The sequence below is a fragment of the Bidens hawaiensis genome, unplaced genomic scaffold (assembly GCF_021521415.1).
Source record: "Bidens hawaiensis isolate Kalapana, Puna unplaced genomic scaffold, B.hawaiensis_p1.1 tig00026174_1, whole genome shotgun sequence".
Taxonomy (NCBI): Eukaryota; Viridiplantae; Streptophyta; class Magnoliopsida; order Asterales; family Asteraceae; genus Bidens; species Bidens hawaiensis.
This window is the reverse complement of record NW_027505064.1, coordinates 89,748-161,836: the sequence shown is the minus strand read 5'-3', so window position 1 is coordinate 161,836 and position 72,089 is coordinate 89,748. Positions and strand designations below refer to the sequence as shown.

Here is a 72,089-nt window from a genome sequence, read left to right as displayed (position 1 = left end):
TTGTTCACCAACGGTTTGAGTCAACTCGTGTGTGATTCGGTGAAATTCCGAAAGACTACTTGTGTAGTGATTGTCATGCGTCATTTAAACCCTAATTTAAATGTAATGAAATATGCATTACAGTTCGTGTGATCTTAAGTTTGAATTAACAGAGTTCGGATTAATGGAGTTAACCTGAAATTGACGAGTGTCACATCATTCCCATGTTGAAAGAATTTTCGTCCCGAAAATTTGTGTCAAGTCGCGATGGGTGTCTGAAAAAGGCAAAAATTTTCAGTTTGTCACATAGTCAGAATCAGAATATGCTCTCAGCTCAAATACATCATTTCGAGGATACTAAAGACCGACCCCTGGATTCCCCTTAAGATACCGAAGTATCCGCTTCACTAACGTTAGGTGAAAGACCCTTGGACTGGATTGATATCGGGCACAAAGGCAAGTCAGATACATGATGTCTGGCCTAGAAGTAGTAAGATACATGAGGGAACTAATCATAGAACGGTAGAGTGTTTCATCGACCTTCTAGTCGGTGGGATCAGGACCAATTCCATGATTAACCGGTATAGGAGTACTACTCGGCGATGAGTCAGCCATGTTGAATTTTTCAAGGATATCATTGACATATTTTGTCTGGTGAATAAAGATCCCATCAGACTCTTGTTCGACTTGAAGTCCTAAGAAAAACTTCAACTCTCCCATAGCGCTCATTTCGAATTTTGACTTCATAACCTCCTCAAAATCTTTGCACAGTACATCATTCGTTAAACCAAAAATGATATCGTCCACATAGACCTGGACTATCAGAAGATGACCATCCACTTCCTTAGTGAAGAGTGTACAATCAACGGTGCCGCGAACAAAGCTGTTGTTTAAAAGATGTTGAGACAACGTGTCATACCAAGCTCTTGGGGCTTGGTGTAGACCATAAAGAGCTTTGTCGAGCAGGTACACTTTGTCTTTGTGAATCGGACCGAAAAACCCCGGTGGTTGTCCTACAAAGACTTCTTCATCCAATTTACCGTTCAGGAAAGTAGACTTAACATCCAACTGGTAGACCTTGAATCCATTCAAAGATGCAAATGCTAAGAAAATTCTAATTGCCTCAAGTCTAGCAACGAGAGCATAGACTCCGTTAAAATCAATTCCTTCCCTTTGATTATATCCCAGAACCACTAATCGAGCTTTGTTTCTGACAATTATACCAATTTCGTCTCTTTTGCACTTGAAAGCCCACTTGGTATTAAGGCATCATTTGTTATCTGGTAGATTAACAAGCTTCCATACCCCAAGCTTCTCAAATTGCAATAATTCTTCTTTCAATGAATTGACCCAAATCTCTAGAGTCAAATCTTGTTTGTATCTCTTCGGTTCAATTTGAGAAATAAAACATTTAAATGTGAACCGATTCTGAAGAGGAGTAACTAGAGAATAGTAACAACTCAGACTTTGGTCAATTTGGCTACGAGTAAGAACACCAGAATTAAGATCTCCAATGATATTATCTTCCGGGTGATATGATAAAGTTCGAGGCATTACTTCATCAGGAACTATCACATCATTAGGAAGATTCGTGACATTTTCATCAAAAAGCACAGACTCAGTAGCAACAAGATCGGAATTAGTAGTATTAGGTTGAATCAACGATACAATCACATCAGTATGATCTTCACCATCATCGTGAAAAGAAGGTGTTGCCGGAGTATTATCCACATGAACATCATCATCAAGAGTCAGATCTTCATTAAAGATCGGAACTTCTTATTCAACAATTTCTTGAGAAACTTCACCAGAATTTTGTTGAAATAACAGTGGGGCCATTTCATTAGAAATTTATTCTTCAGGGAATGAGAAACATCTCCACAAACTATCATAGTTAAACATCCATGAATCACCTTTTATTTGAATTGGAGTTGCATACCTTTGACAGTCCACTTGTTGTACTTGCACAATACGGTTGATGCTAGGTAAAAATACTATTCTTAAAGGATTAGCATAACCCACGAAGAAATCATCCACATACTTTTCACCGAATTTACCATCAGGATCCAGAACAGTGTATTAGGATCCGAACGGCTCAAGCCACTTCAAAGTAGGCTTTCTTCTATTAAGTAGCTGAAAACATGTTTTACCATACTTCTTTACTGTCAGGACATGGTTAAGAGTGTAACAAGCTGAGGCAACAGCTTCAGACCAAAAACTCACATGTAGCTTTGAATCTGCCAACATTGCCCTAGCTGTTTCAATCAGAGTACGATTCTTTCGTTCAGCAACGCCATTTTGTTGTGGTGTATAAGGAGCGCTAAACTCATGAAGAATACCTCGGTCATTATAGTATTGAATCATACGGTTGTTTCTGAACTCGGTACCATTGTCGCTTCGAATCCTTCGGATTGGCAAGTTGTATAACATTTCAAGCTTTTTGAACAGAATCATCAAGTTGTCAAATGTTTCATCCTTCGATTCCAGAAACATTACCCATGAGAAACGTGAATAATCATCAGTGACCACCAAGCAGTACAATTCCCCGGTGATACTTTTAACATTCACATGCCCAAATAAGTCCACATGAACCCTCTCAAATGGTAAGTTGATTATATTGACTACTTTTGTCGGGTGTGATTTTTTCTTTTGCTTACCCTTCTTGCAACTCAAAAATTCAGAACTTAAATGAAAACATTTAAGATTCACTCCTTAAACAAATTTATTGTGATCAAGATAGTTCATTTTCCGAACATTGATGTGACCCATGCGACGATGCCATAACACAGATTCTTTTTCAGATGCTTTGGTTACAAAATACTGAACAGTGCCTTGTGTCGATGATGCAACATTCATATTAAGTACGTAAAGATCATTTTCTCTTGGTGCTTTCATCAAGATCCACTCTTCTGGAATCTTATACCCAGGCTTGAGAATTAAACAATCTTGATTTGTAAAATGCGTTGAGAAGCCTTTCTCACAAATTTGAGATATGCTCAGCAAGTTATTCTCAAGCTTAGTGATGTAATTCACATTTTCAAACATTACTTTCCCATTCGTTAACGTCCCTTTTCCAACAATTTGTCCTCCTTGATTTCCTACAAATCCCACGTACCCTCCTCGAATAGATTGAACATTTTTTAGCAGATGGAGAGTTTCAGTCATGTGTCGAGAGGCTCCACTATCCATTATCCAACGTGAATCACTGGATCTTGAAAGCCCCTACAAAATTAAGCAGTTAGTGAAACAAGGAAACCCAAGCCTTTTTGGTCTTGGGTTGTTTCATTTTCCCATTCAAAACTTCCTCTTACTCATCATATTCAATATCAGACGATGAATCATCAGACCAACATGAACTCGATGAAATAACTTGTTCATCCACTTGATTAACAACCTCATTTAAATACTCAACAGATTGTTCATTAACTTGATTAGTTAACGACCCAGAAACTTGGTTATCAGGTGGATTAACAACTAGTTCATTAGGTGGGTTAACATTTTCATTACTTTTAACCTTTGCCACCCAATTCTGACCAGCAGAACCTTTCTTTTTATAAAAACTATCATGTTTATTGGTATTCGAAGATTCACCTACTTCGAAAATCTTTTTGACATATTCCTTGTCTACACCTCTCTTTAAAATTTTAACTGGTGGAGGTGTAGGTTTAACCACAGGAATATATGGCTTTTTGTTCACCACATGTTTACCTTATTGACAAAATATTTTAGGACACGAATAAATCAAGTGTCCTTCTTCATTGCATCAGAAACACTTTCTCCTATCAACAAAATTCTTAACGGGATGACCATGATTCTCTTGACTCTATCTTTCAGCTTTAAGTTTGTAAAACTCATCATTTGATTGCCTTGTAAAGATAGCCTCTTTTTGCGCTTCAAAGGTCTCACCTTTCACAAACACAATCTTTTGAAAACCATTTTGTGGTTTCTCAGGCTTTTGGTTATCCTCTTTGAAACCAATACCCTTTCGTTTATAATAAAAACTGGTTTTAGCAAACCTTGAGTTTTGATTATCATTTCTACCAGTTTTACTATTTGATTTAGGTTTTGTTTTCTCAGATTGATTACCACTTTTAATACTTTATTTTAATGAACTTTCAAATTCATCCAACACAAATTCAGCAGATTTTTACCAACCTCACGATCACACTCAGAACTATGAACAGATTGAACACCATGTTCATCACAAGAAGTATCATGTTGTGGTGAATCAGACACCACATTCAACGCCTTGAAAAATCCTTCGAGTTCTTTTGGAACATAAGAACTCCAAGTTTGAGGCGGAACAACATCATATTTTGGGATCTCTTTTAGAATAATGTGATCCAAAACATATCTGGAAGCTGAATAACTTGTCATTTTTTGTTTCAACACGTTCAACTTCAGTTTTAATCAATTCCAATTCTCTTTTTAGTTATGCTTTTTCATCCACATGTCTATTAATTGCAATTTGCTTATCTTCAACCATGTGAGTGAGCATAGTAATCGTTTTTTCATCTTGCAAAATTTTGTTCCACAAATTTTTCTCACACGATTGAAGCTTTTCATAAGCATCTTTCACATTTTGAAAATTAAGAAACATTTTGTTATAATCATTTAAGCAAATTAAAATCTGTTATCAACGAATTAATAACAAATTCCTTTTCTTCATGTGATTCACAAATGCGTTGAATTTAATCAGGAGAAAATTTTACCTGATCGGCCATGTTAGCTTGAAGAATATGAGAATCATCCTCAACAGGAATTCCTTCTTGATAAACCATTTTAGATTTTTCACTTGATTCACTCTTTGATGCAACATCAGTCTCACTAGTTTCCTCCTCTAGCTCATCATCACTTCCAAAATCTATATTACCATGTGGCACTTCTTCGTCATTGAACCAACCTACAAAACTTTCAAAGACATCAGGTGGCAAATATGATTTAAAGAATTCATTGGGAATTGATTCAAAACTTTTTGCAGACTACTCAGTAGAAATTTCTTCTTCAGCATCCTTCATTCCTTCAGTGACATCTCCAATTTCTTCATCAATCTTGTCCTCTTGTTTTTTAGAAAATTCACCAACTATCTCTGCCACATTAGCTTTATGGACCACTAAGTTTCAGTTGAACCCCTCATCAAGTAGAGCATGACAAGCCTTTGAAGATGAGGCTTCTTGTTTCTTTTCAGCTTGTGTTGGTGAGCTTTGATGATAAACTGCTTGTCGGTTGTAGTTTCGGCCAAACGGATTAGGAGTTGAATCCCCAACTTCAGGATTGGTACACTCCATCTTGAAATGTCATTTTTCTTTGCATCCAAAGCATCTGACCTTCGACTTGTCAAAACCAAGTTTAGCAGTAGTTCCATCCAGACAATTTTTTCCCGTGATTTCCCTAAACCTATGAGCCCTCCTAACCACACTCGCCATGCACCAACGAATGTCCACCATCTCCATCTCTTCTAGGTCGATCTGGTCATAATCTTCTTTTGTCATATTATAGTTGCCAATACGACCAGCGATTAAGCATTCACATGACTCCAAAACAGAACCCAAAAAGGCCATGTGCTCTTGAACATTCTCCACAGTAAGTCCATTGTTTTTTTAATATTCACAGCGATATTGCATTGTACAATATCAGAAGGTGGACTGGTTGATGATTGTTCAGGAACAACAGCAGTTGAAGCATTGGTACCAACATAAGATCTTGTGAAATGAGGCACGTTGGTTTGTTGACTAGATTGAGAAGAACTTCCACCAAAACTGCTATTAGTCACATACGCAGTTTGCTTCTTTTGACTTGGAGGAATAACAGATTATGAAGAGTTGAAATACAATCCAATATCTTAAACAACATGTGAATTCTTCATTTTCTGTTTCTTTCTTTCTTTGTTAATCCCTAATCTCTTCATCTCGTTCATAAGGTGACAATATCTTTCAATCATTTGAGGCATCGTTTCCCCTTTGACCATGGTGAATATATCAAACTCTTTTATAATCAAATTCATATTTTACTTTCTCATGTCAGCATTACCACGATCTTTGTTCATAAGAGCCTCCTATATTGAATAACAAAATCCATGATCCATTATGTTGTAGGAGTTGAAAAATCTCATATGTGATAGATTGCTGAAATAAGTTTATCATCTTTTTCTCACGCATGAACCTAGTCTTGTCACCATCGGGTATTTGTGATAACCTACGACATGTGCCATTTTCATTCCTCGGTATGATGTACTCAACTTCAACGGCTTCCCATGCATCATAGTTCACAGCTTGCACGTACGTTTCAAACTTATCGGCCCAGTTAGGATAATCTTTCATCCTAAGAAGCTTCGGGGGTTTGGTTGACGTCCCCATTTCATTTTTCAAGTTTATGTTCTGAATAATCGGTGAAGCATGTGTAACAAATGCGTTTAAATCTTCCATTTTTGAAAAATCAATATCCAGCGTACAACCACCAAAACGTATAACTCTGAATCAACGTATAACCTAGAACCAACGTGTAACCCTGATCAAACGTGTAACTCTCAAATCAGCGTATAACACCTTTGCGCTCCACACACCAATTTATCCATCCGTATACCCACCTTACACGTCCGTATAACGTATGCGTTTAACAGACAACTTATACGTGAATCAGAAACCCACTTATACGCTAAACAATCTGTTCAACATTCTGAATCAAAACTTGATTTTGAGCCATAGATAAACTAATTTACTCTTGCAGAAACAATATGATGATGATGATGATGATGATGATGGGGTTAGACTACCTATTGGTGTTATTTAATTGTTTTCTTTTGTTTTTCTTTTTTTCTCTTTTTGCTTTCTGACCTTAACAAACCAACCTGATGTCAACTTGATTGCCGCGGATAGCAATTTTATTTTTATAAACCTAATGATGAACCGCTGTTATATTTTATTTATTCACTAATTTTGTTTTGCAATTAGTTGGTCAGACTACATGGGTCTGTCTTCGGTCTCCCATTGACGATTTGTATTGTAATTCCTTTTAACTTTGCCACACCTGTTTTGATATCCATTTGTGGCAGCCTTAAAATTATTTGATACTTGCATGACGGTTTCTAGAAAACCTCTTTCAAAATTGATTAGTTCTTTGATCATGGTGGCCCATTTAAATATGTGGTTTGATTTTCAAATTTGGTACTAAATTTGGTCATTTTGGGATTTCTAACAAGCTGTAGGTTTAGTTCGGTTATGAAATTAGAATTTCTAACTTTTTAGTCAACATTAACCATAAAAAGTCGTCAGACAAGTCTGATGATAAAATTCATAATGTTTGGGAATTTAACAAAGTGGGTGCTCATGTCTTCCTTCTGTTGATTGATTTAATGGTAAAATGTTTAAAAGTTGCCTTTGACTTTTGGTCAAATTTTGACCAGTAAAAGTCAATATATGATGGCTTCAAGTTAATGTAACTAAGAGACCACGTCGAAGGACACAACGTATGAATGTTTGAATGCGTAGAAAGCTATTTTTTTATTTGGTTTAGTAACCTTTAATGCTTTCTTTATATTTCATGTCTTTTTGTTGGATAATATGTTTCACTTCACTTGCGTTGTTTGTTTTAGTGTTATCGATTGTAACCGCCAAAGAGTATTCGTACTTTACTTTAGTTCATTTGCGTGTGTGATTTGTTTGGTAAAGGCATTACAAGTTTTGTTGAACTTGGTACAAGTTGTGTCGAAGGCATTACAACTAGAAGCTATAATTAGATATTATAGTAGATAATTTTTGGTTTATTTGCAAGCAGTCATTACATGTTAAAACATTTCTTGTGGATATTAATACTTATTTGGTTGCAAAACCGGTGTGGCAAAGATACATAGTGGTTATTGTCTATCAAGGGTATTATGTGCATAAAGCTAAAATAAAAACACGATGTTTCTTTTAGGAAAACAAAATATTCATAATTCATTTTGGAGACGGATTCACTTTTTCTCGGGTTTTGACATTTGAACTATTTTATCCCTAACCATCTAAATAGTTATTTTGTTTTCCAAACATTAACATTTTTTTTTATTAATCATTCATCTATTATATTAACAACAAAAAAATACACATTTGAACAGTCCGATATACATAACAAATAAAGTTAATACAACGATTTATATAATGACTTTTACCTGCAAGAAGATGACAATAATCACTTCTCAGCATAATGTTTCGACTCATATCATATGTATCTCACAACCAATATTAATTAAAAACCAAATTAATGTAGTCATCACATTCGAAAGTTGATATTCCCGTTCACCGGACGAGTCAACTACTAGTTCTTTCTAGCTATTTTCTATTTTTATTAGTTATATTTATATAGAACATTAAAAAAATGATTGTTATAATAAATAGTAAGACCATTGATCAATAATCATCTATAATTCTTTACTGACAAGTGGTTACTTACGCTTATAATATTTACTTTGGTTGTAAGCCTTTACCTTAATTTTATTTATATATTTTTTGCCGTTTCAAAACAATTGATAACATTTAATAATTTGATGTGGAGATGGAGTTTTTTTTTTTTTTATATCTTTTGTTAGATGAGATTAACCTAGGTTAACAAAAGTGAAAGTTAAAACCAATGATATTCTGAATCTTCTTCAACCTCCCACTCTGATAAGACGATAAACTTCCGAAGTGTTTTCGGTACGTAGTTTAAGGTTTCAGTTGGCAAAAAACTCTTATTCTCAACCAGAATACGTTTTCGATTGGAATAATTTGATCCCGAAGAAAGTCGGTTTGTTGCTTGGAGGGCGGTTCTTGATCGGTTACCAACTTTTGATGCATTGGCAAAACGAAACATACAGGTTAGATCGACTCTTTGTCCAATATGTGGTGAGGCAGAGGAAACGGTTGAGCACGTGTTCGTTTCATGTGGCATGGCTCAAACGTTGTGGACGTTAGTCGCTCAATGGTGCAAGATGCCCGGTATGTTTATGTTTTGCTTCCGGGACCTTTTGGAGGTGCATAAGTATTCCTCATTTCGAAAGGAAAAGGCTAGAGTGTTTCACGCTATATGTTTGGTGGCGGTTTGGTGTTTGTGAAAAAAGAGAAACGACTTGGTTCACCATGGAAGCCCGATCCATATCACAAGTTTGTTAGAGGATATTAAAGTGTTAAGTTTTCTTTGGGTAAAGAATAGATCGCGGAGACTCGGGTGTAGTTGGGAAGATTGGCGCCGGTTCCAGTTGTAGCGAGTCATTGTGTTGGATAAGTTGTGGGCGTTTTTTCTTTTTGTTAGTGGTCTTTGTTTTATTTGTGTATTGGTGGATCTAGCTTTTGGCTAGCGTTTTTTTCTAACAAATTCATTTTGTTGGTCATTAAAAAAACAAATGATATTATTGACTAGTAAGTAATTGGTTGAAATTTGCGAAGTAATAAATATAAAAAGAAAATCTATTTCAGTTTTCATAATTAACACTTCACATTTACAAAATTAGATCCCACCTTGTAAAAGGGTGCACGGTAAGATCATAGTAAAAGGTAAAAAAACAGTAAAACAACACCCTCCTAAATCATATTCACCAAATTAAATTAAATCAAATCAAACACCACTAACCTCTTATCATCTACATGACTACTTCTACAACACTTTTAATCCAATCCTATGAACAACCCACCACCATTCACGGCAGAATCATTCATCTTCCACCACCCCACCACTCCCATTACTTCTAATTGTCATCCAATTGATTTCTTCTTCCATTTTACACTTCCAGTGTGCCATTTCAGAGTTGCCCTCCAACTGTTCGATCCTTTGCCTCAATGAAAACGATGAACACATTGGCTGGATCAAATCACTACCCACTGACTGTGATTCACCAATTGAATTCCACACATACTGATCAAGTATACCCGTTGGCGAACCCGCCCACAAATCTCGATCAATGTCGCACTCCAATTGTCCGATAAACGGGTGGTTTAGAAGCTCGGTAGCGCCCCACCTCGCTTTCGGGTCTCGAATCAAACACTTGTTGATAAAATCCTTAGCTTGGCTCGAAAACCCAGATGGGATTTCGGGTAATTCACCCGAAAACCCAACCTTGTAAATGACCGAAACCGGGTCGGTCACGTTTAACCAAGGCGAACACCCCGTTGCCATCTCGATAACCGTGCACCCAAGTGCCCAAATATCAGCCGGAAACCCTTGTTCCTCGCCACGTGCCACTTCGGGCGCCATGAACATTGGGGTCCCACGAACCCACCACGTGCTCATTTGCCCACTTGGCGCACCCGAAATCCGCGAGTTTGACACTATTTTCATTGACTAATAAATTTGCCCCCTTGATATCACAATGCACTATGTTATTTGAATGAATGTACACTAAACCTTGTATAATTTGCCTTGTGTAGTGTGATATTTGCGCCTCGTTTAATTGCCCGTTTATCGCGTCCACAATGGTACCACCGGGCATGTATTGCATAAATAAGTTGTACATGATTTTTTTCTTTTCTTTCGTGATGTCACACCCTTTGTAAGATACTATAAATGGACTGTTTAAAATGGATAAAAACTGTTGCTCTCTTTGTAAACTTTCTGAGTGCGAAAGGGTGGCGCTTTTGACTGCGAAAAGCTCTCCGGTGTTGGATGTGGCGGCGGAGACGGTGGCAGACGAGCCACGGCCAAGTACATGGCCTCTGGTCCACCTCTTGTTTGGTTGTTTTGGATGTGTGTTGAGATGGTTGTTTGTGGGTTAAATAAGGTGTTGAAAAGGTTAGTTATTTGGTTGGGCAGGAAGTCCGTAGGTGGCATAATCTGGGCAGCTTTTTAGGCGGACCAAAAGGGTGTTTGCCACGTGTCACCAAGTTAATTAAAGTTAAGGGTGTATAATATCTGGGTTCCAACAGATTAAACAAAATATCTGAACCAAATCGAGTTACATGTTGGTTTTTTGTTATAAAAATCTGAATTTGATTCGAATAGAGTAAATACAAAATGTGTTATATAACTTTTGTTAGACTTGCACCTCTTTAAGGTCATGATCAAGGGATAAAAGTTATGGATTTTTAGAATAATGTTTTATATGTCATGGACTGTCAATTTAGAAGGTGTTAAAATGCCTTGTTTCTTGCTGTTTTGCTTCTTTGTTTGTTGCTATCCTATTTTAATTAACTTTATTCGCTCATGTTTGGTTGTTGACTTCTTGTTCTTGATTCGTTGTTCTATGCATCTCATTGAAAGGTTTTTTGGGCTGGGAGTCTTATAGCAAGTAACCTCTCGACCTTTGGGGCTGGGATAGAGGTAAGGGTTTCCCTCGTCTTATCCTTCTCATGCGTTAATGATGGGATTTTACTGGATACGTTTGTTTGTTTGTATAACTTTTGTTATTTAGCCAATCCAATTACATCTTTAACTCACTCCAAGTTTGCCCAACACAATCCATTAACAATTAATGGTACAAAATAAAGTAAAAGAACAAATATTTGGTTTGTTAGTTCGAAAACTAAAAACTTAACTGAATTAGAATTCAACTTTCTGTTCGGTTTTGTCTACACAAGGTATGTATAGAAAGGTCAAATAGAGTCCATACACGACATTATTTAAGGGTAGATACTAAGATACCTTTGCACATGTAAAAAGGGGTCGATTGTAACTTATTTCTTGTCTATTTTTAAATTAAGTCTATTTTTGTTTATATCTTGTCGTTTAAAAAATCACAAATAATAATTGTATTTTGTTTCTATTTATGTACAAGAAACTAGACTTTCCAATTTCCATCCGACTATTTATAACATTTTAAAAAGTTAAAAACACATATGAGTGTATGACTTCATACTTTTTTTATTTCTTACGTAAGTGACCTTGTTACAAGTGGTGAATCCATCAAGCTTTTTCACTTCTGTATTTATGTTTCTGATTTTTGAAGTCTGGCGATTTGTTTTTAAGACAGGTCATCATTATTGATTAAATTTTAAATAAAAATAATAGTAACATTAATTATTACACTCTAGGATTAATTTTTACACACAACGATGATAATAATAATAATAATAATAATAATAACATAAATATATATTGTTCCATTTATTCAACTCATGTATTAAGCCTAAAATAACTGCAAATTCTTCTGGTTTTCTTTCTTGTAGGTTTACCATGTAATCGTATGAGAATACAATAGTTACCCACAGAAAAATTACATGGTATAACTCGAATGGCAGCTACTCATATAAGGTTGTATGTTGTGGTTTAACTAGCAAATGCTAGTTAAAGCGTCACGTCACAGTTGTCACACAGACAATGAAATTTTAACTAGTTTAACTTAACTGATACGTTGTGGTTTAACTAATATTTATATAAAAGAAGACAATGTTTAAAATAAATAAATTTGTGCACGTTTGCATATGATTGGTGAGTTTGAAGTGGACCGCACCCATCATTACTCATTAGAGAGCAGGCCATTAAGGGGATGACGTTGGATGGGAAAAACATGCTTTGACACTGGAATGATAATTGGGGTGTTGTGGTTTGGCGCCCGTTAGTGGGGGAATTCAACTAATTTAGATCACTAATCGTTGAAATAAAAATCTAATATAATTATTTGTGTACTTTTTCTAAACAATAACCGGGTAATATAATGGAGTCATTAAAGATGAAAAAGTTAGTAGGTTTGATTTGAAGTTATGATTTGGAGTGTTGTACGTTTCTCCATAGAATCATTCACCACATTTTGGCTTCATTTTCTTGTAACTTGTAAGTGAAGTATAAGTTTAATAACCTTTGAAGTATCAAATCATTTCGTTACTAATCTTCTTTCATGGGTGGTTATTACTTCCAAATCAAGATTTTCTTTAATCATTATAACCAAACACTCCCACCCCAAAAAATATATGGACGTGAATGGTTCAAGGTTAGGTTCAACCAAGACTAATGGATAGGGAATTGTCATTTTCGTCTTTGATTTGCTTACGATGTTTAGGTCGTACCGGTACTCTCATTTCCATGTTAAAGTTAGACCACACAAAATATAACATAGTCGTGTTTCCCGTGATCCCGTCTATGCATTTGCAAGAATAACAAAAATAAGAGTACAAGCTATATGGAAATATTAAACATGAATTAATACAAAAGAAATTCAATGTATGATTTTTGAATGATTATAAAAGAGTGTCAGCCACTTCATCTAAATAATTAAGTCAATAACACGTTAAAAGTATGAAAGGAAAAGTGACAATAAACAAGTATTCATGCTTGTCCCTTAAGATATTTTTCTTTATCATTATTTGAATTCTTTGTTTGGTGTGTGTTTTGTCACACTCAATGCACGTGTTAACAACACAAAGTCCCTCCTATCAAATAATAGTTAAGAGAAAAATAAATTATAGAACATATTTTAAAAACAACGATTAAGAATAATATAAATATATAATTATTGTTGATACAAAAAATAATGAACAAAGGATGGTTGAGACGCCTCTGGACCTTGATAGTTTAACGGCGTCTGCTAAAATGAAATAATTATTAGCTCACACAAGAAAGGATTGTTTAAGATCAATCTCTAACGTAAGAATCAATTAAATGGTTCTTTGAAGGTGATAAAGGAAGAGTTTAGAGTGTAAGTGATAACTGTGTGAATTTGTTACGTATTATGCTAAGTCCTCCTTTTATAGTGCAAAACTCAATTTCATTATGAGTTGTGAAGCTAACTCGATCGCTTGAACAAAGGTTATCTCTTCTTTTTGAATGGTAGGGGTTTGCCTTTATACTTTTGGTGTAAATGGTTGCCTCCTAACTTCGAAGAACAGAGCTGTTCTCGAGATTCATTCATTATTTTTGGGTCGAATGTGAGAAAAATTTGGTCTTAGGTAAAAAGAAAATAGTTTTAAACAATTAAATTTTTAAAATAGACTTATTGGATTATAATTTGAGTTGCACAAAACTTTTTTATAATAATAAGCTTAAATGAATTGGATAATTACGTTAAAACATTAATACATTTTTTTCAATTGTATATATACGTATAAGTTTTTTCTTAAAAAGAGTTTCGAACCTATGGAAGTGATCAGGCCTAGAACGCTCAACCCCTCACCCCCCCCCCCCCCACTAAAAAAGATACCGGCAGTGTCAAGGAGTCTAGCACATTTAACCATATGCATAGGCAGCCTCCCTTTTAGATAAAGGGAGTGACATCTCTTGTGGTCACTGTTCACAACTTCACGTCACACTAGGAAGATTACAAACATCTAAGCATTTAACCAACTAAGCTTGCAAGGTAATATGTTCGTTTGCTTTAACTTGAGTGATTGGGCTACCCCCATCATTTATTAGACTATGTGTAGTAGATCTAATAAATTGGGAGTGATTTTTGTTGAACATTGATTCAGATCTAAACGATTATCGATTATCAATTGTAGATCTAATACCTTAAACGAATCTAGTTCTAGATAATACTGTTAATTAGGTTATATATATATATATATATGTGTGTGTGTGTTATTAGATACGTGTAATAGTAATACTTTAGATGAATGATTGATCGAGAGAGAATTGGACAGCGATTCGTTACTCCAATAATCAATACTTAAATTAACAGGGTATAAACACCCTATATATAGACGATGGAACCAATTCGTTACACATCCCGTAACGAATTGGATCCAGTTCGTAAACTTACAAACTCAATAAAGGAAACATAACGAATTTTGATTCGTTATGCCCCATTCGTCAACATTCCATGACGAATGGGAATATACATAACGAGCTAGCCATTATATTAGACGAACTGGCTAAGTTGTTAAACATCCTTAACGAATTAGCCTTACATTAACGAACTAAAGTAAATTACATAAATACCCTTACTATTAAAATATTAATAAATTACATAACGATAATTACAAAGACTCTAGATGACAAAACCGTGCAATAACAATATTTAACGTGTAACGTCAGCAAAGCAATTTTTAATTTAGGGGTATGATGGTTTTGTAACTCTATCACATCATATATATATATATATATATATATATATTACACACACTAATATAATAATATTATCTTATAAAACACACCCGATGACAAACATATCACCCCCTATCACCTGGGGGGGGGGGGTTCTCGCCCACTATACTTGGCTTTAGATTATGTGTAACGGAGTGCTACAAAATGAGAGGATTTTCGACATGTGACGTCATGTCAGTAGAGGATTGATTTACATTTTAGGGGTGTAGTGGTTTTGTACCTCAAGTTCGTACAAAATCCTTCCCTTTATCGCCCCATGACGCTTACTCTTATAGTTATCAAATTGTTTTGTTTTCATTTAACTTTTGTTTATTCTATTAACCATTGAAGTCACATAGTATTGTTATATTATATAACAATGAATACCTATGTCACTGGAAAAAACATATCTATATATACTTTTAATAAAATGAAATATATAATTTTTTAAATGAAATAGGTATTCATTGTTTCACATTTACATTTATTAAGATGATTACACCGTTTTAAGATAATTCTCAGCATTTACTAATTAATTTGTCTTGTTATCACCTGTAGTAAACCGAGAAGTGATCGAGAAAAGAAGGAGACTGCCCCCCCCCCCCCCCCCCCCTCTTGAGAAGTGAATAAGAAGAGGATGGACGAGAAATATTTCTCGGTCAAATTCATGTGTTGCCCATCAGTTTTTTATTCATATAACCACTAATATTGTTTTGCAATCTTTCTTTTTATTGACTGTGCTTCACATGGCACACTTCTCACCCCTACCACTACGCATGGTCTAACATTAATCGTAATCCTTCTAAGCAATTTCATAGAATAGTAACAAAGTTTTAAAATGTTCCAATTATGTCTCTCAACTTTAAAAATTTAAAGTGTTTCAGTTAATTCACTTAACTTTTATAATTTATTAAATTAAAGATTTTAACATATTTTTTAGCCTTTTTCTTTTTTGTTTCACATAGGAAATTTTTTTAACTTTTTTTTATGTTGACGTTGAGTGGCGACGTGAATTTTATTTTTGAATTTTAATATAATTAACGTTTTATTAAATTGTCTAAATTTAACTACATATATTGCAAATTCCGACCCCCACATCTAATCCTCCATTTCTTTCTTGACGCCCAAAAAAATCGGTGAGACTCTATTTGAAAATTCATTGACCCGATTTGGAAAAAATACGTATGAGTGACCTAATAAAAACAAAAAATTGAAATTTTGTTACTATTATATGAGATATTTTCTTCTAATAATTTTAAATTAAGTTAAGATATATTTTAGTGTCATATTTAGTATCTTTAATCTTTAATTACGAACTATATTATAGTAATTATAATTTTAAGTTAAGCTAAGATTGATTATTATACATCATTGAGTAAATCAAGAACGTCATTTGTATATTTGTCATCATGATGTTTGTTTAAAAAAATAAATCACGCACAAGAGAATACATGTTATAAGCAGAATGGTTGAACACTTGAACCAATTGGGTGAACTTCATAATGGATTTACTGAAATATATTTTGCGTAAACTCAATTGCTTTATAGTTTATATTCGATTGGGAATATCATGACTTGATTTGAAAGATTAGTTTTATTAAGAAAAGGATCACACACACATATAGGTAGAATTTAAATAAAAATAGTTTTGTCTCTCATCTTATCCCCTAAAAGTATGAGGGAAATTTGCAAATTATAAGATAGAGTTTTGAGTGTAATTATAGAGTGAAAGGAGAAAAATTAGTGATTTTTTGTAAAATTTTAAAAAACAAAGTTTGCGTTTATTTGATTTTTAATATTTGTTGAATTGGTTGTGAGTAGATGAGAGAGAAACTGTAATGATAAATGTATAAAAAAGTTTTATTTAATTGAGAAGGAGAAAAAAAAATATAGTGTTTTTAGTATAAGTATAGAACTGAAGATGAAGAATAGGTTGTGAATGCTCTAAGAACATTCTAAACCTATCATCCATCTCCATCTATATAATTACATCAAAAACAGTACATTTCTCTCTCATACTCAATTAAATAATATTTTCTTATACTTTTATCATGATAGTTTTTTATTTCCTCTACTTACAATCAATTGAACAAATATGAAAAAATAAACACAGGCAAACATTGTTTCCCTAAATTTGCAAAAAATCACTACATTTTATCTCTCAACCATAAAATTTACAATTACAATCACTTAAAACCCACCCTATAATTTGCAAACTTTTCTCACATAATTTTGGGGGATATGATGAGAATGCTCTAAGTAACGGAAGACAAGCAACAATTGCCGACGGCGTCGTACCTTCTTTAGACGCAACTGACATTTTATGTAATTCATTGACTCATTACTCTCTTTGAAATTCGTTTAATCACTTTTGATTTAATTAAGGTAGTCTCTACATAATTTTTCGTTAATGTCATTAATATTTATTTCTTGAATGAAATTTTTATTTGTATTGATGGAGAGGGAGATTTTCATTCCTTGAGAAGAATGACATAATAAGTACATCATGGCATAAAGCAGCTTTTGCGCACAAGACGCTTTTATATACATTGTGCTTAATATGATCATCGCTCCTGGTAAGGTTCATTAGTTAACTGAATAATTAAACCCAAACTTGAGTTATAGACCAAGGAAAGAACTTTTCTTTTCATATTAGATTACAAATTAAACATCTTAAGACTATAATCATTGTGCACGTAGAAACTTAAGAATTGTTCAAAAGTCAAAATATATGGACAAATCATTTAGACCACTTTTAGCAGTGACGGATGCGACACGCAAATTGACTACCTTTTGATGAGGCAAGGAGAACGACGTTGGTGGAAGGACTGCAAAGTTATTCCTGGTGAGACAGTTGTGTCTCAACATCGACTGTTGGTGACAGATATAGGCTTTAGAAATAAGTTGGATGTTCGAGAGAAGAAACTTACACCTAGAATTCGATGGGGAAAATTTGAAGGACGAAAATCTCTTACTGTTTAAGGATAAACTCATACTGCAGACACATGCTCGACTAAATGGGGACTCAACTCATATTTGGGAAGCTATGGCGACAAAGATCATCCAAGTAGCAAAGGAGACTCTAGGGGTCACAATAGGAAATGCAGGTGGACATAATGAGTCTTGGTGGTGGAATGAGGCCGTACAAGAAAAGATAAGGGACAAACAAGGATTTCTTAGGGAGCTTATGAGGTGCACGAATGAGGAGGAGCGAGTGGAGTTGAAGGAGACCTACAAAACGTCCAAGAGAGAGGCGAAGAAGGCAGTGGCGGAAGCAAACAAAGCGGCCTATAAACGGATGTATGAATGTTTAGAAACAAAAGAGGGGGAACATGCTATGCTTAAGATTGCCAAAGCCAGGGAGTGTAGAAGGCAAGATCCAGGGCCTGTGAAGTTCATAAAGGATACCGATGGGCATTACTGGTCAAGGAACATGACATCAAGCTAAGATGGCAAACCTACTTCCACAATCCTTTTAACAAAGATAGAGCTCACTAAAAAGATATGACAACACAACCTTCCAAAGACAACAACTGAATAACTGCTACTGCAGACGGATCACAAGAGAAGAGGTGCAGACTGCACTTAGGAGGATGGGAAGGGCTAAGGTGGGTAGGCCAGACAACATACCCATTGATGTGTGGAAGTGTCTGGGAGAGGAAGGAGTTATGTGGTTAACTAATATGTTCAATATTATCCCCAAATATGGTAAGATGCCAGACCAGTGGCGGAACAGCGTTGTAGTTCCTATATATAAGAACAAAGGAGACACCCAATGTTGTGGTAACTACCGAGGAATCAAACTACTAAGCCATACTATGAAGCTATGGAAAAGAGTGATTGAGGTTAGACTTAGACGGGAAACTCAGGTTACGGTGAACCAATTTGGCTTCATGCCGGAGCGTTCCACCACAGAGGCAATACGCCTTATAAGGAAACTGATGAAAAAGTATATGGAGAAGAAGCGTGACCTGCATATGGCCTTTATTGACCTAGAAAAGGCCTACGACAGTGTGCCACGACAGGTGCTTTGGGAGTGCTTGGAGGGTAGAGGAATACCGAGGAAATATATAGAGATATTATGTATATGTAAACCAGGAGTGCAACAAGTATCCGTGCGCTATTGGGGGATACTGATTTCTTCCCCGTAGAGGTAGGTCTTCACCAGGGGTCAGCGTTGAGTCCGTTTCTTTTTGCAGTAGTCTTGAATGAGTTGACAAAGTCGAATCAGGGGACGCTTCCGTGGTGCATGATGTTCTCAGACGATATTGTCTTACTTGCTGACAGAAAACAAGATTTAAACATGAGGCTAGAGGAGTGGCGAACAACCTTAGAGACAAAAGGTTTAAGGATTAGTTGCTCTAAGACGGAGTACCTGCACTGTGATTTTGGTGGGTAAATGACAATGAAGACGCACAGATCACCATTGAAGGGCAGGTGGTTCCGCAAGTAATGAAGTTCAAGTATCTAGGATCATTTGTTCAGAGCGATGTGGAATTAGACAGTGATGTAACCCATCGAGTTCAGGTATGATGGTGTAGATGGAAAGCAGCAACATGTATATTGTGTGAAGAGTTTCCCAAATAAACTAAAGGGAAAATTTTATAGGGTCGCAGTTAGACCTACAATGCTATATGGAACAGATTGCTGGGTCATCAAGAAGGCACAAGTGCGGAAGATGGAGGTAGCAGAAATGAGAATGCTGCGCTGGATGTGTGGGCACACAAGGTTAGACCGAATAACAAACATTGTGTTTCGGGGAAAAATTAAGGGTAGCGAACATATCTGACAAGATAAGAGAGTGGAGACTGAGATGGTTTGAAAATGTGAAGAGAAGACAGACGACGAATCCTGTTAGATCCGTAGAAAACATTACTATATAGGGGAGGAGGGGTAAAGGACAACCTAAATTGATTTGGGATGAGAGGATTATGCATGATCTGATAGACCTAAACCTCTCAGAGGACATAGTTGATAATAGGATTTCTTGGAGAAGTAGAATTAAAGTTAAAGATTTTTAAGGATAAATGAATACTTTAGTGCGTTTATTTACCTTATTATGGTCACAAACAATAATGGTACTTTATTTCCATAAAATTATTATTATTTGTACTATTATTATTATTATTATTATTATTATTATTATTATTATTTTATTTTATTTTTTATTGTTGAACTTTTATTTTCTTATATTGCCCCATACATATGTATTCTAGAGCTGAGGGTATCTCTGAAAGCCACTTCTTTATCCCTTTGGATAGAGGTACGGTATGCCTACATCTCACCCTCCCCAGACCCTACTTATAGCTTTGCTGTTTGTGGGACTCCACTGGGTATGATTGATTGATATTGTTTTAGGCCATATGTATTGTGGGCTAAACAGAGATGGTCCCGGAGCTAAGTCAGATATGGATTCGAGCCCAAAAACCGCCAACTGGACAAATCATTTAGGGCATATGCTTGCAGGCGCACACTGGACGAATGCGTCCAAAACGCCGTGTAAGAGGTATAGTTGGGACAACTGCCAGTACCATATCTGTGCATGAAAAGGCGCACACACGGGGAAAAACCCTTGTACACCAGATATGTGCGGGACAACCACAACAGATACGAAAAAAAGACAACAGTATTGAACAATGGCTTCACAATCCACGATCTCCACTATGACGGTTGCAGAGGGATATGTCGGATATCCGCTCGATATGTGGCCGAACAGGTTCTCATCAATAGCTCACACCTTTAGCTATTAATACTAGACTCCTCCAAACGGTAAACGATTCCCTCTCCACTCCCTCAAAACCTCATACTCGTTTGGTGCTTTACACACTTGTATGCACAAAGAGACCATTATGAAAGCGACGAAGATACTTTTCTGGGTTGGAAGCACCTCTCCCCTCTAACCATCACCACATGATTATTTTCCTTGCATTTCCATACTTCAGCCACGAATTCAAGACCCTCAGTTAACTACAGCCTGTGAAAGTACTTGTTCAGCCCTAGGTTAAACCCATGTTTCTTTATGGGACTTTAACTAAGCAATAAGAGTTTAACAAACCAATCTTTAACTAGCGTTTTGTGCGTTAACTAAACTTAAATTAAAACAAAAGTTTGATTAGTTGTTATAGGGTGAAAGCCACCCACCATCTTGTGAAGATGGTTTTAAGGGACTACGGCCCCAGCCCCTGGCGCCCTAATTGCTTTGCACGGTGCGGTGTTGATTGTGTTAACAAGCCCATGTGGCAACCCCCTGGCGCCCCAATTGCTTTGTACAGCGCGGTGTTGATTGTGTTAACAAGCCCATGCGGCAACCATGATGCTCCATAATTAGCCCACAACATATGGTCTTATAACTACTACAATGATTGTAAAATCACTCCAAGATCCATATGGACCTCTTAAGATTAACTTCATTGTTCAGAAGCAAAATAGAGGTGTAATGTTGCAATTTAACGTTTCTTACCAGCCATACGTTATCAAATATATCAATTTTTAAATTTTTAACGTTAGCTATAGCTCATATACCTCTAAGAAGGATGTTATCTTTTAACCATCCAAACTTAAGTTACCTATTAACCATTAAGAGACTGTGAACCGTTAAAAGGTAGATACATTTTAAGTTATCTTAGATCGATGTTTCAAGATTTCTTGAAATTTTTGATCATTAATTGCCATTTTGACTGACAACTCAGCTTTGAGATCATGATTACTTGTAGACAATGCTTCGATTTTCTCCCTAGATCTCATTTGAGATTCTAAAGATTCTCTATAAGTATTCTTAAGCGAAGAAATTTCTTTCATTAAACGGTCATTATGATCTTTCAGTGATTCTAACTTAGGCTTAATTGTCTCACAATCAACACACAGCACATTAGCAGATAGTTTAACAGAGTTAGGAACAGAAGAACTAACCTCGTCAATTTTGGCCATACAAGCAAACGTGGTTGGCTGCATTTCACATTAATAATCAGAATCAGATTCAGTGTCGTTGTCAGAAGATAGCTCATTCCCACTTGCATCTTGAAAACTCTCATTTGACTCGAACATAGCCAAGTTAGCTTTATTGCCATTGCACAACAACCTTTGTGGCCAATCAGTTCCATCAACAGCAGACAGCAATGCTTGTGATCCCGAAGCAGACGATTTACTTTCAGAAGACTTATCAGCATCATTATTCTTTTTCACAGAAGAACTTCTATCTTGACTTCGAGGTCCAGTATATTTTTTATTTGGTTTGTCACACTCTTTGGCAAAGTGTCCAAACTCTTGACAGTTAAAGCACTTAACTTTCAGCTTATCAAATCCAACTCTCTTGTTCAATGATGGAAGATCTTTGCCAGTTCTTTGCATGAAATTCTTCACTTTTCTTACTATCATTGCCATATTCCACTTTAAATCCATGAGCTCCAAATCATCAGGGTCGATTTGATCATAATCTTCATCGGTTAACTAACTCGTGGCAATTTTACTACCAACCAAGTTCTCATACGAAGTCATGAAAGCACACAAAAAGGCAAAATTTTGTTCAGCCTCTTTCATGTTCACGTTAGGTAATGCTGAGAATTGATTTGCAGTAGTCGAAGTTCCAGAACCTCCAGAAGATCCAGAACCTCCAGATGCCAAAAGCTTACGCTTGGATCACTATAAGTTGTTGTTGAACTTTCATTTGCATTATGAGTAAGAAATGCAGTGATCGGAGATATTGTGGTGCTCAAAGGCATATATCCACTATAGAAAGATGGATCTTGACTTTCTTTTGACGAATTTTGACACTTCAAATCATATTCCCGAGCTTCAATCTTTTGCATAAACTCAGAAGCAGTCAAATCTTCATTTTTGAAATAATTATTCTCCTTCAACACCATCAGGAATGTGGAGTAAGAATTAGGTAAAGCATTTTTAACTGTATCAATCTTTTCAGATTCAGAAGGTTCCATCTTTAACTTGTCCATTTCAGCAATTAAATGATTGAAACGAGTAGTCATTTCCTCAACAGTTTCACCTTTGAGTAAATTAAAGTTTCAGAATTGAAACTTTAACATTACTTTCTTGCTTTCCTTAGTATTACCCATGCTTCTCATTCTGATGTGTTGAAACAAAGAAGCACTGATCTTGATACTTCCAACTTGATGGAATATATTATCTGGTAATGCCATAGTAAGAGTCAAATACGCTTTTGTCTCGATTTCTAAACCCTTCTTTTCTTCTAAAGCATATTGTGAAAGGCTTTAGGGGTAAAACCAGTAGTCTCATCACCAATCATTGGTACTGTGTAAACAGCATCAAGACATCTTGAGCAATCGGGATGCAAAGAACCAAGATGTGCTCGAAATCGAGGTTCCCATTTTGCAAAATCATTTAATTTCATTAGTCTAGGACATTTGGAATGAGATCCAATTTCAGCATCCAAGTGTAACATCTGTTGCATAAGCACATTATGATATGCCAACTCATTGAAACCAGCCATTGTAAATAACAGATTCAAATTGACTAAAAAGTCAAACTCAAGGGTTAATAATGACACTTTTTTTAACGAATCTGACTAAACGAATCAGATTAAGTAACGAATCAGGAATTAAGACGAGCTGGTAACGAATTAGATTATAATGAGTTAGTAACGAATCAAGGACACGTCACTAACGAATCACAAACAAATTAGGTTTTTAACGAATCAGGAACGAATCAAAATGACGAAACAAAGTGACGAATCAAGATGACGAATCAAAATGACGAGTCAATATGACTAATCAAGATGACGAATCACACTGACGAATCACACTGACGAATCAAGATGACGAATCAGTTATTAATGTTAACGAATCAAAAGACACGAATAAACTACAGTTGATGACGAATCAACTACAGTAAATAACGAATCAGGTTGTTAGACGGTTTTAACAACTTTTTGACACGTGGCACGAATCTGTTCAGAAAAAGTAACGAATGAGGACATGTGTGTAACGAATCACGTATAATGAATTAACTCATGTAATGAATCAACCATAACGAATCATCTCCATTGTTTGAATCTTCAAACATTCAAACAACTTTTCCAGAAATCTAGAAAAATTACCAGATTCAAGAACACACAATACCCAACACAAATCCATATTACTACCTCAAATCATCACCAAATCGACCAAACCATAGCATAAATTTCTCGTAAACCAATTGCGAATCACGTAAGCTTAATCCCGCAACCTTACTCGATCAAACCAACAATCAAATCTCAATTTACCAACACTCTATTACGTACATAACATATCCAAATCAAAATCAATCTAAATACATTCCAATTCTCAATTCCAACCACACACAATACATTAAACCTTCCCAAACACAGAACAATCAAACTCAGTCCATAATTATCAAAATCAAATCAAAATTCAAATGAATTTCAATAAAAACTTAATTGAGACGAAAACCATCAAAAAACAGATTCAATAATACTAAATCAAGAGTAATCAGAACACCGAAGGCTCTGATACCACTTGTTGAACATTGATTCAGATCTAAACGATTATCGATTATCAATTGTAGATCTAATACCTTAAACGGATCTAGTTCTAGATAATACTCTTAATTAGGTTATATATATATATATATGATTGATTTCTTTTGAGAACCACTTTGAGTTTTAAGAACTTGAAAGAACTCAACGTAACAATTTTTTTTCTCGAAATTTTCTTTACACATGTGTAATACGTAAGTGTAAGTAATGTACGAAAAATTACAGTATTTTTTTACACACCGAATCGACTTTTTACACATGTGTAACTAACGTTTAAACTTGTGTAATTATCAAAAATACTTATTCTCTCTCCTGCTTCATTTTTTAATCAAATTTAATTTCAGCCACATATTTCATATCATTTAATTAAATGTGTGGTTCAAAATTGAGTTCTTAAAACTCACCATGGTTCTCAAAATAACCCTCCCCTATATATATATATATATATATATATATATATATATATATATATATATATATATATATATATGTGTATATTAGTTATTAGATAAGTGTAATAGTAATACTTTAGATGAAGGATTGATCGAGAGAGAATTGGACAGCGATTCATTACTCCAATAATCAATACCTAAATTAACAGGGTATAAACACCCTATATATAGACGATGGAACCAATATGTACACATACCTTAACGAATTGGATCCAGTTCGTTAACTTACAGACTCAATAAAGGAAACGTTTGATTCGTTATGCTCCATTCGTCAACATTCCATGACGAATAGGAACATACATAACGAACTAGACATTATATTAGACGAACTGGCTAATTCGTTAAACATCCTTAACGAATTAGCCTTACATTAACGAACTAAAGTAAATTACATAAATACCCTTAATATTAAAATATTAATAAATTACATAACGATAATTACAAAGACTCTAGACGACAAAACCGTGCACTAACAATTTTTAATGTGTAACGTCAGCAAAGCAATATTCAATTTAGGGGTATAATGGTTTTATAACTCCATCACACCATATATATATATATATATTATACACACACTAATATAATAATATTATCTTATAAAACACACCCGACGACAAACATATCACCCTCTATCACCTGGGGGGAGGGGTTGTTCTCGCCCATATTTTACGGCCACTATACTTGGCTTTAGATTATGTGTAGCGGAGGGCTACAAAATGAGAGGATTTTCGACATGCGACGTCATTTTAGTAGAGGGTTGATTTGCATTTTAGGGGTGTAGTGGTTTTGTACCCCAAGTTCGTCCAAAATCATTCCCTTTATCGCCCCATGACGCTTACTCTTATAGTTATCAAAATGTTTTGTTTTCATTTAACTTTTGTTTATTCTATTAACCATTGAAGTCACATAGAATCGTTATATTATATAGCAATGAATACCTATCTCACTGAAAAACATATCTATATATACTTTTAATAAAATGAAATATATAATTTTTTAAATGAAATAGGTATTCATTGTTTCACATTTACATTTATTAAGATGATTACACCGTTACAAAATAATTCTCAGCATTTACTAATTAACTTGTCTTGTTATCATATGTAGTAAACCGAGAAGTGACCGAGAAAAGAAGGAGACTGGGGAGGAAAACCCCCCCCCCCCCCCCCACCCCCCCACCTCTTGAGAAGTGAATAAGATGAGGATGGACGAGAAATATTTCTCGGCCAAATTAATGTGTTGCCTACCCATTTTTTATTCATATAACCACTAATATTGTTTTGCAATCTCTCTTTTTATTGATAGGGCGACACATGACACACTTCTCACCCCTACCACTATGCATGGTATAACATTAATCATAATCCTTCTAAGCAATTTCATAGAATAGTAACAAAGTTTCAAAAATATTCCAATCAAGTCACTCAACTTTAAAAAATGTTTTAATTAATTTACTTAACTTTTATACTTTATTAAATTAAAGATTTTAACATATATTTTTAGCCTTTTTCTTTTTTGTTTCACATAGGAAATTTTTTTTATCTTTTTTTTATGTTGACGTAGAGTGGCAACGAGAATTTTATTTTTGAATTTTAATATAATTAACGTTTTATAAAATTGTCTAAATTTAACTACATATATTGCAAATTCCGACCCTCACATCTAATCCTCCATTTCTTTCTTGACGCCCAAAAAAATCGGTGAGACTCTATTTGAAGATTTATTGACCGGATTTGGGAAAAATACGTATGAGTGACTTAATAAAAACAAAAAATTGAAATTTGTTTAATATTATATGAGATATTTCCTTCTAATAATTTTAAATTAAGTTAAGATATATTTTAGTGTCATATTTAGTATCTATAATCTTTAATTACGAACTATATTATAGTAATTATAATTTTAAGTTACGCTAAGATTGATTATTATACACCATTGAGTAAATCAAGAACGTCATTTGTATATTTGTCATCATGATGTTTGTTTAAAAAAATAAATCACGCACAAGAGAATACATGTTATAAACAGAATGGTTGAACACTTGAACCAATTGGGTGAACTTCATAATGGATTTACTGAAATATATTTGCGTAAACTCAATTGCTTTATAGTTTATATTCGATTGGGAATATCATTACTTGATTTGAAAGATTAGTTTTATTAAGAAAAGGATCACACACACATATAGGTAGAATTTAAATAAAAATAGTTTTGTCTCTCATCTTATCCCCTAAAAGTACGAGGGAAATTTGCAAATTATAAGATAAAGTTTTGAGTGTAAATTATAGAGTGAAGGAAGAAAAATTAGTGATTTTTTGTAAAATTTGGAAAAACAAAGTTTGCGTTTATTTGTTTTTTAATATTTGTTGAATTGGTTATGAGTAGAGGAGAGAGAAAACTGTAATGATAAATGTATAAAAAAGTTTTATTTAATTGAGTAGGAGAAAAAAATATAATATTTTTAGCGTAATTATAGAACTGAAGATGAAGAGTAGGTTGTGAATGCTCTAAGAACATTCTAAACCTATCATCCATCTACATCTATATAATTACATCAAAAAACACTATATTTCTCTTTCATGCTCAATTAAATAATATTTTCTTATACTTTTATCATTATAGTTTTTTCTTTCCTTTACTTACAATCAATCAATCAATCATACCCAGTGAAGTCCCACCAATAGCATAGCTATAAGTAGGGTCTGGGGAGGGTGGGATGTAGGCACACCGTACCTCTATCCACATGGATAAAGAGGTGGCTTCCAGAGAGACCCTCAGCTCTAAAATACATATGTATGAAGCAATACAAAGGAAATGAGAGTTCAACAGTAGTAGTAATACTACTACTACTACTACTAATAATAATAATGATAATAATAGAGTAATAGTAATAACAATAATAATAATATTAATAACTATTTATGTAGAGAGGATATTATTATGGTGTGTGCCTAAAATAAGGTAAATAGAAGCCCTACAGTATTCCTTTTTCCCTAAAAATCCTTAACTTTAACTCTACTTCTTCAAGAATTCATATCCACAACTCTCCCCTCGGAGTGGTTTAGGTCTATCAAATCCTGCTTAATCCTCTCATCCCAAGTCAATTTAGGTTGTCCTCTACTTACAATTAATTGAACAAATATAAAAAAATAAACACGGGAAAATATTGTTTCCCTAAATTTGCAAAAAATCACTACATTTTATCTCTCAACCATAAAATTTACAATTACAATCACTTAAAACCCACCCTATAATTTGCAAACTTTTCTCACATAATTTCGGGGGATATGATGAGAATGCTCTAAGTAACGGAAGACAAGCAACAATTGCCGGCGGCTTCGTACCTTCTTTAGACGCAACTGACATTTTATGTAATTCATTGACTCATTACTCTCTTCGAAATCCGTTTAATCACTTTTGATTTAATTAAGATAGTCTCTACATAATTTTTCGTTAATCTCATTAATATTTATTTCTTGAATGAAATTTCTATTTGTATTGATGGAGAGGGAGATTTTCATTCCTTGAGAAGAATGACATAATAAGTACATTATGGCATAAAGCAGCTTTTGCGCACAAGACGCTTTTATATACATTGTGCTGAATATGATCATAGCTCCTGGTAAGGTTCATTAGTCAACTGAATAATTAAACCCAAACTTGAGTTATAGACCAAGAAAAGAACTTTTCTTTTCATCTTAGATTACAAATTAAACATCTTAAGACTATAATCATTGTGCACGAAGAAACTTAACAATTGTTCAAAAGTCAAAATATATGGACAAATCATTTAGGACACTTTTAGCAGTGGCAGATGCGACACGCAAATTGACTACCTTTTGATGAGGTAAGGAAAACGACGTTGGTGGAAGGACTGCAAAGTCATTCCTGGTGAGACAGTTGTGGCTCAACATCGACTGCTGGTGACAGATATAGGCTTTAGAAATAAGTTGGATGTTCGAGAGAAGAAACTTACACCTAGAATTCTATGGGGAAATTTGAAGGACGAAAATCTCTTACTGTTTAAGGATAAATTCATATCGCAGACACATGCTCGACTAAATGGGGACTCAACTCATATTTGGGAAGCTATGGCGACAAAGATCATCCAAGTAGCAAAGGAGACTCTAGGGGTCACAACAGGAAAGGCAAGTGGACATAATGAGTCTTGGTGGTGGAATGAGGCCGTACAAGAAAAGATAAGGGACAAACAAGGATGTTTTAGGGAGCTTATGAGGTGCACGAACGTGGAGGAGCGAGTGGAGTTCAGGGAGACCTACAAAACGGCCAAGAGAGAGGCGAAGAAGGCAGTGGCGGAAGCAAAGAAAGCGGCCATAAACGGATGTATGAACGTTTAGAAACAAAAGAGGGGGAACATGCGATGTTTAAGATTGCCAAAGCCAGGGAGCGTAGAAGGCAAGATCTAGGGCCTGTGAAGTTCATAAAGGATACAGATGGGTATGTACTGGTCAAGGAACAGGACATCAAGCTAAGATGGCAAACCTACTTCCACAATCATTTTAACAATGGGAGAGCTCACCAAAAAGAATATGACAACACAACCTTCCAACAACAACAACTGAATAACTGCTACTGCAAACGGATCACAAGAGAAGAGGTGCAGACTGCACTTAAGAGGATGGGAAGGGCTAAGGCGGTTGGCCCAGAGAACATACCCATTGAGGTGTGGAAGTGTCTGGGAGAGGAAGGAGTTATGTGGTTAACTAATATGTTCAGTATTATCCTCAAATCTGGTAAGATGCCAGACCAGTGGCGGAGCAGCGTTGTAGTTCCTATATATAAGAACAAAGGAGACGCCCAATGTTGTGGTAACTACCGAGGAATCAAACTACTGTGCCATACTATGAAGTTATGGGAAAGAGTGATTGAGGTTAGACTTAGACGGGAAACTCAGGTTACGGTGAACAAATTTGGCTTCATGTCGGGGCGTTCCACCATAGAGGCAATACACCTTATAAGAAAAATGATGGAAAAGTATAGGGATAAGAAGCGTGACCTGCATATGGTCTTTATTGACCTAGAAAAGGCCTATGAAAGTGTGCCACGGCAGGTGCTTTGGGAGTGGTTGGAGGGTAGAGGAATACCGAGGAAATATATAGAGATAATTATGGATATGTATACCAGGAGTGCAACAAGTGTCCGTGCGCCAGTGGGGGATACTGATTTCTTCCCCGTAGAGGTAGGTCTTCACCAGGGGTCAGCGTTGAGTCCGTTTCTTTTTGCATTAGTCTTGAATGAGTTGTCAAAGTCGATTCAGGGGACGCTTCCGTGGTGCATGATGTTCTCAGACGATATTGTCTTACTTGCTGACAGAAAACAAGATTTAAACATGAGGCTGGAGGAGTGGCGAACAACCTTAGAGACAAAAGGTTTAAGGATTAGTCGCTCTAAGACGGAGTACCTGCACTGTGATTTTGGTGGGGTAAATGGCAATGAAGACACACAGATCACCATTGAAGGGCAGGTGGTTCGCAAGTAATGAAGTTCAAGTATCTAGGATCATTTGTCCAGAGAGATTTGGAATTAGACAGTGATGTGACCCATCGAGTTCAGGTACGATGGTGTAGATGGAAAGCAACAACATGTATATTGTGTGACAAGAGTTTCCCAAATAAACTAAAGGGAAAATTTTATAGGGTCGCAGTTAGACCTGCAATGCTATATGGAACAGATTGCTGGGTCATCAAGAAGGCACAAGTGCGGAAGATGGAGGTAGCAGAAATGAGAATGTTGCGCTGGATGTGTAGGCACACAAGGTTAGACCGATAACAAACGTTGTGTTTCGGGAAAAATTAAGGGTAGCGAACATATCTGACAAGATAAGAGAGTGGAGACTGAGATGGTTTGAAAATTTGAAGAGAAGACAGACGACGAATCCTGTTAGATCCAAAGAAAACATTACTATAGAGGGGAGTAGGGGTAGAGGACGACCTAAATTGATTTGGGATGAGAGGATTAGGCATGATCTGATAGACCTAAACCTCTCAGAGGACATGGTTGATAATAGGAATTCTTGGAGAAGTAGAATTAAAGTTAAGGATTTTTAGGGATAAATGAATACTTTAGGGCGTTTATTTACCTTATTCTGGTCACAAACAATAATGGTACTTTCTTTCCATAAGTATTATTATTATTTGTACTATTATTATTATTATTATTATTATTATTATTTCAATTTTTACTGTTGAACTTTAATTTCCTTATATTGCCCCATACATATGTATTATAGAGCTGAGGGTCTCTCTGAAAGTCACCTCTTTATCCCTTTGGATAGAGGTACGGTGTGCCTACATCTCACCCTCCCCAGACCCTCTTTATAGCTTTGCTGTTGGTGGGACTCCACTGGGTATGATTAATTGATATTAATTTAGGCCATATGTATTGTGGGCTAAACAGAGATGGTCCCGGATCTAAGTCGGATTTGGATTCGAGCCCAAAAACCGCCAACTGGACAAATCATTTAAGCCATATGCTTGCAGGCGCACACTGGAAGAATGCGTCTAATACGCCGTGTAAGAGGTATAGTTGGGACCACTACCGGTACCATATCTGTGTAGGAAAAGGCACACACATGGGGAAAAACCCTTGTACACCAAATATGTGCGGGACAACCACAACAGATATGAAAATGAGACAACAGTATTGAACAATGGTTGCACAATCCACGATCTCTAATATGACGGTTGTAGAGGGGATATGTCGGATATCCGCTCGATATGTGGCCCAACAGGTTCTCATCAATAACTCACACATTTGGCTATTAATACTAGACTCCTCCAAACGGTAAACGATTCCCTCTCCAGTCCTTCAAAACCTCATACTCTTTTTGTGCTTTACACACTTGTATGCACAAAAAGACCATTATGAAAGCGACGACGATGCTTTTCTGGGCTGGAAGCACCTCTCCCCTCTAACCATCACCACATAATTATTTTCCTTGCATTTCCATACTTCAGCCACGAATTCAAGACCCTCAGCCAACTACAGCCTGTGAAAGTACTTGTTCAGCCCTAGGTTAAACCCGTGTTTCTTTATGGGACTTTAACTAAGCAATAAGAGTTTAACTAACCAATCTTTAACTAGCGTGTTGTGCGTTAACTAAACTTAAATTAAAAAAAAAGTTTGATTAGTTGTTATAGGGTGAACGCCACCCACCATTTGGTGAAGATGGTGTTAAGGGACTACGGCCCCAGCCCCTGGCGCCCCAATTTCTTTGCACGGCGTGGTGTTGATTGTGTTAGCAAGCCCATGTGGCAACCCCATGGCGCCCCAATTGCTTTGTACAGCGCGGTGTTGATTGTGTTAGCAAGCCCATGTGGTAACCATGATGCTCCATAATTAGCCCATAACAAATGGTCTTATAACTACTAGAATGATTGTAAAATCACTCCACTTTAGAGAAGATCCATATGGACCTCTTAAGATTAACTTCATTGTTCAGAAGCAAAATAGAGGTTAGTTGTTATAGGGTGAACGCCACCCACCATTTGGTGAAGATGGTGTTAAGGGACTACGGCCCCAGCCCCTGGCGCCCCAATTGCTTTGCACGGCGTGGTGTTGATTGTGTTAGCAAGCCCATGTGGCAACCCCATGGCGCCCCAATTGCTTTGTACAGCGCGGTGTTGATTGTGTTAGCAAGCCCATGTGGCAACCATGATGCTCCATAATTAGCCCATAACAAATGGTCTTATAACTACTAGAATGATTGTAAAATCACTCCATTTTAGAGAAGATCCATATGGACCTTTTAAGATTAACTTCATTGTTCAGAAGCAAAATAGAGTTGCAATGTTGCAATTTAATGTTTCTTGCCAGCCATACGTTATCAAATATATCAATTTTTAAATTTTTAACGTTAGCTATAGCTCATATACCCCTAAGAAGGATGTTATCTTTTAACCATCCAAACTTAAGTTACCTCTTAACCATTAAGAGACTGTGAATACTTAAAAGGTAGATCAATCGCTAAAGCAAACACTTGAAAACCTATAAAGTTTATTAAAAACATTAAACTGTCCATTTAGATTATAAGTCATCTTATATGTATTGCATATCTATGCTGCCTATTCCCATTGGACTTCATGTGACACCTTAATGAAATAGAATCTATAATCCTTTTCTTAAGATAATTTGTTAGAATATTACTTTGTAAGTCGCTCACAACAAAACTATATTTCATGTATCAATCTCATCAATCATTGTAGAATCCTATTTTCCATGTATCCATGTGATGAAGTTAAAAAATGTATATAACTGGATGCAAGTGGCTTAAACCCAGAGCTTATCGTAATCATACTGGATACCGTTTCAATGCAGTCTCATATGTGATCTCCGGATACCGAAACCACAAATTAGTATCAGCAGAAGGTTTAAGACGATTAATTAGCCCGTGACCAAGTGCAAGTTGAAAATCACCATAACCGTAACAAGTTTTTTTTACCAGTCTAATCATTCACCACCACACGTTCTTACATTCTTACCATCTTACCTACGACATTTATGATTTCAGCAGAATATTTACCAAAAAAACAAAGGCAGTAACGATAGTCGATAGGTCATACAAGACTCCCTCAAGCTGCTTCAGCAAACCCAATTCGTTCCTGACCATAATCAAACACAGTGTGATACTGACCCATAAAAACATCTCCCAGGATCCTGCAAGGCAAGCGTGTCAGAAATTTATACGCGATTCGACCACCCATAAAGTTACACTTTTGTTCCATTTCTTTAAACATTAATCTTAACTACTTTGATAACACACATTCAAGAGAAAATAAGCAATTAAATACATACCAAAGAGGTCCACGAGGAGGGGCGATATCCATAGCAGTGAAACCACTTATGCATTGCGCCACTTCTCCCACACCGAGTTTGAGGATGTACTGATCGAACATAAAGATAAATATTAGTTAAACTATGATACTAACTAAATCACCTAGGAAAACAATATTTTAATAATTAAAATGCTAGTCACCTGTTCTGGGGTGAGCTCAAAAACTTTGCCACCGATTGTAAAGGCGACATTGGGCATGGAAGAAAGACTGCTGCAATCAATTGCAGATTGTCCCATTGGGCTTGGCAATCGATCACACAACTGCATTTAGATCAATAAATACACAGAAATCAGAACAAGTATCATGAATTCATGACATTTACGGATGTGCATATATGTATGTGTGTATGTATATATGTACATTTGTATACAAATCTGTATGTGTATGTATTTATATGTGTGATGTATGCATCTACATAGGTGTGTATCTCTACATGTATGTCTCTCTGTGTGTGTGTACAATGTACATATATTGATCACAAATAACACTTCACCTCATTGACATAATTAATTATGTTATCTTCGGTCATGTTTTGTTTAATTTGGCTTTGCACCCACACAACAGCCATTTCGCAAAACGCACAAATCTCATCACTTATTCCACCAGAAGACTTCCCATTGTTCTTGTCAACCACACTCTCAATAATTGAACTGTTAAAAAGTAACTGTTAGTAACAAATGATCATAGCATAAGTTTATGCACACGAAGCATGAGACTGACCTGACATCTCGAGCACCATCACGAGTGCATAACTTCATTTCAGAACAGATTTTATCAGGCTGCGACTGTAAAACATCCCAACAAAAATAATAAGTTTTATGAGAAACTATTATGAAACAGCATTATGTGTGTACCTCAGATAAGAGCATTTCAATTATAGTCCTTCCGTATTGGTCAACCAAAGTCTTGCATTGCTGACTCACTACCCCCGCAGCACCAATTGCATGATTGATTTGAGTGATAATGCTCTATTGAGTGATCGGCATTTTTACGATGTTAAATTGAAATTAGCGAAAGATAAAACTGACACAGAAGTATTCAGTATTTAAACGTACCGTTGGACCTGCCAACAAAGAGGTGCCAGAGTCAGCAATTGCTTGACAACCGCCACTGCAAAATCCTGAAATAGAAACAATCTCAGAAATGCTACAATGTTCATAACTTTTAATGAAAAGGCAAAATAGGAATACTGCAAAAGTTACCAGTAGATTTATCTCCAATAAGAACGTCACCCATCTCAAACTAAGTACAAAACAAAAAAGAACAGAAAAAAAAAACAAAAAAAAAAACAACTCAGCCATTAATCAATGATATATTAAAGGGAAATTGAAGTAAAGTAATAACTCACCTGCCAATAGCCCTTTTGGGTCACGGGGACAAACGTGTGCTTACCCATGAAATGATTAGGATCAACCCCACCAAACACGAGTTCACCCCCTTCTTGCTCATCCACATGGCGGTTAAACCAAAAGGAAAACACAGGTTCTTTAACAAGACCTTGATTAATCATGTTGTACCTAAAAAAGTTATGTTAAAATATAACAATTTAGTGAAGTTTAATGTATATGACAAAACAAGAACCGTGTGTTGTCAACAATCAACATCGTATGAAACATAAACAAGAATGTTAGTTACCAAACGGGTACAGCTTTCCCAATAGATATCTCCTGAAATCCAAGCCCGAGTACACCATCAAACTTGGCTGCCAAGAAAGTGATGCCGGGCTCTCTGGTTGCCTCAATAAAATCCTTAAGAGAACATCAAAATTCAAAAGTAAGATGTTGATGAAAACATTGCCGTCAAAAACCACCAATTCTCAATCTCTAGTTCTTTACCTGTCCTTCAACAACCAGATTACCGACTGTGACATAATCTTTGCTAAAAATACCAGAGATCGCTCCAGTTCCATAATGAATGGAAGCAGATGTCCCTGAAATAATATTATAAATAACATTAACGATACCTAATCCCGTAAATTATACAAATACCGATCACAAGCAATGAAGTTAATTACCATTCTTCTTGTAGGTACTTGAACGGCCAGCTTTAAACCTAGGGTGAAGAAGGCAAGCTAACTGCTCTCATTTAAAAAGAAACTATGAGCACATAACTGAGCTAAACACACCAACCGAGTTAGAGATCCTGAACTTACTGAAAGGAAGCACTTTGAAGAAGGCACCCAGAGATTAGCACTTCCAGTATCAAATATCACAGTGAACTTTTGAGGTGGAGTTCCAATACCAATCTCACCAAAATACTGAGCATCCATGTAATTCTTCAGTGCAATGACATCGCCATCTGAATTCCTCAAACTACCATAGGGGCCAAAGTTTATTCTTGCGGTTCCTTCCATGGACAAACCGTGTCCTTTAAGCTGGTTAAACTGGTCTGCCTTTAGCTTTTTAAGTCCAATTCGAAGCAATCCATCATTACTAGCTGAAAATGAAGTAGGTGATAGAACAAACAGCAGAAAAAAAGCAAGCAAGCTTGTTTTGATTGTGGTACCCATGTTGATGACTGTAAACACAATAGAAGATTGTTATTATTATTGTTGTGATTACGAAACACTAATCAATATAAAAAAATAGCGAAATAAGTGATAAACAAAGATAAGCACTCAGAAACATTCATAGAGCTTCAAAGTTTTACTTGCTGATAAACACAAGGAACCTAAATCTCCAAATGGAGCATAGAGTTATGAATTGCTACTTAGGGGCTGTTTGTCAATCTTATGCTAAACCATTAATAGATCTGACAGAGTAAGAGGTAGACTTTGAATGGTATAGTATGTTTCTGAAACTTAGCCATTAAGAGGCCCTAAGAACCATTAAAAGGCGCCCTTTAAGTGAACTGAAAACACCCTACCTACATCTGACCGATTCAAAGGTAGCATCTTAATAGAATCATTAACAGGCTACCAAACAACCCCTTACTCTTTCTACAAAGTGCTTTTACCAACTAGTATGAAAATATTTTCAATATTAAGAAAAAGAAAAACCACATGAAACAAACAAGCTTAGAAAACATGATATAATTTGGTGTTACAATAATGAAATTGGAGATACTCTGATGATATGCACACAATTAACCGTTAATATTAACATCCTAATCATGTGTAAACATATCATTTCAAAGCATAATCACTATAGATTACAACGAGCCAAATAAAAACCTAGAAAGTACAAAATATCAAAATCCGATTCATATTAACCGTAATCTAACTAAAAACCTTCTAATCAACCACCTAAAACAACATGCACGTAGAGATTCAGTTACAGTACTAACAGAGTAACATATACGGCGAATATAATGATACAAACCCTAACTCAAAGCAAAAGAAGCACGTACAATCAATCACAGAACGAACAATGAATCAGTACACACGAATTAAACAAGTCAGTAAGCGACTACAGTTATAAATAATTAAATACACAACTACAAGCACGTACAATTAAAGGTGTGAGAAGATGGTAGATTGGGAGAGAAAAAGTTAAAAGTCTACCGATGATGATGATGATGATGATGATGATGTGTTGAAGGTGGCATGGAAGAACGAGACGAGAGTAATACGTGATACGTGGAATGAAGTTACCACCGCCTTTTACTCATGACTGACTCACGAGTAAACTAACTGCAACTTTAGCACTTTAGTGCACACAAGTTTGTGTTATTTGCTTATGTGCACGCCAGTTTTTGAATGGGTTAAACTTGGCCCTCTTAAGGATTCAATTATTCATTTGTTAAATCAAATCGAAAGGAGTATGAATCGGGACGGGTCCAAGATGATTACGAATATGTTTGGTTCGGTTTTCAACCAAAACAAAATTGGGTATTTGCTCACTACATAACTGAGAAACCTGAAATCCGAACTGAACCAACAAACACTAGTCTAGTTATACTTTGGAATTATTTGGTTTTGTCAAATTTGAGTTCAGTTTGGTCTTTTGATTTTACCATAGTTGAAAGTTGTTTAGTGAAACTTGGGGTAATCGAGAGGAGCTGGAGCACCCTCCAACCCTAAGACCGACTATTTGAAACTGGAAAGTGTTTATTCAAACATTAAAAATTAATCTTCATGATTTCATGGTCACTGTAAGTCAATAACCATATAATAAGTTCACAACGTATATCCCAACACGTTATAAGTGTTGTGAGATAGAGTTGTTCAACAAATCAAAATTTGAGTATTATAATCGGATGATTCAAATTCTGAAATTTAAAGCTAGATTCAAATTTGATTAAAAGCCAAAAGAAAAACACCTTATTTTAATTTTAATTTCAAAACTACTACAAACTTCAAATATATTATAAAAGGGATTTACTAGAGACACCATGGGGTTTTACTAAAAAAACCCCTCAATATGCCCGATATATATCGGGCATATTGAGGGGTTTTTTTAGTAAAACCCCACCAACTTTTGTCTTATTAAGTTTTTTTCGTTTTTCTTTTTATGTTTTAAGTTTTAGTTTTAATTTTCTTTTTCTGTTTTTTGTTTATTTTTTGTTGTTTTTATATAATAATTTTGTTTAAAAATATGTGTTTTTATAACAAATTTTTTTTAACACAACAATAAACACGTATATAGATCAAACCAAAACATTATCATATACAAAACATCGAGTTTGTACAAAATATATACAAACTACAAAAACGGCGTGTCGTCGATGCCGGATGCCGTAAACGCCGCATCGTGAACATCAACGTGGTCGTCCACGTCGTCGCCCCGTCCGCGTTTAACGCCCGACGTGCTCGCCTCGTGGTAAAAAGTAGGTGGAGGTGGTATCTCGTACCTCTCACCACGATGAGAAGCGTCGAGGTAACTGACGACCCAGCTAATCTGACGCTGGGACTGTAGCGTCAACCGCTGCATCTCCAGCTGCACCCGCCGCATCTCTAGCATCCCCCGCTCCATGTGTTGTAACCTGGCGTCAGTGCCAAGATCCAAATGCATTGCCCAATAAGTACGAGGGACGTGCTGCGGCGGTGGCTAATATAAAAAAAATAACTAATTAATAAAATAAACGAATTAAAAGTAAACTTTAAACGATAATGTAATAAGCGTACCTCATGTGCGTCGACATCAGCATCTGTGTCCCAACCTGCATCCTCCACCTCGTCGACAGGCTGGTCGACAACCTGGACCTCCGCTGTTGCTATCGGGGCAAGCTCGACTAAAGGCACATGGACGTAAGGAGCGCGCGCCGACTGCCCGATCACGAGACGGTATATCTTGGCACCGTCAGGTCCTATAAACGACTTCACGATATGCATGCTCGAGCAGCGGGATTGGTCCATCGAGCGCGGATCGATCGCAGGGATACGTAAAGTAGCTACCCGCTCTCCGTACCCCAACGAAATCGCAAGTTGGGTGACGTATGGGCCACCCATCAATGTCCCAGTCTTTTTTCGGCGGTAGTAACAGGCAAAATAATCTGCAAAACATCGCGCGAGGTTTCAGTGTGTGTGGGTCAGCAGGCACCGCACAAAAAATAGATCACGGAGATTGCAGTGCTCCGTGCCCCCATTACGACCCGAGACCCTGGCTTCGAAGCGTTATCCCCAAAAGGCTTATCGCTAATCGCCCTCCACCAAACCCGCAAATCATCGTCCGGTAACTGGTGGATGCTATCCGTGTAAAGCGGAAGTCGTACCTCCGCCGACGTGTATAAACCGAGCATAACGGCAAACTCCTCCATAGAAAGGAAAATGTAAATAAAATGTTTATCCACAGTATTAGAAATTGTATACGCATGAAACACTTACCGCGTCTGTCCATTTCTTCTAAATGACGTTGCATCTGAGTGCAATTGTAGTCGAAAATATTGATCGTCGGAGACTGGTACAGAACCTTCCACCAGTACGCGAAGTCCTCCCTGATATCTGTTCTATATAGGCTTTTAAACTTTTTCTTTATATTCTCGGAGAAGTGCCATCTACATAAATTTTTGGTGGCATTAGGGAAGACTACTTCACACGCATTCATAAGAGCTTGGTCCGCATCAGTCAGTATCACCTGTGGCTCCATACGATCCTCGAGCAATTCTTTAAGTTTCTCGAGTGCCCATGTGAAGTTCTTCTCTTTTCCCTAATAATAAATGTGTGGCCAATACAGAACGACTTTGATGTTGACGTCACACCAACAAATTGAACCAACGGCCAGTCATACATGTTGGTCTTGTACGTCGTGTCAATCAACAACACCTCAGGGAAGCACGCCACATTTTATGCGACTTATTATGGCAGAAGAAAATATCCTCCGTCATGTCGTTGGAAGCATTCTCCCGGGTATGGTACACGAAACCATTTTTATCGAAAAAGTGTTCAAGTCCCTGCATTAGATTAAATAAAACTTTATTAAATATTAAAAACACAAATAAAAATTATATATATATACACATATATATTTTATATATAGTAAAACTATGAAGGTTTTCAACTACCTTCATGGGGGTATCGCCAATTCTCTCCTCGGCTCTAAGCTTATATAAGTAGTTGTATAAATCCCTGAGTGATGGTTTGCAACCAGGAAACTGGGCTTTTACGGCATCTTGAATTTGTTGGGGCTTCACACCGTTCCGATATAACCTCGCAACCAGATCAAGTTCATCGTTGGTCATTTTCCGGAGCTCCGCGTACCCCGCCTCAAAGACAACGGGATCGTGGTTGTGTGTCTCGTTTACCACTTCAAGCCTCCAACATCTACTTGACGAATCGTACCTGCCTTGGAGTTTAAATGGACAACATTTTTTGATACTACCGGTACGCCTGATTGTGGCCCTCAGTTTGGGTTCCCCTCCACGATTGCATGCAAGGTCCACACCGTTTGTCCTTGACCGTCGGACCACAATAACACACCTATGATCTCGTCCTCCCTTTTTGACCCATTCCTCCAACTCTTTACGGGACTCAAAAAGCTACAATCAATTGCAAAAAATTTGTTAAATAATAATAATAATAACTATAATTATTAAATAATGATAATAATAAAATTAATTTAATAATCCTAACAATAATAATAAATATAATAATTATAATAATAAATTCTAATAATAATAATTATAATAAATATTACAAATACTACTAATAATAATAATAATAAATATTACAAATACTACTACTAATAATAATAATAGTAAAACAAGAATATGCGTCTTACATTATTTCTTTTATACGAAATCATCGGCTCGCGTATATAATCATCATCATAATTATCTTTATCATCTAGGTTCCCCCCCCCCAACATGTTCGTTTCCCTCGTTATACTGTGAAACTTCTACTGGTATGTGGTACGAAGAAGACAACTGACCTCCATAATCTGACCCGCCAACAGGTAACTGGTACGTTGGCTCACCGTAAAATTGTTCAAGTTGACTCTCGTAAGCGAAATACTCCTGAAAAACGTAATGGTAACATGTATTAGTTAAAAATCAAATGACGACTTTATATTAAACATATATTACCTGGTTTAAATTTGGTAACCCGGGCGTGCTAGGCTGATCATAAGACTGTTCAGCCCGACTATCGTAATGGTGATACTCCTGACAAACGTAATGGTAACATATTTTAGTTATAAACAAACTAACAAATTTATATTATATCAATATACAACGAAACCTGGTTCAAATCAGGTAATCTTGACTCGCAAGGCTGCTCGTTAGGCGTGCATCCCGGCTCCTCCTCGTTGCCAGGAAACATATTGTCGAACCACCACATTTTATTTTTTTGGGACAGTGAATTGTGTGTGCATATATTTGTGTATAATAACATAACTAAGATATAATAAAGAGAAGAAAGGGGAGCCAGATGGCTCAATTATTCAAACTGAATATATATGCCCCGTATTATGTAATACGCAACATATTGGACTGAATCTATATGCCCCGTATAGTCATATACGCCCCATATAGGGTACGATATGACAACCTAGGCCTGTACAAACAGGCGTAGTGTGTCATATCATACCCTATATGGGGCGTATTCTACAATACGGGGCGTAACAAGAATTAATACGAGGCATATTGCCCAATACGCCTCATATAAAGTATAACTGAAAAAGACAAAACACCCCTTAATATGAGACGTATTGCAATATACGCCCCATATTAAGGGATGTATAGGGTTTCCCTAACACAACCCTTATAAAACTAATACCATTATGTCATCCAACAAAATTTATAGGGGCACATCCATATTTGACAATTGGTTCCATACTTCATAACAAGTGACGAAAAGATCAATTGGACATCGGGTTACAAATTAAATTAAATTATAGGATAATTGGTTATTAGACTGGATATTGAATTAGGATATTTGAATCGGATCCAAAAAAATTTGAACTCAATTAGAATTTCGAAATCTGAATTCGAATCGGTTGCTAACTTGGTTCGAAAATTCAAAAACCGAAGTTGAATTCAGTTTGGATAAAATAAACTGAGCCTCTAAAACCCACCAAAAAACCTTCGAAACTAATCATTAATTAGATACTAGCATTGTTTAAAAAAACGGAATGAGGCGGCGCCTCAAGGCGCGCCTCGAGACGAGGCGGCAAAAAACCGATTATGAGGCGGCGCCTCTATGCCTTAGATTATACGTACGCCTCTAAGGTCCGAGGCGGCGGAAAAACGGTGAGGCGACGGAAATGATTGAGGCGGAAAAACATCCAAAGCGTCAATATGATGGCAAATTCCGGCGCCGGAAATCAAGAGGAAAGAAGATAACGGCTGGAAATCAGGATGAAGGAAGTGACGTCGACTATGGAACTTCCATTTTAGTGATTTAGGTTTAAATAAGTTTAAATGTTTTGACCTTGAACCCCCTCTGTTTCAATATTTTACCTTTACTCCCTGAAACTTGTAAATCTTTACACAAAAGTGTCATATCAGTTTGTGTATTTTAACTTTTAACCCCCTCTATCTCCAACAGTTTACATTTAATCCTTCAATTTATAAATTTATACATAAAAACCACAAACTTAACATTATAAATTTATACATTGAATTGTAAAGTTTTGTTTCTTGTTATTATTTGTTACATTTAGTTATGAAAGTTCTTTGTTTGATGTTCAGTATTTTATATCTTTTAAGATATATAAAAAATATGTATATTTTTAATTCCGCCTCTGGCTTACGCCTCGGTTCGCCTCGAGGCTTACGCCTCTTGAGGCTAATGGAAAACGCCTCGAGGCACGATTCCGTACTTTTAAACATTGGATACTAGATAGAAGACCTCTCAACATTATCAACCAATTTGACCATAAACAGTAAAACTTTATTATACAAACCATACCCACACAGATTTCAACAACAAATCTTTGATCATCTCAGGTTGTATCACTTTATTATTACCCGGGTACCGGTAACCGTTTAATAGCTACACACCTCATATGCCATTCAACTTTCAAGCAGACAAATAACGACTCATCCAGGACTGGAACCGAGACCACGCCAGCTCAGCAGCAGCCTCATTGTCATCAGTCATTCCCATACCCTTTCTCCTCTTGATACCTTCAGGAGACGTATTCATAAACGCGTGTGCCACTCCAGGGTACACATGTACCTCATATGGCTTCCCGGATGCCTTCAGTTTTTCCTCTAGAGCTTTAGCAGCCTAACCATATAAACCCAAAATTTAAATTGGGTATTAGATTAATCATGCGCGTCACATTATACTCGGCTCGTCTAACTTATGAGAGCTTGAGCTCAAGCTCGGCACATTTCAAGTTTGGATTTTTTAAGCTCGGGCTCGGATCGTGAGTGGTTTTTCAAGCTTGAGCTTGGCATGTTTGTTATTTGTTAAATTATATGCATTTCTAAAATACTTTTTATACATGTTTATTTTTAAGGGGCTATTTCATATATACCCCTACAAACTTGAAAAATATCATATCATATATATCCATGCAAAGCTAAAAATATCTTATATGTCTTTACAATGCAGTTAAAGTATCAAATATACCCAATTCATTATTTTTTTTAATAAATGACCATTTTACCCTTATTTTTCCAAAACTTCAAAATTTCATATATGCCCATGATTGATTATCTGATTTGAAAATATATATTCGATTTTTCGATTATCTACCATCAAAAGGACAAAAGGGGAGAGCAACGATTTGGTTCTCTTGCTTATCGTTGCCCGTTTGCCTTCTGTTTCGATGTAATCACCACTTTTCAATTTTATTTACTTGTGACTTCTCGCTTAAACACATATAATGATAAAACGGTCATTAAGTAAAAATTAATTAAAGTTGTGTTTATATGATATATATAGTTTTGATTTAGTATGTATGAAACGCTTTCAAGTTTGTAAGGGTAGTTATTTTTAAATTATATGATACTAACTATTATATAAATATATAACTAAAAATATTAGATAAAAATTATACAACCAATAGCCTCGTTTAGACTCGTGAGCCAGCTCGAGCTCGATAACGAAAATGCGGCCTCGCGCCCCTCGCCTCGTTTATTAAACAAGCTTATTTTAAGGCTCGAGACCGCCTAAGCTCGGCTCAATTCGAGTAGCTCACAAGCGGGTTGGCTCGTTTACACCCCTAATATCTACTAACATGTTCATACCTTAACGTCTGAAAATCCAACAAAATTGTCAAGTTCTCCGAAATGAGCTTGTATAGGTACTTTCGTGTTGGCAGGGTCTGCAAGCTCAGGAGGAGGAACACCATAAAATGCTACACCCGCATCGATCCCGGGGACTAAAACAGAACTTGCAATTGTAAGGGCACCACCCATGCAATATCCAGTCACACCAACCTATATCAACACATTAACATCAGATTAGCAATATTAACCAAACACCTTAAATTTAGAATAAGCGATATTCACCTTTTGTGAGCCATTGGCCTTGAGCCAGTTAACCGAAGCCTGTATATCCTTAACCGCACCAGGCCAGTCGAGACCGTCCATTAAATGTTGTGCTTCTGCAACATCGAGACCAACCTTCCCCCGGTACAAACTGAAATCATGGGGCTAAATTAGCACGTATTACATAGCATTGTGAATTTTCTGACACGATACGAATGAACTAAGCAATAAATGATTATAAAGTTAGTAGATTGAATACTCAGGAATAAGTGCTTTGTAGCCAGGTTGAAGCTGGGAGATTTTGATGGCATGGTTCTTGATCTCAAAATCAACTCCCCACCACTCCTGAATAACCACAATTCCAGGCGCATCGTCTTTGCCAACCACATATGCATCAAATGTCTGCAACAAACAATATCATATTATATCATATCATAAAAACTAAACATATACTATATGAATACTTCAGTTGGGTTAATAGAGTGTACACAAAACACCAACGGTTGGCTGCCAACTGACAATGGTTTTATAGATGGAAGAAATGAGGAAAACTTACGACGTCGTCTCGTTGGATCTGAATTTTCTTGAGCTCTGAAGTAGCCATTGATCGAATTTGGAAGCGAGAGAAAGAGGGAGTGAGATGCGTGCGTAGTGGGTTCAGCGATTTGGGGCCTAGGGTTTTAAACAAGACTGCCATCAGTTGACTGCAGGTGCCTCCACCACACGCTAGAACTCACTTACCACCTATTCTCAAAATCATTTTTTTTTATTTGTAACAGACGATCATCCAAATTATAAAATTACAAATAAAACAAAATTACATAACATATATGAAAAAATATGTTACAATTATTCTTTTATCTATACAATTTGTATCTAAATTGATTTGGTTTATATCATAAAATGATTTTTTAAATGAACTTAATAAAAAATATACGTGCAAAAATGTACTCGAGAATGCTCGTTTTATTTAAAGTTTCATTCTCAATATCATATATGTATAATTGAAAAAAAATTTGGTTATGAACTAACTTCATGAATAAGACTTCTCATACGATACTAGTTCTAACCACTCAGCCTAACCCGTAACAAATTTTGACATAAATGTATTTAACTTGTACCAATAAATCTATTTACCAACTTTTGACCTATAAAAATCAAATTTATGTTCCATAAAAAACCCAAAACAATACTGATAAAAAAACTAAAAAATTAAATATGATAAACTTTGTTATGCCTAAAAGTGATTGGTATATATTATCGTTACATTTTAACATATATATAGTTTACTAAATTATACGCTAATGATAACATTTGAAATTAGATTTTTTTTCGATCATTGAAATATTTTTGGATTTCACCAAGTATTTTGGAATATATAGTAAATTAACATGTTAATATTTATTTTATAAAATTGAATAAATATAATATAAATAGAGTGTAAAAGAAAAATGAATAATTATTAATATATTACATATATTAGGTTTGATTAAGATATTAGTTTTTGAGGGAAAACAGTTATCAGAATTAACCAAAAGATAACAAGTGTTTACATTTATTTTACTTTATTAAAATAAGGTGTTTTATATTTTATTTTGTTGCTATTTTAATTCATGAGGATTTATTTTGAAGTTTGGTGAGGAAGTAAACTCTTAAGCTAGAGGCTTGGAAACACTGTTCAACCCGATTAATCTAATATTTCAACAGAGGGGGTTGGATACTGATATAGCCTACAAAACAAAATGCAAGCTCGTTACGAGAAGGGGAATAAAGAGATTCTTCTCGTAACCACCGTTCAGCGTGTCAATCAATATAAGTATTGAGAGATTAACTGTTAAGAATGAGAGTGTGTGGATCCTTTTAATGTTGGTAGGGGTGGAGAATTTATAGCCGGAGAGGTGGACAATGATGGGACCAACTGTCATTATCAAAAGAACCTTCTATTCTCATGGGCGAGCATCCTTAAGGTTTTTGATTGAACAAGACAACTGGCATATGATGTTGGTTGTCACTCGGAAGTACAACGCTGGCATCCGTTGATTGGTTAATCGTGTCATCATGATTTGATAAGGAAACTTGGATTATGATTGGCTTAAGGGTTACCATCACTAGATATTTGTTTCTTCCATAAGTGGCAAGTCTTCCGCCCGTGGGAGATGTTTGCGGGCTTTCGTTGATATGACAAGGACATTCACTCTGCGGTGGCTTTCTTTGTCTTGTAGTTGTGTCTATGACCCTACCTCTACAAGGCTGAACAATCCCAACCGGGTTTTACCATAATGGGCCTTTGGGCAACGGGTATTCTCGAAAATAAGAAATGACATGTTTGAGCTACCCAACGTTGTCTACAATCATGTTGTCTTTTGTCAATCGGTTGTCCCGGGCAGGGGCGGATCTACGTTTATGAATGCGGGTTCACGGGAACCCACTGAGTTTCGGATTTTATATAGAATATCAATATAAAATATGAGAGTGAACCCACATATATATTGTGACCGAACACATATACAAAGAAAAATTTTGGTCTAGTGGTAAACTTCCCCCTTTCAAAATGGAGAAACCCTGTTCGAGTCTCACTCTTATTCTGTTTTTTTTATATATTTTTATTTTAACTAGTTAACATAACTAAGGTTTTTACTTAAAAAAAAAGTTGAGAACCTGTATAGCAGAAAGAATCGTCTCCTCTGTATAAGAAAAGAAAAGTTGTGCAGTTCCTACTTCTTTGTATTTGTCTATGTATTACAACCCATGTTCGAATCTTGCTAGCAACATATTCTTTGTTTCTTTTGTTGTTTTTCAAGCACGACTGACATACTTTTTCTTTGTGTTTCCTGATTTTTTTTTCGTTCTCATTTAGTCTTTTATCACCGTATTCTTAGTTAAAACATTATTCGGTCTATTTTGCAATTGATGAATAATATATTAAGTTTAGGATTCATATTTCTTTTTGGTTTTTCTAATAAGCGCTTAATAAAATAACCATTTAGAAACAAGAACATAAAACCTATGTAGAAATTTAATTCAGTTTTATAGCTGCTTAAAACAAAATAAACTAGCTATGTATATATAGCCTTACATAATAAATAAAACATGAGCTAAAAAGAAAGAGGAATGCTCAAATGCATGGAAGAAACTAAGCACTACTCCACTAAATACAACCAGCTTGTTTGCAGATTTGGGTATCAAAGGCTTTACCTTAAAACTTAGTGACCCAACCCGGTATGCTCTGAACGAAAAAGTATTTTAGTTGAGTTACTAGATATCCGAACACAAAAGCTCAGTGAACCCAGTGAAAAAAATTCCTGGATCCGCCATTGGTCCCGGGTAGTTATTCGTTGGTCGTTAAAAGAATTGAATATATGATGTGCGAAAATCATCATCATCATCGTACTCAGTATATCCCACCAATAGCAAAGCTATGGTAGGGTCTGAGAAGGGTAAGATGCAGGCAGCCTTACCTCTACCCCATAGGGATATAGAGGCTGCTTCCGGTGAGACCCCCGGCACGATAGTAGTTTTGCATCAAGCCTTAGACATAAGGCACATAGCACTCAATCCTCGGGACACCGGCTGATCGGTGCATGTACCCTTATCTTTCAGCTATCAACGCCACTACATGATGCCTGATTAACCGTCCGTCACTTTTAACGTTATTTTCACGAGATTAGTAAAATAACGTCAAAATTAGTGCAATTTCACTTTTGCCCACCCGAGGGTTCACACATATATACATCATATGTGCGCACCGCAAGCAGGGCTATATGATGTGCGAAAATATATATATAAATAAAACACAAGTCGCAACTAAGCTTTAAAAACCAAACAATCTATCCTAGTTCACACAAACGGCAAGTGTATCGATCGCGTATAGCACAGATGAGGAAAGTCCGGATATCGAACTCGAAGACACGTGAAAACGTTTATAATTACTAAACTCTAACCAAGACTCACCAAAATATTTAGTTAATTTATTTTAGAATTTATTTAACTACTTAACTTAACTGAAAGAAAACTTTTGACAGAACTTTGAAAACTTTGGTTTAAATTCAATATATAAAGACGTCTACCTAGGAATGAATCATGTTGATAGAAATAACAAGACAACGGATTGAAAATATTCACGACACCGGTTATAAAAGATGACACAACTAAAACTTGTTTAAGAAAGTCAAATTACCTCTCAGTCTCTCTAACAATCTCTAACTTATTTTAGTTGATTTTAAAGAATAAACCGGAAAAACAATTATTAACGTGTTCAAATGTCGACTCTCCTCTCGGTCTCATCGACACACTATCATAATGGAGACGAATACTACGCCACCAAGGATAGAGGAACAATTTAACTTAACCCAAATTAAACCAACTAATTGCACATAAACACTCAAACTTGACAAGACAAAAACCCGTTGTCGCGCGGTCTTAATTCTAACAAGTAAAAACAACGAGACAATATTACTTCTTATCACCTCTCGGTCTCAAAGAAGGTGTATTTTAACTGATTTTAGATGATTATATTACCCACTTATCCCTACGGTTGCACACCCCGCAAATAAACCCTAAACACCAAGTCAAGAGTCTAACAAGCAATCAATTAATCAAAACTAATTCAATTAACTAATGCAAGAGGATTTTAAGTAATAAAACATAAAACACAGCCATCACACACAATCTAATTTATGGTTTAGTTAAACTTTACATCAATAATTCAAGTCTTGAACATTAACAATCCATTAAACAAGTCTAAACTATTCAACAATCATCTATCCTAGGTAGAACAAACAAGTTTAGCCTAACATTGATTTTGGACAGCCATGTATACTTAAGAAAAACATCACAAACATCAACTCAAACATGATTATATTCATTCAAGATCCAAACAATATCAATAACAAGTCAAACTATCAATCAATTGCAAAACAATTCAAAGCAAAAGACCAAATCAACAAAGTTAGGGTTCTTGAACAACAAGTAAAGTTTATGAATGTTTTACTATCAAGTATGGCTGAGATTTATGATGTATAAAGTCCTTAGTAGTTGCACAAGATCCTCTATGATGTTCCTCTTCCTCTCCAGCCGCCAAAGACACCTCAGCCGCCGCCTTTCTTTCTTTTTTCTTTCTTCTTTTTCCGGCTGCTGGTTCCGATCGGACTAGCTGTTAGGGTTTTAGGTTTTTTTGATTTCGGGTTTCCCTTGTGGATAATGGCTGGTAACTCTTGTTATTAACTTAATATAATATTATAAAAGGCTTTTAAGATGTGGGCTTGGGTCGGGCCTTGACTTATAAGTTTGAAAGTTGAACAATTAAGCCCCTAAACTCTTCAAATTTAACTCTTTTTTTCACCAAACTTCATAACCTACAAGTAAACAATTATCTTTGTAACATTAAGCATAAACAAACCATAAAACTTAATAATTATACTAAAAAGCAATTAAAACATGATAAAAATGATACGGAAAGTAAATGTGTTTTACAACACATCAATATATCAAACATCTTCAAAACAATTGATGAAAAAATGCTAATGTATGGTTCACCATATCCCTATGTGGCTTCACCCATAACTGTTGGAAATACCATCTCATAAACTCCTGTAAGCATTAAATACGTGACAACTTAACAATTAACACAGTTCGAATATGAGGAAAAGTTATATTGTATTCCTTCTGGTAATTGGGTGCATGTTCTTCAACTTTCTTATCGGTTTTGTTGTCTTGAACATTGAGGAGTTATCATAATTGCCTTGTCTTCAGATAAACGATGTGAAATCATTTGCTTTAGTGATATTGTCTGGATTGATCAACTTCAGTTAGACAATGTTCTAATATAATGTCTCGACAATGTTTAAAAGTCGTTATATATTTAGGGTGATGAACAACTTCTATCGCTCTTCTGAGTAAATACTTTTCTTAGGCTTTTGGATTTTTCAGCTTATGATATCATAGTTTAGTTGACTTTTGTTTGGTGGAAGTTCTTCAAACTGATCACTAAATTAGTACGTTTCCTTTTGAACCAGAGTTATTTCTTTTTCTTGTCAATATATGGGTGACAAGTTGAATACATTATAGGGATTTTCTTCTGAAACTACAACTGGTTATGGTTGAGGCTCAGCTAGTTCAGTAGTTTTACTTGTATATTTTCATTTTGATCATCATCTAAGACTTCAACTTGATCATCATTTTGTTCTATAATATTTTTATTTTATTGCTATTTTAATACACCAGTCTATAGAAAAGGCTTAATTTTGTTGCCAATACAACTAGCATTGGAATGAAAGTAAATATTTCAGCTCGATCGAATCTCATCTCAATCATATTTTACTGTACTAGGTCTACGGGCGACGGACTCTCAAAAGAATAAGAGATGATGGGCTTGAGCTACCCGATGCTGTCTGTGATCACGTCGTCTTTTGCCATTGGGTTACCCGGGTAAGTATTCGTTAATCGTTAAAAAAAATTGTATATATCAAACATATTCATCGATTGGTGAAAAAGTGCCAATGTATGGTTAATCGTATATCCATCATGGCTTCACCGATAATTGTAACAAAATACCATCTCATAAACTTTTTGTAAGCATTGTGGTTAAATACGTGGCAGCTTAACATTTAACACAATTCAAAGACTAGGAAAACTGGAAAAGTTATATTGTATTCCTTTTGGTAATTGGATGTATGTTCTTCAACTTTCTTCTTGGATTTGCTATATTGAACATTAATATGTTACGGAGTATTATAATTGCCTTATCTCCATATAAAGTTGCGAAAATCATTTGCTTTAGTGATATTGTCTGGATTGATCAACTTCAAATAGACAATTTTCTGATATCATATCCCGACAATGTTTAAAAGTCATTATATAATTGGAGTGATGAACAACTTCTCTCACTCTTTTGAGTATATGCATATCTTAGGCTTTTAAATTTTCAGCTTATGATATCATAGCTGTTGGAAAATTTATTAATGAAAAGTGAGACTTAGGCTTTTAAATTTTTAAAATTAAAATTTTTTATGATATCTTAGGCTTTTAAATTTTCAGCTTATGATATCTTAGGCTTTTACTTTTTTTAATGAAAATTTTTAAATTTTCAGCTTATGATATCAGGGTCAAGTTATTCTACAAAGGGTAATAAAAATGAGAAGTGTAAGAAGCTATAATAATTGATATGTGTCAAGTGTGGACCAAAAGAAAAATGGTATAGAAGTAATTGTACATATTTTATCTCTCCACATGCATGACGCATGTTAATACCCCCATCATTTTAGAACGTTTATAACTTTTTCGTATGATATTTTTTTTAAAAAAAATTCATCATAATAACAATCGTTTTTAATCTTTAATATGAGTATGATTTTGTTATATAAAATTTAAAACAAAAATTAGGTCACTGTGTCTTTTCGCACACCATTGTGTCTTTTCGCTTATTATTGTGTCTTTTCGCACACCATTGTGTCTTTTTTCATCATTGTGTCTTTTCGCACACCATTGTGTTTTTCGCACACCATTGTGTCTTTTCGCTTATCATTGTGTCTTTTCGTTGATCATTGTATCTTTTTTCGTCATTGTGTCTTTTCGCACACCGTTGTGTCTTTTCGCTTATCATTGTGTCTTTTTTCGTCATTGTGTGTTTTCGCACACCATTGTGTCTTTTCGCTTATCATTGTGTCTTTTCGTCATTGTGTCTTTCAACTCATCATTATGTTTTTTAAATATTAATAACACCGTTGTGTAATAATTATATGTAAAATTAATGATAAAATAACAACAAATTATCTAATACATAAAACACAATGATTAATACATGTTACACAATAACTTGAAACGTAACACAATGGTGAATACGTATAACAAAATGACCTAAAACGTAAGACACAATGGTGAATACGTATAACACAATGGCCTAAAACGTAAGACACAATAGTGAATATATATAACACAATGACTTGAAACATAAAACACAATGGAAATAACATATTACACAATGACACAATGAACAACAAAAAACACAATTAAAAAAACCCATTATTTTTTTTATTTTTATATAACAATATTATACTCATATTAAAAATAAAAAAACGTTTATTATTATGGTGATTTAAAAAAAAAAAAAATAATGTCGTATGAAAAAGTTATGGAAATTTTAAAATGATGGGGGAATTGACATGTGCTTTGCATTTGGAGAGAGAAAGTCAACAAAGGTGGGTTATTACGTTCATACCCTTTCCATCAATTTTTATTTATTAAATTAATCTTAGCCATTCAAATATAAGATCAATGGACTAGATTCCTTCTCACCCTTCTCATTTTTATTGTCCTTTGTATTTTAACTTTAATCTATGATATCAATGTAAAGCTCTTCATCTACATCTTGTGAAACTCTTCTTAATTATGCCATAATGAGAATTAAGTTACAATGAATGTACATAAGTGAGACTTATTGTTAGATTCTTCATGAGTACTAATGGTTATGCATAAATAGAGGCTTTGTGCCTTGGTTAAAGATTAGAAATAAAAGAGAAATCTTAAACAAAAGGATGATCATAAAAAAAAAACCTTAATATATTTCTTTTTCAAGAATTATTGAAAAGGAGTACTCTCTAAACTTCATCTTCATATTTCCAAGTTCTAACACACTAAACTATCTGGCATACCAAATTGGTCCACTACAAAAACGAGACTTCATATGTTTAGAGACTTGAGAACCGAACAAAAAACAGGGGGACTCAACCGTCTTCCGAAAAGAGATGCGGCTATGTTGAAAAGACAATTATCTCATTTGCAAACATATTTGGGCGGGATTAAATATATGACAGGGTTACCCGATATTGTAATCATCGTTGATCAGCAGGAAGAATATACAGCCCTTCAAGAATGTATCACATTGGGAATTCCAACAATTTGTTTAATCGATACAAATGGTGACCCTGATCTCGCAGATATTTCGATTTCAGCGAATGATGACGCTATATATTCAATCCGATTAATTCTTAACAAATTAGTATTTGCAATTTGTGAAGGCCGTTCTGGCTATATAAGAAATCTGTGATAAATAATAAGATAAATAACTTATTTCATTTCGGAACCTTCATAGATTTATCGAATCAGTTACTATTTCTGAATCTCAAAAAAAGAGATCAAAATAACAAGGAATAGAATTTGATTAGTTGGTATTCAAAATATACGATTCAAGTAGTCAAATCGAGAAATAGATGGTTGAATCAAAATAATTTTGTTTAAAGTTCTATTTTTTTCAGAGGGCAATATGAATGTAAAGAAAATGACATCGTGATTTGGATTGGATCTCAATGAAACAATCCATCAATGAGAAGTTAATTGGATAAGTTTAATGAATTCTTTTTTTATACGTTCGTTATAAGGAAAGGAAGACAAACGCATATTTAGTGAAAAAAATCTTTTTATTTTAAGTTAGAAGGAACTTTCTATTAAAAAAGAAAAAGTATTGGAATATACACATTGATTTTTTTTGAACCGTATGCGTTAAAAGGCGCCTGTACGATTCTTAAGGGATACAATTTGACCCTAATCAACCGACTTTATCGAGTAAGATTACTTTTTATAGGTCAAGAGGTTGATAGCGAGATCTCAAATCAACTTATTGGTCTTATGATATATCTCAGTATCGAGGATGATACCCAAGAGCTGTATTTATTTATAAACTCTCCTTGCAGATGGGTAATACCGGGAGTGGCTCTTTATGATACTATGCAATTTGTGCAACCAGATGTACATACAATATGCATGGGATCTGCCGCTTCAATGGGATCTTTTATCCTGGTCGGAGGAGAAATTACCAAACGTCTAGCATTCCCTCACGCTTGGCGCCAATGAGGCTTTTATTTATTTGAGAGAAAAAAGAAGACTATGCCTTCGCCATATGAAATATGAATATTAAGTATAATAGCATGACGCTTTGAATTCGATATACATTTTTTTTTGTTTTCACAACATTAGCTTATATATCGAGAGAGTAATATGATAAAAACGTATTTCCTATTTTCTTATTTTGGAAGTCCAGTTCAGCGTCACAAACTTTTTTCACACCAGAGGTCTCTTAACAATATTTCTATTTATGTTATGGAGTGAAAAAAAAATTCTTTTTTCCTTAGTTTATTTGATCAAATAAAAAGCAACTTTGGGATTGCTGAATGACTAACAATTCACAGACAAAAAAATATAATATAATATGCAGTACATACTGCTTCGGCTAAATACCCTAAGAAACACACATGTTGTTTAAGTAGAGGCGCGGAATTTGTTTTAAGGGAAGCGTGTTGAACACGTGCCTCAGCCTCAACTGTTAACATTTTGTTTGTTTTTTTTGCTATAGTCAAGGCGCTTAGTCGAAGACCAAATATGAAGAAGACACAAGACAAGGATACTACATGAAGACTTGTTAAACTACTCACTAAAGACTTTGGATCATATCAAGCACTACGTGAATATCGACTTTTAGCCACACATGTGGTCTTGGCGATTTGCCACACTTCGGCTTAAATGTGTGGCTAAAAGGTCTTTGACCATGTTTGAAAACCTTCCAGAATGTTTTGGCCACACATATTATTCTTCATGTGACCATTCTATACCTACTCAGGTACTTTTCGCCACACTTTGAAAAAAACTGTGACAAAAACTAGCCACATTATAAAAACGTGTGGCGAAATGTGACCTACAGTCATAGTTTGTTTGAACTTTGATACATGTGACCAAAAACACATGCATTAGCCACAAACTGTGACATTTAACTAGCCACATGTTTTAATAGTGTGGCCAAATGCGACAAACGGCTACTGTATTGATAAGAGATGTGTCTAAAAGGTAAAAGATATAGCCACTTATATTACGTTGTGTGACCTAATGTCACATTTTCTAGCCACATTTTTAATAAAGTGGCGAAATATGACGAACAACCATTGTATTTATTAGTAATGTGGCTAAAACGCTTAAAATATATGGCCACTTATACGAGGTTGTGTGACCAAAGAGTAGTTTACTTTTATTTTTCCTATTTTTTATTATCACGGATACACTTATTATGTGTGGCTATAAGTGATAAATGGTCACACTTAAATATTTTTAAGTGTTTCCAAATGTAATTAATGGCCACTTATACGAGGTTGTGTGACCAAAGAGTATCTTAGTTTTGCTTTTTATAAGTTTTTTATTGTCACATATACACTTATTATGTGTGACTATAAGTGAGAAATGATCACACTTAAATATTTTTAAGTGTGTCCAAATGTAATTAATGACCACTTATACGAGGTTGTGTGACAAAAGAGTATCCTAGTTTTATTTTTTATAAGTTTTTTATTGTCACAGATACACTTATTATGTGTGGCTATAAGTGAGAAATGGTCACACTTAAATATTTTTAAGTGTGTCCAAATGTAATTAATGGCCACTTATACGAGGTTGTGTGACCAAAGAGTATCTTAGTTTTATTTTTTCTAAGTTTTTTGTTGTCACAGATACACTTATTATGTGTGGCTATAAGTGATAAATGGTCACACTAAAATATTTTTAAGCGTGTCCAAACGTAATTAATGGCCACACGTTGATTTGACTAGTGGCGACGTCATCATTGCCTTTACAGTTTCTTGAGCCGCCAATTTCAAATTGTCAGGGAGATGTACCTCCGGGTTCCGATGGTGTTTAAATACCAGTCACAATCCATAATCACAATCACAAGCAAAATCACAATCACAATCCACAATCACAATCTACTTGCGATTTATTTCCGATAATGGCTTCAACATGGATCGTACGTAAACCCGGTACTCATGCCCCCCATCTACTACGACCCCACAGTTTTCACCATTATTTTCCACTTTTCTTCCGGCGCTGTCCGGAAGAATCAAAGGGTGAGGTTTGTGGACTATGTCCACCCTCAAACCTTCACGTACCAACAACTTAACCGAATGGTTAGGTGGCTTAGGTACACCACTTCTGACTATTTCAGCATTGATATGGTAGTCCCCGGAATCGAGGTGGCGTACATTGAGTTGAACGACTTGGAGGACTTCAAGGTTGTGTCCCTTTATGGGGCATTTCGTACTCAGGTGAACCTTCGCCTCCAAAGGCTTAAGGACTCCACCTACACCTCGGATGGCATGTACGAGAGGATCATGCCCTCTCATACTACAGAAGAGAATCCAGATGTAGATTCGGATATGAAATCTGATGACTCCAGAAGCTGAGAATCCGATGGATATCGATGTAGATTCCGTTATGAGATCGGATGCTAGGAGTTAGTTTTATGTAATTTGGTTTTCTATATTAATGTAAATGTTATTATTGTAAATGTTATTATATTTTGGTATTAATATGTTATATGAATGTTATTATTTTAAAGATTATTATTAACTGTATATGTTATTATTATATTTTGGTTTAAGCGTATGTAAAGCGTATTGAGTGTAGTTTTTTATAATTAACTTTAAAATAGATGTTAGTGTGATTGAATAACAAAATAGACCTAAAATTTAATTTTTGGTAGTTGAGACAATAATTTAATGTAGTTAAGTTGATTTGTAGCCTATCTAGTAAGATATAGTTTATTTAAAGCGTGCTACTAGCATGATATATATTTCCAAGATATAGTAGCTTGTGAGCATTTCCAAAGCGTGTGGAAACCATTTTGACAGGTAGTATGCAGTTATACACTCAACAACCAACTATAAAACAACAGAGACTTTAATGACTGCAATGAAACCAGTTGCTGAAATTTATTAGGCTTTAGTATATATATGTTATGTGAATTCCAAACTTGGTCAAACAGAAAAAATCTAAGGTTTCCACAGATCTTAAACTTCCAAAGATTTTAAATTTTGATAAAATCCCTTCCAAAATTCAATGCCATCACCAAATCTTAAATTAGGTTACTGGTGATGACATTGAGTTTGGAAGGGGTTTTTCAAAACAGAATTTTATTTGTTCAAAGGCTTCTTCAAATTCTAAGACCCACAAATACTTTGGTCAAAGATCTGAGTATGGAGGGTACAATTTTGGTATGCAGGTTAGTGAAAAGAAGGGCATAATGGTCTTTTTTTATAAAATGAGTTGATAATGTATTGCAGGAAACCAGCTGTTAAAAAGTATGTTGAAACATAACCAAATAGAGGTTGTGCAAGAAACAAAACCATCAGACGAGAAATGATGACCGTCAGCGATGGCTGGTTTGGGCGGTTTCGCGGTTTCCAACTGAACCATGAACACCCTAGACAACATGTTGCATTTTTGGGCTTTCTTTGTATTAATGTAACTTTGATATAGCACGAGTCAGTTATGAGTATAATGACTTTATTGATCTTACTATGATACACTACAAGTCAATTGTGACTTTTATCGATGTAACATGATGTATGTTTGAACTTGACACCAATTGACCAAAATAGCCAGAAGATGAAATGAATTCAACAAACCGGCTTGTATAAGTAGTAATAGTATTAAAAACAACCAATATTTCTTTAGTTTGAATTAAAAAGTACAAAGTAAAGAATGGTGATATCATGTATCACAACTAAATTTAAACATATATTTACATCTAACTAGCCGAACGAACACAACTGCTGGGTCGACAACCCCGACATCGGTGTCAATCTCCATTACGAATAGTTGTAGGCTTTTTCCTGGGTCTCCAGTGATCATCCGGGGACTCATTACAAAGAAGTTGATTTGGTTGTACAAGTGGCAATGTATTACCCTCATGAGGGAAAGTTACCATACTAAATTCCTCATGGACCTCGTCATACGAATGCCTATAATTCTTGGGTGGAGTCATGAGGACAACATGCTTTTTCTATCCAACTGATCTTGAACATAAAACACCTGGCGTGCTTGTGAGGCCAATATGAACGGATCATCCTTGTGGCCAAATTTGTTTAGGTCGACCGACGTGTAACCAAGAATATCATGTTTGACATGTTTACAGTCAACCCATTGACACATGAAGACCAGAATTCTTTTAGTATGATAATCTAGGACCCATATCTCTTGCAAAACCCCAAAGTAAAAGTTTTGTCCATAGGCCACCACGCCTTTTTGATGTGCATGTCATCCGCCTCTACACCAACCCCGTTGTTCTGGTAAACTCTACCATCATGAGATTTTGTACGAAATTCAAAACCGTTGATGTCTTATGAGTCGTATTTGTAAACGTTGCGGTGTGCTCCATGTGCAATCCACTTTACGGTTTCCGATATAGAACCTGGGGAGCCCGCTAACTCTCTTTTAACCTGAATTTCATTACAAGAATTAGCTCTCTCTATAAAAGATTTTTAAAAATTATAGAAGACTTAATAAATTGATCTACCTTGTCACGTAACCAGTCACCAACCTTTAAAGTATGCTCCTTTTCCAGCAATGCTTGTCGTTTACCAGGCATTTGATTTTTCAAAGAGGTCTTGTGTTGTCTGCAAGTAGGAGTATAATATATTGTGAATATATATATATATATATATGGGTGCAGTTACTGTACGCTAATGCCTTAACGTATGGTATATTCTGAACTAATATATATATATATATATATATATATATATGGGTGCGTTTGCTGAGCGTTTAAGTTTTCTGAGCATTTTAGGTTTTTTCCTTTGTTTTTTGCCTTTGAGCGTCCCACGTATCTACCGTACGTTAAGGAATTAGCGTATAGTAACTGCACCCTATATATATATGTATATATAATTTAGAGTATATATGTTAGTAATACTTACTCGATATACGGCGCTATTTCAGGCGTATTCTGCAGCATATAGAAATGTGCTCTCTTGAAGAGATCAGGAGAAACTTCAACTGATTTAGCGCTTGTGACATGAATTGTCTCCCCATTATAATCATGCTTATCATGTGGAATACCAACAGTACTCTTGATGTTTTTTTGGTATTCGCTCAGAAACTCGATTGTTTCTTCCGCAATGTTCTCCTCAGCAATGCACCCTTCCGGATAAGTTTTGTTTCGCACATGCCCTTTGATAAACTTCATACACCTTTCAAAGGGATACATCAAACGAAATCATGGTGGACAACATAATTTTGTCTCTCTGACAAGGTGCACGGTTAAGTGAACCATGACATCAAAAAATGATAGAGGAAAGTACTTCTCCAGCAGGCACAGTGTAACTATTTGCTCTTCCTGCATCTTATCAAGCTCTTCTATAATGATTTCTTTGCTACAAATTGACTTGAAAAAAAACAAAGCCTGATTATAGCATTTCTCATTGGTTCTGGCATGATGGACCGTATTGCAAGGGGCAGAAACTGTTGCATAAGCATGTGATAATCATGTGATTTAAGGCCTTGTAGCTTCCTTTCTTTAAGATTCACCAAACTAAAGAAGTTAGAACAATACCCTAGTGGAGCCTTCAGTTTATACAATGTTTCAGGAAACATGTCTTTTTCTTGTGCTGATAATGTGAAGCATGCTGCAGGCAGTTCTGTATTGTTGCCTTTTGCTTTCGGTTGCAACTCCTTTTTAATCCCTAAAAACTCCAAATCCTTTCTAGCTGCCAATCCGTCTTTTGTCCTACCGGGAATGTTCAGCAACATCCCGACAATACTTTCTGCCACATTCTTTTCAACATGCATCAAATCAATACAATGTTGGACAGGTAAATACTTCCAATAGCTGAGCCGTTGGTACCATATGTTGAACTTCTTCCAATATGGCTGCGGCGTTATGTTATCCCTTTTTCTCCTACTCTCACTTAGGGATTCAAATCCCTTCCCCATTCATTGTTAATGTTTTTGACCTTGTCTTATATCTCTTCCCCTGTCACAGGTTCTTTAGCGGTTCTCATCTCCTATTTTTCGTTGAACGTCTTTGTTTGTTTTCTGAAAGGGTGGTCATGTGATAAATACCTTCTGTGGGCAGCATAACTCTGCTTCTTTGTGTGATAAATTCGAACACACTGATTGTCGCCCCGACACACTACACAACCGTTGAATCCACTGTAAGGTCAACCACATAGTGTACCAAGAGCAGGGTAATCATTAATCGTCCATAACACAACTGCACGTAGTGTAAACATTTCTTGTTTATATGCATCATATGTTGGCTCCCCGACCTCAAATAAAGATGCTAGATCGTCAATTAAAGGCTGTAAAAACACATCAATATTGTTTCCTGGCACTCCGGATATTAATAAGGAAAGCATGATGAACTTTCTTTTCATACACATCCAAGGTGGAAGGTTGTAAATGACTGCTAAAACAGGCCAGACACTGTGGTTTCTGTTGCCTCTATGTACGTCGACCCTAGGGTAGAGCGTGGGACAGTACCCGTATCTGTACCCGTACCTATACCCGATCGTACTCGTATCAAAAATTAACAAAAACACGTATCAATACTCGTACCAAATTTTTTGATAGGGTACGGGTACGGGTATTGGTACGGGTATTTCGGTACAGTACCCGTTTTTGTACCACTTTGGTTTTTTATTTCCAAATATTTGACGATCTTGAAACCGGTACCGGTACTAGTAACAAACAACCCGAATTAATCCGGGTATTGGTACTTTCCCAGGTACGTGACAGGTACCAGATTAGTACACGTACCAAATTGGCCATCGAATTAATGTTAAGATAGTATTGAAGAACCCTAATTTGGTCAGCGACTTTAAGTGATTTGTTTGTTGGTTCGAGTCTTGGATGTTAAATTATTTAATTTTGAAGAAACGTTTATTATTTGTTCAATAATAACATGGTTGGAGAATTTATTTTATATATTAAATATGAAGAATTCCAGTTAAACCTTTATATACTCCAAACATGTACAAAATACCAAATGTACTCGTACCGTACACGTACATGTACCCGATTGTACTTGTACATAAATTCAACAAAAATGAGTACCAATACTTGTACCATATAAGCTAAATCGGTACGGGTACAGGTACGTGTACGGGTACGGTACGTGTATGAGTACGGGTATTTGGGACAAAATGCTCATACCTAGTCGACCCCATCAGTGCAAATTCCTAGACGAAGATTTCTTGGATCGCTTCCGATGGTATCGGAGTACCTGTCATCTATGGCTTTTAATGCTGCTGAATCTGATGGGTGGCGTAAAACACCGGGTTTATTAGTACTCGTGGCGTGCCATGTTAAATTTTTTGCTGTGGTCTTTGATTGAAAGAGGCGCTTGAATCGTGGAATAATGGGAAAGTACCACAGTACCTTAGCGGGCATGTTTATGTAAGTTTTGTTAGATTTCTCATCCACCTTCCACCTTCACTTTTTACAAACTGGATATGCTTCCAAATCCTTGTAATCCTTATAGTAAATAATGCAGTCGTTGATACACACATGTACCTTTTCGTATCCTGAGCCCATTGCCTTCATTATCCTTTTGCCCTCATACATATTATTTACCATTTCGTTATCTGTAGGTAGCATCTTTTTCAACAATTTCAGAAGTTCATCAACGAACTTATGAAATACCCCGTGCTTGCTATTCAAGTTGAGTAGTTGTACTAATGCAGACAACTTGGTGAAGTCAGGACATCCTTTATACAGGGGCTTCTCAGCGTCATTAAGTAGTTCTAGAAACTGTTGATACTTCTTGTCGCCTTTGAAATTGTCTTTTGTAGCATTTACCATTTCTACAGTTTCACAGGCATCTGTTGGAATGTTGGTGTCAGCAAGCCCAGTATTATTATCATAATTAGTTGGAATGCAGGTGCAGACAGACCCAATATTATTAACATAATTAGTTGGAATGTTGGTATCGGCTTCTCCATGTTTTATCCATGTAGTATAATTCTTATCAATTCCAAACCTGTACAAGTGATGTTCTACATCGTCTACACTATGAGATACATGGTTCACACAACGAAAACATGGACATGAAATAGAAATTGGTGGTGATGTCTCCTTGCAATTATGAACTGCAAAATCTAGAAATGCCTTAACACCATCTTTATATGTTTTACTTCACCTGTCGCCTACTGACATCCAAGACTTATCCATCTTCCAAGAATTTTTTATTAACTGTGTCATCAACGATATATATATATATATATATATATATATATATATATATATATATATACTAATTAACGTCAATAAATGTAACTGACATTTTATTATGTATGACACTAAAAGAAAAAATATCTGGTACTCACCTGAGATTAATGAAGCTGTTTGGTAGGAATTAATTGATGAGAGTTCAATAAATACACTAGCAGATCATTTATTAGGGTTTGGTGAGATTGTGAGATTTTATTTGGTTAATACTAATTGATTTGGGAGTCTTCCAGAAGATAAGTCGATTAATTGGCGGGTAAAAATGAAAATTTTAAATATCGACATTTCGTTAAATAAATATTAGAAGAGGTTCTATTATGTTCTCAGGGTGTAGCTCAAACGGTTGAGGTGCTTGTGATTAAACATAGATTGCAAATATCGCGGGTTCGAAACTCAGTAGGGAACATATTTTTATTAATTTTTTATAATAACCTCTTTTATTAATTTTTTATAATAACCTCTTTTTAATGAAATAAATACACTGTGATTTTGAAAACACTCAAACTAAACTACTCATTAAAAGGCCTTTTAATCCGTTCAGAAACATAAAAATACATCATAATAGCTAGTCTAAAATCATAACAAAGTTTCTTAGCTTTTAATTACAAAACTAATTAAAAGCCCTAAAAACAACAAGAAGCAAATAAAATACAATATCTTCACTTTTTTTTTCTGATTCAATCAGTGAAGCTACACTCCTTCCAAGTTGATCCTCTAATGACTTATTTGCCCTTATCAAGATAGGAATTATGTCTGTACATCTTGTGCACACATCAGAGCTTGTGGACGAAACACAATCAGACCATGTAAAGAAATCACATTTTTTGCCCTAAGTTAAAAAATCTAGAGTTTAGGGTCAACAATTGTAGATGAATTCCAATTTTATTTGCAATTTCACTAACCTGAGATGCACAATTGTAGAACCTCCGACCTGGATTTTTGGTGGTCCTTGATGTTTTTAGAATGACTTCTTGACCACAAAAACAATAAACCTGAGATCGATTGTTACTGGATGTTGTGGTCCGCGATGAGATTTCTTCCATGGTGAAAAAAGAGTTTTTATTGAAAACAAAACTAGATATGTAAGTATATATATATATAGGAAGGTTTAGAAAAGAGTTGTTGTACACAAGCGTGTTACTAGCGTATTAGGATATTTATATATGTCTTTGTACATTAGCGTGTTGCAAGCGTAATAGACTCGTTTGAACAAATATATAACATATTTTAACCTAATCGATTACAAAGTGTTTTTTGTTTTATTTTAGATTTAACAAAGTGTTGTTTACGATTTAATAAGCGTATCACAAGCGTTTTTAACAAAGAAAGAGATAGCAATGAGATGATCTATAAAACATGTTAAGAAAGCATTTTAAGATAATCCATATTTACCATTCATCAAAAGATGCATCATAAAAAGTACCATTAATTACAATACATCACAAGAAAACCAAGACCAGCAAAGCTAACATCACCATCACTCCGCCTTGTCCACAGTCTCCGCCCCCATCTCCTTAAAACTCATGTTGGTTGACACCGTAGTTAAGGTGTCAACCAGAGTCCCACACACTGAGTCGTAGCATTCAGACTGTTGTTTATGATAATCAACAGCCATTGCCTTAAACTCATTGTCTGCTTCAAACAACATGAGTTTACATGAGTCGAAGGTCTTTGATTTTTCAAATGCGAGTCTAGCCCTAATCTCTTCGACTGTCTTCAACAAAGTGTCGTCTTTCTCTTTCTCAAGATTCATCCTTGCTTTCACTATGTTCTCCACGGTTATGTCAGAAGAATACATTTTTATTATCCTTTTGTAACTGTTAGTGTGATTGAATAACAAATATATATATAGACCTAAAATTACATTAAGTTTGATTTGTAGTAAGATATAGTAAGATCTAGTAAGATATAGCTTAACTTTAATGTAGGCTATCATTACCATAATATTTTTCCAAGATTTTTGACAGGTGAGTATAACTGTGATCAATTTCCCAAATTAATTCTTACAGGTGATATAAATGCAAGTAATCACTAGATTAAACAAAAACACATGAGACAAGTTTGTGCGTTTCCCAAGCGTGGGACACCCTTTTGTTTTTTTATTACAATTACTATTCGTCCATGATTGTTTCCCAAGCGTGGGACACCCTTTTGTTTTTTTATTACAATTACTTTTCGTTCATGAGCGTTTCCCAAGCGTGGGACACCCTATTGTTTTGTTTGTGAACCTTTTGGTTATATATACCTACACCACATTTGTGAAACTCATATACCTACATAATTTTATATTATTTTTTTAGTTAATAATGGATTGCTCGTCATCATCATCATCATCATCCACATCCTACAAGGCTGCCCCCAGGAGGCAAATTGAGGATCAAATCGAGGCAGATAAAGCTTGTCGGAAAACTCTCACTGAAGAATTTATAAAGACAAGCAACAACTTGGATTCCAGGGATGTCATTGCAAAAGTTCTTACTCGAATGTCCGTTAGTACTATCCGAGATCTTGCTGTTTTTTCTTATGGTTGATGTAGGACAGAGAGAGCTTGACCAGTTAAAACTTTTGGGTAAGGCAATTCTTGAACTGAATTGCTCAATGGAATTGAAGTTGAAGTTTCTTATGTCACTCAGAGATTAGTATGTGATGGTGTTTCATGAGTATTTATGATGTAGTGGTGGTGTGTTTATATGTGTGTCACTCAGAGATTAGTAGTAATAAAATTTGTATGTTTGTGATGGTGTATTTATATGTGTGTTTTGGTAATAATAAAATTTTTATGTTTGTGTTAAAACATTGATTTAACATGTAACTATTATCTTAAAGTACATTACAAAGTGGTAATGTACATAGCATAACATAACAAGTATCTTAAAGTACATAGAGTCACTTTTGAAATCATTCCAATTTGTTGTTGCCTTTTCTTAAGTTCAGCAATCAAATCTTCTCTAGTTAAAGGAGTGTCGTTATTTTCATGGAATAGCAGTGCTTTCTTGATAAGAGTATTTCTGTGTTGATTTACATACGAGAGGAGGATTTTGCATAAATACTTTGACCTCAACCTTTTTAGCTGCTTCTGTTGTTTATGGCCTTCCTTTTTGAAATTACACCCCCATGGTCTCTTCCCATCATATGTCTCCATGTGTCTCATAGCAAAAATACCACAATCTATTCCATTATTGCTTGTTCTCCATGTCATCTTCAATCTACTGATTGTTGCTACTTGGATTTGATGAGCAATGGGGTGTTTGATTGTTTTAAGATACATGCAAAAGACGTTTTTATAAACAAAATAGAAAGCAATTTAAGTAATTTGACAATTTTTATAACAGGTATGCATGTTTTTTGGGTTAAAGGTATATATGTTTACCAGTATATCAGGAGTCTTTCCGTATCTTTCTTCAAAATTCTCTCTAATTGCTTTTGATTTATCTTCTAAGCTTTCAGACTTTGCATCAGCTGGTATTTCTTGATTTGCATTGTTTTCAAGTAATTCTATCACTCCTGTTTGAAGATTGAAGGTAACCACAAAGAAATGTTCGTGTTGTAGAATTGGTACGAGCACTATAGCAACCTCCTTGAGTGATTTGATTCCAAAAATTGGCATTTGTTTTTCTATGTTGTCTGAAAACACATCCAGTCTTTCTTTGTTTGTGTGAAAGGAATGGTCACTTGTCTGTATAATAATTAAAATGCAGATGATTAAAGAGTTTATTGAGGGTTTTCTAATAGTACAAACAAAATAGATTAATTTGTACCAGCAGAGTGCTTGAAGAAAAGAATCTGAACGGTGATGCTGCAGATTTGTTCTTTTCTTCATAGTTCATTAGTTCAGTGAATGCATCCATTGCATTGATGGTTATATAAATGCCAGGACAGTAGCTTTCGAAGATCACCTTGAACGAGTCTATGTGAGTGGACTTGTAGACCTCCTCCCAAATGTCTTCAAGACAAAACAATATATACTCTGAAATTATTTCTTCATCTTCTGTGACACTAGCGGATACGTCAACCTCTCTTAGAAGATATGGAGATTTCAGTGTAATGAGGTTATCACTTGTTGACAATCCGGTGTCAACTGTTAAACATAAAACAACTCATTTTAAATTTGACTGAAAATAATTGTAACTATAATTAAATACCTTCAACCCCTTTCGTTTTTTATTTATAATTGTTGGCAATCAAAGTCACAAAACTGCTTTTGTATTAAAGGGATTAAACCACCACACTTATACAAGACACTTTAGCCACCTATTTATACTAAAACATTACAACATAAAATCTGCATAATCTTAAAACAACTTGCATAACTAGTTGCAAGTTACAACCTTATCTTCCTAGATATGCTAACCTCCATTATTTTAAGTTATCCTAATATAATTGTTTACACAAAACATCATTTTACTTAATCACTGTATTAACAATAATTAAATACTCTCTTTAGCCCACTCAACCATTGTATTAACAACTTTATCAATATCTGCGCATGAGACATTGTTTTCTTGACCAGCATCACCTGCATCATTTTTTGCGACAGCCATTGGATCACCAACACCAACATCTGAATCAACTGCATCACAAAGATGTAATAAGTTTAAAATAACAGCATAAGTGTTTTATGAGTGTTTTAATTATACTTATAATTAATTTAGCCCAAATACCTTTTTGAGCAGCCACTGGACCACCAACACCAACATCTGAATCAACTGCATCACACAGATGTAATAAGTTTAATAACAGCATAAGCGTTTTATGAGCGTTTTAATTATAATTATAATTAATTTAGCCCAAATACCTTTTAGAGCAGCCACTGGACCACCAACACCAACATCTGAATCTTGTGTTTTAGGGACCACATTATTACTGAAACTGTTTTCCCATTCACAACATCTAGCAAAGATATTGTGATTTGATGGATGTCTATCCTTTCCTTGACGGACCAACTCGTTGATCTCTGAGCAAATTTTATCAAATGTCTTCAACTTTTTATCCATTGCCTTATTCCAAGACTGTAAAAAGAAAATATAGTTATTGTTAATTCAAAAACATTTTCAATTTATCCCAACCAGTTGTAATGGAGTTAAATAATAGTCAACAAGCACGATAGGCATTTGCAAACTTAAAGGTGAATAAACGCTTACATAATCTTCCAAATCTTGTTCAGTTGTTTGATCGGCATTATCTGTTTTAGTAGCAGCAGCAGCCGCAACAGCAGTCTCATCAAGTCCCTTCCCGGCAACACTAACTGTCACAACAGTAGTATCAGCAACAGCCGCATCAAAAGTCTCATCAAGTCCCTTCCCGGCAGTAGTAACGGTCACAGCAGCAGGAGCAGCAGCAGCCGCATCAATCCCCTTCCTGTCAACACTAAATGTCACAGCAGCAGCAACAACCTCAGTAGCATCTTCTTCCAAGGGAGGACCATTATTCTCCAAGTATTTTTCCATCTTATTAAGAGTAGTTGTTGTTATGTAGTTGACTGCAGACGTTGTGACTGGAGTCCCAAATGGACCATATTTTTTCTGGTATTCATGCGTGTAAAGCATCACAAGGAAGGTGATCGGACCGTTGTATTGAGCATTGATATCTCTCCATTCTTCCTTTGTCATTTTCAAGTTTTCAATAAGATAGCTGCACCAGTCCATATTTAGAATATCCGAGGTTTTATCAATTGCGGCGATGAATCGTTGATTGACTGTTGTTGATTTTTTCACAAATCCTATACAGGTGTTGAACAACACAAGGTAATTAATCATAAACAGTTCACCAACTCCTTGATCCGCGATCAGTTTGTCTTTCACATGCTTTATACTTATTCTTGAACTTGTCGGGAATTGCTTTTTGAACAAATATGTAGTAACATCTTCCCCCAATCTTGGTCTACTCTTGTCTAAAACAGGAATCTTACCCATTGGTATCCCCAACACTTCATGTACCTTTTGTGGTGTTATCTTAATAACACCGCTCCCAATGTTCAATTCATTTAAACGGTTATTATAGTTCATGTGCAACCAATATCCCAAAGTTGTTGGAGTTTGGGTCACTTGAAGTCTTAAGATTGACCGAAACCCATTTCTTCTACACAAGTTTTTCGGGCAATGGTCATTGCCTTCACTACATCAACAATATTACAAGGTGCACACCTATTCTTCAATTTTTTGTCTACAAATTCAACAAAAGGTTTTCCCTCTCGGCTGGCTTCTTTTCTTTAATGGCTTTCTTTTTCGGACGCTGAAAGTCCGGGTAAGAGGTGCTGTGTTCCACCTCTTTCCGCTTTGACAACAACTTGCCGATTTTTGTGTTAAGGTCTGAATCAGAGTCTGCTTCCACAACAAGTTTTGTTTTCACCTTTTTCACTACCGGAGCAACTTTTTTAGTCTTCCTTTTATCTCTCTTCTCGTTTAGATGCTTAGCTTTATCAGTTTTGTTTTTCCGACTACTGAATCACATACATACAATAAAACATGAGGGTAGGGGATAACAACACGAATCACAAGGAAATAGAAAACTCTTATCAACCATCACATTGATAATTCTCATACCAAAGCCATAACACGCTTAGAATACGCTTATAACATGCTTTAATATTATACATAGATTTAAAAAAAAACAAAGCTATGTATTACAACAACAACACGCTTATAAAACGCTTTAATACATAAGATGATTTAAACAAATGCTTACATTTTAAGATTACTTAAACCTAAAACGCTAAAAAAAATCATAAATTAACACATGTTCCATCTTTATTCTGAGACATATCGTGCTTGTGCTTCGTCCTTAGTTCCGTTCTAGAAGTAGATGAGTTAGGGTTCTTCAATTTGGTTCCGTTCCAGAATAATTAAACCACTCGGGCTTGTGGTTGTGCTTGTGCTTGTGATTCACAGTAGAATCGAATCGTCGATGGTTTTAAGGAATATTGGGAATAATTGTGCTTCACAGTAGAAAATATTGACTTACGAGGTTGAATTTTGGGTAATTATTTGACCATTTTAAAAGAAGGCGCGTGCTATTAAATTTTAATCATTATATATATATAATTTTAGTGGATGGTGGTGGGTTCAGGTGGTCATGATGGTGGTGGACGGTGGCGGAGGTGCGGTGGTTCGTGGTGGCGGATGTGTGGTGGTGGGTAGTGGTGGTGGGTAGTGGGTGGTGGTGGCGGCGGTCGGTGGTGGTGGGTAGTGGGTTGTGGTGGTGGGTGGGTGGGTGTTGGTGGTGGGTGGTGTATATATATATATATATATATATATATATATATATATATATATTAGTGGGTGGTGGTGGCGGAGGTCGGTGGTGGTGGCGGTGGTGTGGTGGGTGGTGGTGGTGGCGGAGGTGTGGTGGGTGGTGGTGGTGGTGGCGGAGGTGTGGTGGGTGGTGGTGGTGGGTGGTTGTGGTGTGTGGTTAGTGGTTGGTGCTGGAGGTCGTTGTGGCGAATGTGGCCGGTGGATGGTGGCAGTAGGTGGTGTGTAGTATGATTGCGGATATGTAATCCATGAGACAATGACGGTGCTATCCCATATGATGACCATGATGATTGTCCCAATTATGACGATGACGATGCTAATATAATGGTACCCACATGAATACATGGATATAACAACCTGGGTTGGTGGTGGTTATCATAATGATGCTGCTAACCTATATGGTACGGTTTGCTTACGCCAACCCGTACGATGGTGAGTGTAGCTCGTATAATGAGCATGATGTCTATGATGATGATCACACATATATATGATGATGATCAATTATATGTACCTATATGACAATACGCCACACAGACGCGCGCGCGCACACACACACACGTATATATATGTTGATGATGATGGTGACACCGATGTTTAATGACACGTAACCCATTTGATCGATGACGTCCATGATAAGGTATAGGATGGTCATACTGATGGTAGCCTGTACGACTGAAGATGTTTGATGACGACAACAATTCATAAGATGGTGCCGACAGTGATCGCTAATATTGGGCATTTTGTTTACGATAACCCATACGATGCTGACTACATCCCGTACATGGCAATAGGTTGATGATGATGCTGATGATGATGATGATGCTGTTGACGATGATGATGACACTGGTAACGAGATATATGTTACCCGTATGATCAACATTGACTACGATAGCCTATACAATGACCACGTTGATTACCCGCACGTCTGATGATGATGCCGTTTCATGATGACGGTGATCGATGATTATGATGATGATAACCACTATAATACATGATAATGATGATAACCTAGAAGATGATAATGATACAAAAGTACATACTTATTCATTATGATAATGATAACACTAGAATGTTATGAGCTTCTCTATTACGAAGTTGTAAATCTTATCCAGAAAATCTTACTAATGGTTCAATAATGGATAAAATTTTAATTTTATTTAAAAAATACAATTTATTAAACGAACTCAACTTTTAACGAAATTTATATCGGAATGTTAGTAAAAAAAAACTAAAAGTAAGACTATGTTTTTATACTATTTTTTAAAAAAGTTAAATATAATAAGTTATAAAACAAAAACCAAATATATATATATATATATATATATATATATATAATTAAATGTGTAGAAAAAAATAAAAAAAAAATTCAAACCATTCTCAATGATAAAACCCCTTTACTTCAAAACCCTAAATCGACTTCTAACTTCGCTTATCCTGGTACGAACAAACAGACTCGTCTGACATAAAAATGCCACGTCTCAATAATGGAGTTAAGTTCCTGGTAGATATCGACAACGATTCCATGAGTAGGATGGTATGTTAATGTTATCTGGGTAATTTTTTTTATGAAACATTTTACAGTTTTGCAACATATACATTCAAAGAACATTTTTTGTGTTCCTTATAGCTCATTCCTAAAGCTGGTCAACCAATGTTTGCTGACATGAAATCGAATACCAGCTGTTGTTTGATTTATGATTAAAGTGGTAGAACGTTTTCTGTAGTTATAATCAAAGTACTTGATGACTTTTATTTTGGAACCGGTTGGACTGAATTAATCAGAGAATGTTGTATAGAAGCTGGAACATATGTTGTTTTTGATGTTAAGTCAACATCTATGTTGAACATGTTTACTTTCAAAAGAAACGTAAATGATCAATCCGGTACAATGTTATGCGTTCCAGTCAGAAACCCACATGTTCATTACTTGGTAAGTTTTAATTTCTGTTTTTAATGATTGTTTCCAAATTCAAATGTCTATTAATTAACATGTTTAACAGGATTTCCCTGAGTGGTACGTGATTCAAGAATTTGGTGAAAATTGCATGAATTTGCTTTTCGAGCTTATTGCTCCAGATAGAGTGTTGTTTAACGTTTCATGTCATTGAGATGGAATGGGTTTTAGGCTAGAGGATGAATGGAACGAGGTTTTAAACAAACCAACTTGAAAGGTGGTTCGTTTGTTGTGTTTGAAGTCATATTAGATTTTACATTTCATATTAATGTATTT

At 35.5% G+C, this 72,089-nt stretch overlaps 2 protein-coding genes and 1 pseudogene across 2 annotated transcripts; all 3 read right to left on the bottom strand.

Moving 5' to 3' along the window:
• Positions 1–9,600: 9,600 nt before the first annotated feature.
• On the bottom strand, positions 9,601–10,681 carry LOC143610407 (mitogen-activated protein kinase kinase kinase 18 pseudogene; annotated as a pseudogene).
• Positions 10,682–33,248: 22,567 nt separating this feature from the next.
• Positions 33,249–36,269, bottom strand: LOC143610403 (cyprosin-like). The gene is made up of 13 exons (XM_077084897.1): positions 35,905–36,269; positions 35,767–35,827; positions 35,588–35,682; positions 35,388–35,500; positions 35,101–35,269; positions 34,955–34,994; positions 34,808–34,872; positions 34,607–34,720; positions 34,473–34,537; positions 34,246–34,402; positions 33,893–34,012; positions 33,712–33,800; positions 33,249–33,573 (listed from the first exon to the last, which is right to left on the bottom strand). Exons 1-13 carry the CDS (start codon positions 36,259–36,261, stop codon positions 33,489–33,491), a joined length of 1,530 nt encoding a protein of 509 aa, XP_076941012.1. The 5' UTR covers positions 36,262–36,269; the 3' UTR covers positions 33,249–33,488.
• A 6,815-nt stretch (positions 36,270–43,084) lies between these two features.
• Positions 43,085–45,315, bottom strand: LOC143610405 (uncharacterized). The gene is made up of 5 exons (XM_077084898.1): positions 45,127–45,315; positions 44,830–44,972; positions 44,592–44,721; positions 44,328–44,519; positions 43,085–43,359 (listed from the first exon to the last, which is right to left on the bottom strand). The coding sequence occupies exons 1-5, from the start codon at positions 45,265–45,267 to the stop codon at positions 43,150–43,152; spliced, it is 816 nt and encodes a 271-aa protein (XP_076941013.1). The 5' UTR covers positions 45,268–45,315; the 3' UTR covers positions 43,085–43,149.
• Between the last annotated feature and the right edge of the window lie 26,774 nt (positions 45,316–72,089).

What these genes read in the sequence shown, in the direction of transcription:
- LOC143610403 (XM_077084897.1), bottom strand. Translation starts at nt 36,261, where the DNA reads ATGGGTACCACAATCAAAACAAGCTTGCTTGCTTTTTTTCTGCTGTTT. An exon ending in CTTCAAAGTGCTTCCTTTCA is followed by an intron (nt 35,828 to 35,904) that starts GTAAGTTCAGGA and finishes AAATGAGAGCAG; the next exon opens with TTAGCTTGCCTTCTTCACCC. An exon ending in ATCTGGTTGTTGAAGGACAG is followed by an intron (nt 35,501 to 35,587) that starts GTAAAGAACTAG and finishes TGTTCTCTTAAG; the next exon opens with GATTTTATTGAGGCAACCAG.
- LOC143610405 (XM_077084898.1), bottom strand. Translation starts at nt 45,267, where the DNA reads ATGGCAGTCTTGTTTAAAACCCTAGGCCCCAAATCGCTGAACCCACTA. An exon ending in TACAAAGCACTTATTCCTGA is followed by an intron (nt 44,722 to 44,829) that starts GTATTCAATCTA and finishes CCATGATTTCAG; the next exon opens with TTTGTACCGGGGGAAGGTTG. An exon ending in TTGGATTTTCAGACGTTAAG is followed by an intron (nt 43,360 to 44,327) that starts GTATGAACATGT and finishes TTATATGGTTAG; the next exon opens with GCTGCTAAAGCTCTAGAGGA.